This window comes from Cupressus sempervirens, chromosome 1, assembly GCF_028749045.1.
Source record: "Cupressus sempervirens isolate cs-2001-9-10 chromosome 1, ASM2874904v1, whole genome shotgun sequence".
Lineage (NCBI taxonomy): Eukaryota > Viridiplantae > Streptophyta > Pinopsida > Cupressales > Cupressaceae > Cupressus > Cupressus sempervirens.
Genome location: NC_143118.1, coordinates 22,698,187 through 22,770,275, shown reverse-complemented (window position 1 = coordinate 22,770,275; position 72,089 = coordinate 22,698,187). Strand labels below are relative to the sequence as shown.

The following is a 72,089-nucleotide window of genomic DNA, read 5'->3' as shown; positions in this document are numbered from 1 at the left end:
TCATCCAGACATGACCATAAGCCACGTGACATAAGAAGTTGAGTCATGTGTGCTTTCCAATTGTGATAGTTGTGTGGCATTAGCCAGGCCACAGAGGGGTTCAACATTGAGAGAAAAAGACGAAAGTAGAAGGGTCGATTTTGAAGTAAATTATAGAAAAGAAAATGGTTACCCCCACAATCGATAAATATATCCCTCAAAAACCAAAGCAACAACTATTGAAAGCACAAAAATTGAGAAAAGAACCTGGATTCCGGATGCAGAGTGAGAGGAAATTGAAGCCTCTTCTTCAACACAAAAAGTGGGAGCTCAAATAGACTCAAAATGGAATGAAACTAGCATCATTATCTTTGTCTTGGAACCAGCATTTTGATGCTTCTTTCGAATTGAAAAAAGACCTCCATTTTCTCAAATTATGGCCAAAAAAGCAACTGTTGCTACAATAGACAAGCTCATTGGAAAATTACAGACATGACCATCGTTGAAAAAAATTTCAGCCATTAGAATGATGACATCAACTGTCAGATTGATGATGTTAGCAAGGTAAAAAAATCGGTGCCAAAAAATGATGTGGCTCATCGAAAAGATGACATAATCAGTCGTGATGTTGATGTATTCTAGTTTGAAAATGATTTCATGCCTACATCATGCCTGCGCAGGGGTTATCAACGGTGTCACTGGCAGAGGTTGTAGTGGCAGTGGCAGATCTGGGTGGTGCCACTAGTGTTGATAGCGATGGGGTTGAGTGGATGTGGCTGGAGGGCGATCGTCGGAGGTGGCCTGGAGTGGCTAGCACTACGGCTACGCATTCGGTGTCGACTGAGCATGAGCTGAGTGCAGGCTGTGCTCCAATAGTGGCGGGGTGGCCAATGGGTGGAGTAGCCTGTACGACCATTTTTTAAACCATTTTAAAAATTTTTTGCAATAAATTCATTTGCAGGACCTTCCAGGAGGCAAAAAAAATTTGCCTAACGCTATAGTAGTCGAAAAACAAAAATTTTATATGGATTCTGACTGTAATGGCAACATCTATTTGGGCCCAAAGTGAGCCAAAAAAATGTCCTCTTGATTGAAGGAAAAAACCTCGAAAAGGCTAGGATTTTTGACTCCTAATCATGGCTTCAAACTCTGTAAACCAGGAAGCAGTAAGGACGCTCTGATACCATGTAAAAGTTGTCAAAACCAACTTCATAAATCGCCAAGAACACATGCATGCAAATAACCTGTACTAAAGAGAAATAAAAAAAGGAAAAAGCAGAGCTTGGAAAATCTCAATGGTGTGAGAGAAAAATTGTATTCCATGTTATGAAAATAAAAGGTACAAAAGTTCAACCTTAAAGGTGAACAAAACCCTAAAGGCAAAGAAAATTAGATTTGTGCATTATAATTAATATAAAATATTAATTATATGCATCTAAGAGAAAGCTTAAGTAACTAGAGTAATAAAGAACTTGATTAATTAAATCAATACGATCTAATTAATAAGCAAAATAAATAATTACTCTAACAACACATTTAAGTAATAGGATAAAGAGTGTGAATGAAATTGTTGAATGGTGCAAAGATCATTTTGCTACTCGAGATATTGAACACAATAATTGCTATTTTTGGGAAGTGAAAGGAAAATATTATATATACATTATTTATTTGATATAATATTTACATATGTATATTTTTATAATTCAAGTTTTAAATTAAATTATCTGTATTTGTATGTTTAGATATAGATCAATCTAATCATTACAATTGCCAAATGATTTCTAGTATTAGAAGTTTACATCAAGTGGTGACTATAGGACACCACAAGCCTCCAGTGATTAAAGTATGAGAGAAATCATGTTTTTGTGATGACTACATGAAGGACAATCCAATGAGTTTATTTGAAAATATTACGAATGGATATGTTTCACATTGGGATTTGAAGCACATAGTCAGAAAGCCTCCTTTTGAAGATGCTGACATTGACATTGACATTCATGATCCTATATATTTAGTTGATTATGAGTGTGTTTCTAATTCAGTTATGGCAGGTTTGTGGCATGTATTACACACACACACACACACACACACACACACACACACACACACACACACACACACATGTATGCTCATTAAAGAAAACTTATATATATATATATTAAAGTTTTCACTTTATAAACATGTCTATTTTTATGTAAATGTAGGAGATATTTTTGCTGTCCAAGCCTTAGCAGATAATGTAGAAAATGTAGACTATTATCTTCTAAGATGCACAAAAGCAAAACACAAGTTACTAGAAGGAACTATAGATGTTGATGGACAGTCATATCCAATTGGATCAATTGTTGTTGAAGGAACATATTATCAACAAAATAGGATAACCAATAGTGGTATTGAATTTATTGAATACATGCTTGGACAATTTTTTTTACAATACAGTAACCAAGTTATAGCGACAAAGTTGCAATTTGACACAATACCAATAAGAGGACATCATGGAAATCAAAAGTGGAAACTGTCTATTGAAGAACATGATAATATTCTAGAGATAATTAAAAATAGAGAGGATCCTAACAATAAAATGTTTGTGGAGCTCTAGTTCAGCTATTTGTACTTATTTTCTATATACAACTCTCATACTTACATATTTACTACATACACATCATTTTGGATATATGTTTTATAAATTTATATACATTTGATCATGGATCTTGGATATATGGTACAAATTATAAGTTACATGTATTGTTATTTATATCTTGTGTATGGTTTGATGTATATATATGTATACATCCCATTAGGACTTCCTCTTTGGACCTCCCCTTAAGACTTCCCCTTAAGACAACCCCTTAAGACATCTCATTAGGACTTCCCCTTAGGACCTCCTCTTAAGACTTCCCCTTAAGACAACCCCTTAAGATATTCCATTAGGACTTCCCCTTAGGACCTCTCCTTAAGACATTCCATTACGACTTCCCCTTAGGATCTCCCCTTAAGACTTCCCCTTAAGACAACCCCTTAAGACATCCCATTAGGACTTCCCCTTATGACCTCCCCATAAGACTTCCCCTTAAGACCCTCCCATAAGACTTCCCCTTAAGACAACGACTTAAGACATCCCATTCTAAGAACTTTCCCCTTAGGACCTCCCCTTAAGACTTCCCCTTAAGACATCCAATTAGGAAAATCCCTTTACTAATTAAACACACTCTTATTAGATTCTATAGCTCATGTATTACATTCTTTACGTTTGTATGTATTATTTGTGTTCTTATATGTATACAATTTAGTGATTAAATGTTGTAACACATGTTTTCTTTACTAGTACTCTTTATGTTCTTAAATATATATTAAATTTATTGATTAAATGTTGTAACACATGTATTCTTTACTAGTGAGCTTTATGTTCTTAAATATGTATATAATTTATTGATTAAATGTTGTAACACATGTAATCTTTACTAGTACTCTTTATGTTCTTAAATATGTGTACAATTTATTGATTAAATGTTGTAACACATGTATTCTTTACTAATACTCTTTATGTTCTTAAATATGTATTAAATTTATTGGTTAAATCTTGTAACACATGTATTCTTTAATAGTGAGCTTTATGTTCTTAAATATGTATACAATTTATTGATTAAATGTTGTAACACATGTACAAAATAACACATGATCTATGAAATAAAAATATCAATATTGAAAACATAAATACATTCAACATGAACATAACATGTACATCTACAAAATAGCACATCTATGAAATAATGGACCCATGTAAAATGTATCCAAAATACCACATCAATTGTCTCTAAAATGGCACATCAAATGTATCCAAATAACATATAAACAACATCAAGGTCTCCAAATCAAAGTATCTGAAATAACATGTATATATATAATGTCCCAAAAAATCAATGAAATAGACATCTAGAATGAGATTAACCACATTCCCCTCTGATCCATGATCCCAAGAGGCACTATGATTTGGGTCTGAACCCTGTGTCAAATGAACAAAATTTGTTATATTATATAAAATTATGTACGTGCATATATATATATATATATATATATATATATATATATATATATATATATGAATCAAATATATATTAAAAAATGCAACATACCTGTGACTCATGTTGTGCAGGATCTATTGGGGTCTGAAGATCTCAAAAATCCAACGCACTATCACTAAGACCCTATAGAACAAATGTATGTACACAAGTCAGATTGAATCACTTGAATATATGTATGTCTTTAAGTACATGTATAAAAGCTCAAGTACACGTTAAACTTATAAGTGTAAATTATAATAACTAGTAAATTTAAACATATATAAATTTATATTTACCATAGCATCATGTAATGCTTTGCCAATCTGATTGATATCTGAATCATAAAGTGATAAAGTAGGTTGGTCCAGGTTGACTACCTCATCTGAAAGCATAGTGGTAAATAAACTTCGTTGTACTATGGGGGCCTGATTATGGGGGGGTGCTTTAGGAGGTGGTACAAAATCCTGAGCAGTAGGTGGGGGGTGGGTGCTGTAGGGCCCCGTATAGGAGCAGGTGTTGTAGAAGGTGCAAGGATATCCTCCTGTCTCTATGAACCTAGTGATCTTGCTATGCGTGAGAGAATATGGCTGATGTGTCCACCAATGTCACTAAGAGTGATATAAACCAAGAAGATCAGATGCTAAATAGGATGCCATACAACACAATTCATCCACATCTAATATAGCAGAAACCTTCAGTGGAGATGTTATATCTGCTATCACATACACATCATCAACTCCTGTGCTAGAGGGTGTAGCTCTCAGAATGGTACCACGAGATCATAACATATATCTACCACATCGATCTGAAGACATCTCCTATAACTGTGTAGTAACTGTGGCAATGCTAGAATAGATTTGAGTTGGATTGTATCATCTAGAATAGTCATACCTACAACAACCATCTGTGGAGCTCTTAGCATGACCAAAAGGTTTGGACCCATCATTGCTCATTTACTAACGGGTGTAGGGGTGTCTGCAAGTCTAAATCTCTCTGATAATCTATCGAGGCCCTGTCCAACATGACTTGAAAAATTTGTATAATCTACATCATGATGTAAATAAAATTTTGCAAACAATTGTTTGCATAAATAAAGAGGAAACTCATCCATCTATAGCCACCTGTGATGAGTAACTAACCAACGAGGATATATAAATGGTGCAACAAGCTAATCCATACACTTCAAAGCCAAATAACCTCCAAGCCTAGACCTATTTGTATAAAAGGGAAACATACTCTTCACCATAGCGATGGAGACCTCTCTAACAATCTGTGTATACTTCACAGTGCCAGTGACACTATGAGAAAGAGAAGAGTAAAAAGTCTCAATACTGATTTCATCATATGGGTTGTATGCCTCTATCGTCTAAATCATATGGCATAACTCATCTCTCATAGAAACAATTTTCTCCCTGTTAGGGAGAGTGGTAGAAGCCAAAAGTGTAGAATCAAGAAACTCTACAGCATGAGATAATCTAGCAACTGTGTCTCTAAATAAATGTTGTCTCTCCTTAGAGGATGATGTAGGTCTACATGTTGTACCTGACTCAACACTATGACCCCCTCCCTGAACACTAGCCTCCTCTGAGGATGTAGGTGCACCACTAGTACCAGATGTCATAATGATATGCAAAGAAGATCTATGCCGATAAATGCAGAGTTAAGATATATGTAAGTAAATATAAAATTGAAAATTTAATTTAATTTAAAACGTGTATAAAGTTGAATGTAACTAAAAAATATAGATCATCGTTTTATTTAACACACTTTTATAAATATATATCAACTTGATGTGTCTAGCTCATATATGTGAACAAAAAATATGCACATGTGCATGTGTGATAAAAAACTAATTTGAAATTAAGTCAACTTTCTTCTACCTAATTTTTGACTACATGTTAAAGTACATAGGTTTACTATGTTAATGCTTTCTAAAATGTAACTAATTTTTAGCTATCTTGAGGTCTGAACAAGTTTTTTAAGTTTCATGTACATGTATGTTGAATTATAGTTTCCAAGTTTTCTAAATTTGAAATTGGTTAAATTTTAAGTTTTCAAGTTTGAACAACTATCTAAGTTATTATAGTTTAGTTCTACCTAATGTTTCACTGCATGTTAACTTTATCTATATAGGTTTCTACTATGTTAATTTTTTCTCAAATGTAATTAATTTAGTTATCTAGGTACAATTGAAGCTTTGGCATTATCGGTGGTCACAAGCATAACTATGACTGATTTTTATGATTTATCTATGCTCATCATACCTACTTAAATGCTTACCTTGTTATAAAAGACGGCATGCTAGGTTAGCTTCCTCCTGAGCTTTACTTAAGGTAGGGTGTTAGAGTAATTATTTGTTTCTCTTATTAATTTATAGATCATGTTGATTTAATTAATCAAGTTCTTTATTACTCTAGTTACTTAAGCTTTCTCTTAGGTGCATATAATTAATATTTTATATTAATTATAATGTGCAAACCTAGTTTTCTTTCCCTTTAGGGTTTCGTTCACCATTAAGGTTGAACTTTTGTACTTTTTGTTTTCATAACTTGGAATACAATTTTGCTCTCACACCATTGAGATTTTCCAAACTCTATTTTTTCCTTTTCTGGCTTCTCTTCAGTACAGGTTATTTGCATGGAGGTGTTTTTCGTGATCTATGAAGTTGGTTTTCATAACTTCTACATGTGTAACATGCATGTATATATAATTTTAAAAAAATTAAATCTGTGTGTGTGGGTGTGTGTGTGTGCGCGCGCACGTGTGTCTCTCTAGACATAATTTATACATGTATATATTCTATAAGTAGATCAAGAACACACTAAATGTATGTACATATGTACCTACAAATTCATGTTGTTTAAGTGCGCACTTTATACATGCTCTTGCTCCATCGTGCTCCCCTTTTCCATGTCCACTTTCAAAGCAGTTCCACAAAAAACTAACATTTCTTCTAGCAAGTTGCATGGCTAACCAATTAAATCCTTTTGCAGATTTAAGTTGTCTTGTGAGTTCATGAAATGAGATTATTAAAAATAAAAATATATAGAAATCAAATTGAAATATGTGTACAAATCAATTTAAGTTTCGAATTTAAAGTTAAATAAAAATGTACACATACATACACTAACCTACACAACCACCAGACCAGATCCATTGCTCTGAAAAATTTATTCGACAATTTTTAAGATCTTGAGAGATCATTGCAAAAAATGAGCAACATAGCTCCTATCATGAACTATATCATCACTAATATAGAAATGAACCTCCTTGATGATAATGTGTTCATTTTTCTCCGAACTTTCTATCTCATCCACCTCAAATTTTGCATGTCTATAAACCACTTGCACAAATATTGCAACTTGTTCAAAATGAAAATATTTTCCTTGAAGCTCTGTTTGAGGTGAAAATGTATAGTTCTCAGAGAAATCTACAACTAGAATACAACCAAGTGGAAAACAATTTTTTGAATCACAAAATTGTCTAGCTTGCCATCGTGCACCATGACAATGTTGGATATGTAGATATATCAATGGACGAAAGTTGTTCGCAAACTCATCATACTGCATTTCACTCTCCTTCAATACATTTTTTTTGGATTCAACTCCTGTCTTATTTTGGTATGTCTCATATTCATATCTCATGCATGAAACTGTTGTTGATTCATCAATATTCTCAATTTGCGATGGAAATTTAGATAAATCTCCATAATCTGGACATTGATTTATGATGCACTGTACTTTGAACTCATCTAAATCTTCTAGTATATCACGAAACATAGACTTCACAAATTGTGATGTACTGCTAAGGATGACCAAATTTGGATCAAGTACTGCCATAACCTTTTTTTATGATTACAAGTGTAGACCAAATTCAATATGGTTTTGACAACACCAAGTTTTACGTTTCTTATTTATGCATACAAAGGAAGGATGTAGGCTCTCAAACATTCTCTAACATATTTTCACATTTGAAAATTTTTGCTTGAATATTTGAAATAATTCACTTTGTGTTATATCTATAAAATGTTTTGGATGTTCAATTTTTACCCCTGTCTCTTGATCTTTAATTTGTAGAGTATCATGTCTATTGGAAGAAACACGAGACGATGTGGTCCCAAATTCAATAATCTATATTTTTTTATATCTTCAAAAATTCTGTCTTTTCGAGGAGCTCTGCAAATATTCACCCAAATATTCTCAATGTTTTCATCTAACATATTTCTCCTCCTAATGTATCTTTGAATAGTTCTAGATATATGTAGTAAATCAAAAATTGCACGTACTTGTTTTCTATGTGTTAACTTTCTACTAGATATAATAGTCATCAACGCTCTATATGTAGCACTCAAATCACCTCCTTGAGTTGTGTTGTCAGTTTTGTTATAAGCAGTTTGCAAATTTTTAACTATTGTTTTATTAACATTATGTGCATGGTTTTTCCTGTTATCAACACCCAACAACTCCAAAACAGGCCTCATATATTTTCTCCTAAATAACTTGACAAATAATTGTGTCTTTCCAAATATACTTTTGTTTTTGAAATATTCATCCCACATGTTTTGACAATGCTTTTTAATAGTGTTCTCTTTTGCCATTTTTGTAGATGGAATTCGACTATAAAATAGGTCCTCATCCATATCCATCAAATTTCCTACACCTAATAATATGTTTCTATCATTAAAACTATCAATTTGTTCATCTTCATGAATCTTGTCCTCTTCATGAATCTCATCTTCTTCATTAACTTCGATAGGTTGGTTTTGATTACGTTTTGTATGACCCTTCATTTTGTCATCTCTTATTCTGTCGTATTTCCTTGATCTAGCCTTTTTATTACCTATTCAATACTTTGACGATCCTTTAATTTAGATTCCACTAGAAATATATTTCAATACTTCAATATAGAGTACATAAAAATAACTAGGTGAAAAAAAATACCTTATTGACGATCCTTTGTAATTGTCATTAAACTCCACGAAACAATTGATAAACACGGCTTCAAAAAAATATTTATTTTTGAAAATGCTCCTTTAAATTTTGCAATTTATTGTGCAGTTATTATAAATTGAAATTAAAAGAAAATTATTTTATATGAAACCACCAATGTAACCAGTAGCGATTTTTTGGGGCCGATAAGGGTTACGACCGAAACCGTTACAGCCAAAAGAGTTGCGGTCGAAAGGGGTTTGGTCATAACTGTCTATGTGTCATCCTAAGTGGTAGCCACACAAACAAAAGATGCAATTTCTCGAAACTTTTCACTTTCAATACTAATTTCTCCATACAAAATGAAGTTTTTCTAAAAACTAAAAATACCCTTTTGACGAGCTTGGGGTCAAGATTATGTTCATATAAATTTTGTGGTATTTTGATTATTTTAAGTATGTTATATTTATAAAATATTACGAGTAGGTCTTTTAAAATTCAACAAAATGTTTGTTCAAAAAAAGAAAAAAAATAGTAAATCATGTTCAAAAAATAAAAACTTTATGTGTACCTCTCCAGGAGAGAGTCATCTTCAAGAATATGTAATTTTTTTTTTAAAAATGTGTATATTTGATAGAAAAAGTTTGGCGGGAAAAAAAACTGTCAATTTCTGACAAGTTCGACTTTGAACACTTATAACTTGAAACATATAAGTTTAAAATCTTTTTTTGTCCTCTAGGTATACAAGTCCACTATAACATAGTTTAAATTAGACCAACATATGATCATTTGCATATATTTGTTTGGTGCGAACGAAACTGTATATTTTCAACATTTTAAAATAATTTAAAAATAGACTTAAAAAAATTTTAAAATGATAAAAATTTCACTCAATTAAAAAATAAAAAATTATGGGCATAAACTTCATCCAATTTTACACATTTCATTAGTTTACATCATCTTCAAATTTTAAACACAAATGTCCCTTTTCTGTCATTAAATTTGAACAGTTTAAATTTTGATATCATTTTCCTTTATAAAAGGGTGACACATGTTTGTGCTTTTACCCTTAAGTCTAAGTAAACCCACAAAGGATCAAGAACAAGAAGGAACCAAGACTGGTAGGAAGTAATGATGATGTTATGAAGATGTTTTCATTGATGTCAAGGCATAAGAAGGAACCAAGATTGGTAGGAAGTAATGATGATGTTATGAAGATGTTTTCATTGATGTCAAGGCACAAGAAGGAACCAAGACTAGTAGGAAGTAATGGCCAAAAAGGCACATTAATCTTATAGGTGTGACTCTAGTTCACAGGGGTGATCAGAGAAAGATGAAGTACAAGCCTAGTAGAGGCAATGACAAAGGAGATCCACTTAGATGGAATTATGCTAAGTGAAGAGAGAATCTGTTGAAGGATGTCAAGCAGAAAGAATGTCAAATCAACTAGTGACTATGAAAGATGGCTTGGCCAAGTTAGCAAGAAAAACATGAAGCAAGATACTAATGACTGCGATGTCACCAAGTGGGTAGAACTGCACTCATCATTGCACTTAATGGTGATGGGGTTGACATATCAAGGAACGGTCGAAAGAATTCAAATTTGAATTCTTTCCAACAAAAGAAAGTCATCGAAGACACAAGACACCCATGACTCCTATACAAACATACTACATCTAACAAGAGTGACACACTACTGCAACGAGATTGTTGATTGATTAGCCAAAGAGTCAAGATAAGTGTAATCTAAAAGTGTGAAGAAAGTGACAAAGTGAGGGAAGATCTTACACCTAAGAATGTGTTGAGGATAATCTAGTGAGCCAAAACAACACAAGTGTGATCATGTGCGAGAGTGAGCAGAGCCAAGTCCACAAGTGATCGTGTATGAAGTTGTTTAGCCAAGAGAAGATGGAGCATAGTTCCAAATGTGTTAGAATGGCTGAAGAGGGATCTATTTCCAAGCTAAGTGTAGTAGCTATTTTATTAGATCAATCCCTATTGTTTACTAATCTCTATAATAGAAAATCTCATTGAGAGTGGACCCTAACAGGGTTCTTGCATCAAATTCCCTAACAGGGTGACACATTAACTTGTGTTCCAAAGTCCTTTGACAGGGTTGCTCCTAATAGGCCAAGATTTTTATAGGCCTCATCAAAATCCCTTAACAATGTCTTTGTAATCTTTTAACACAGATAAGATTGACCAGGCGCACTTTAGGAGAGTGCAAGCTTTGTGAGGATCGACTTACACACTGTAGTTTTTACCCTAGCCAGATTTCCATGAGATAAATATTGTGTTATGTGTTGCTACGTTCATGTTCATTGTTTTTACTTAATTCTAACTAGTTAAGTTATAGCAAGCACAAACCTGTAGACTGGTGTGAAGTGTGATATAAGCAAAAAAGTTGAAACTAGTATAGTATATTAATTCACCCCCCTCCCCCTCTCAGTATACTAATTTGTGTTTGGGCCAATTGTATTATCAATTGATAAACTGATGTGGGCAAGAATAAAAATACAATTTTTAAAATACTTGATAAAGTAGTTAAGTATGGTATCTTAGTTCCTATTAAAGTGTAATCAATTGTCTAATGAAGAGGATAAAAGAAAGTTAGAGAAATGAGTTATTGATCAATTGATAAATTTTAGTAGAACCTTGGTTGAAATTGAAGATCAATTACTCGAGCATTGATATGGTATATTGGAGGAGAGATCGATTGCTTTAGACAAAAATTGGAAGATTAGTGAAGCATCACTACCTATAATACTCCATTTAATCACTATCGATGAGATATGTAACATGTTGGAGCAAGCTAAAAGAAGAATAAGTATTTTCACAATCGAGAAGCAAAGGAAGTTACCGCAAAATTGATGATGTTATACATAGAATGATTGGGGAAGTTAGACCAGATGTTCCAAGGAAGAAAGAGCCAAGAACTAAGAGGAACAAAGACAAGAAATTTGTTGATGATCAATTCTTTCACAGTTAGAGAATCAAATTTGTTTATAGCTAGAATCCTTGTTACAATTCATTCACATGAGGATATCAATTTTGAGATGAATGAGCTCAAAGATGTAGAAATTAATAAAGGCCAATCTTTAATTGACCCTATAAATATTGATTCTAGACCATAAAGTAATGTGCCTAATGTATTAGACAATTTGAGATCCATTTTAGTCATTTTAAATTGTCATTTTCAACTCAATGAAGTAGTATCTAATTCACCTTCTGCTAAAACCTTTTCAATCAAATATGAGCTTGAACCAAGTGGGTCCACTTTCCTTGGTGTAATCAAAGGATATAGCTCTATTTCCTAGTTCGCATAAATAAAGTCAGGAACACATTATCCAACATTATAACTACTATCAACAATCATAATTAATCTTACATATAAACAAGATTTATTGGAAGAATAACACAACACATGAGCATAACACATTGCCTGAGAAATCGTATGTCATCTCTAAGTCCTATAAGTCTGAGCATACAATAAGAATCACCAACCAACAAATGACAAAATCACAATGAAGATAAGTGCAAGCATCCATGTTAGATCTCTTAAGATCATTACTCACTTTCAACTGAGAAATGTTGTCCTTGCTCAAACTTAGATGCAATGTGTGTAACCTCAATTGGATAGTCAACTGTGTAGTGGTTTGGGGCAACCTCTTAACACCGAGTTGCAACAAACTTTTCATTGGATTTGGGATTAGGGCAATCAATGGCCACATGCCTAATGGTGTAACATCACCAACAACAAACGTGTAGTTCTTTGCTAGTACATGAGAAACCTAATTTGGTCATCCACGCTGGGCTTTAATTTTGTGGTAGATCCTTTTATATGTTTAAATCTACCAAAATATGTGTAAATGTTGTGGATGAAATATGGAGTAATTGTCAATATCCAAATGTAACCTAATGCATCACCAATCACCTCAAAACAAGAATCACTACAATAATGTAGTGGGAGATGTTGAACCCAAACCAAATTGAATATAGAATGATTCTACAGAAAGATCAAAAAAATGGTCACAGTTTGACCAAAAGATATTGTTCCCATGCCTTTAGATTGTGGAGAATTGCATTACAGTCCTCAATATGATCACAATACACAATTGAGAAGCCACTAACACAAGGATAAATTTCTAAGATTTCCTTCAAAATAAGCTTCTGGATATTAGTGATCCATTGATATATAGCAAAAAGAGAATGTCAAAAAATTAAGTGAACAAGAAACTCATACAAGCCTTGGTCGATTAGCATCACCATTGTTGAGTCCCTTGCGTTATCTTTAAATATCAAGTATTCCCCAAGCTTTTCAAAAGAAATGATCACATAAGACTTTAGATACTATATCAACACAAATCCAGATCATATAGTAAATTTAAGATATTGTTAGATTACTTGAATAATTATATTGATGTGCTCTATAAAAACTTTAAAATAAAAACATCCTAAGAAAACAATCTTTTTACATATTGTTTTTAATACTTACATTATAGAAATTATTCAAATTTGATACTAATTATACTTGATAAAACAAATAAGAATTTATATCTATAAATGCAAGATAACTTTCCATTCTCCAACCATAGTAAAGAGATCCACTAAAGGACTAAAGGCGGTGGGATGTCAACATCGATCTTAATATGTACCTTTCTAAGATTAGGCAATCCAATCTTCCTTCGAATGGAAGAATTATTCAAAACTAAATATCTCGAGAAGGATAGATAAGTTCAAATAATGGAAGACATTATGACATAGATAGAGATGAGGAAAATAATAATCCAATGAATACAAATTATTTAGGTGGATGACTTTATTAATTGAAAGGCGTATAAAAGAGAAATATTAGTTTGCCCATATTCAACGTGATTTTAGAGAAATTACTAAGAGTACAAATCATAAATAAAAGAGTAAGGCACAAAACATAAAGCAGGTATATATGTACATCAATATATTTAAAAATATTGATGGTTATGTTACAATCCTTATTTTACTTTATTGATTTATGTGCTTCCGGTGTTTTATTATTAAATGATAATAATAAATTATTTAATTTAGTTTTGATTCTATTTGTACTTTTTTAAAATTTATATGTAAAATATCAATTATGTTAAAATATATATATATATATATTAATTAACTTATTTGGTAGTCACGAATTGATTGGCTTGTGAGAATATTTAAATTGTGTGCTATATTTATGGAGGAAAAAATTTATTTTATTTTAAACATTGAAATGAGAGAGCATAGGTCATTTATAATCCATTGCACAAGCCTACCTCATACTTCAATATGTAGGAGACATTTGATTGCACTTCCAATATTAGTTGTACAAACCCTATCTCTCATACATTTGAATTCGTGACTTATCTTACAAGAACACAAGTTTCTCACCATCTAGAGTTGGAGTATTTAAATTGTATGCTATGTTTATGAAGGATGAACTTTATTTTATTTTGAACATTGAAATGGCATAACACATAGGTCATTTATAATCCATTATACAAGACTACCTCATACTTAAATATCTAGGAGACATGTTATTGCACCTCTAATATAAGGTGTGCAAACCCTATCTCCTATACATTTTAACTCGTGACCTCTCTTACAAGAACACAAGTTTCCCACCATCTAAAGTTGAGCATTGAATCATTGTTTTAGCCTTTTTAAACATTCAAAGAATATGATATTAACATTATTTCATCACTTATGCTTCTTCCAATGTGTATAGCACCACTTATGCTCGGATCCTAGTTGAGGTCAACATCTCCAAAGGTCTCTCAGCGAAGATTTGTTTGGCCTCTCTAATTGGATCTTGGATCCAGTGTCTTGATTACGAAGGTATCCCTTTTCGATGCAGGAAGTGCCACAAGACCGGTCACCTTGCTGCTCCTCTGAAAAACCTAGACAGAAGAAGTCTCCTTGGTGGAAGAATGTGTCGAATGATCATTACACTATCCTCAAAGCCCCCTCTGTTGGGGATGGTGACTCTCCTTAGGACTCTTTGGTGGCTGCCACGACTGTTGTCTCAAATGGCTCTCTTGTGGCCCCTTCTTTGGAGACCTCCTCTGTTCTACCCTTGTCTACGGATGTCTCCCTTGCAGATGATTCTTCGGTGGAGGAGTTTGTTGTTCCTCGTGGTCCTATTGGGGGCCAGGACCCTGTTCCCTCTCTTGGCCCCGCCCTTGTTCTGGACTTTCCTCCTATTTTAGTGGGGGGCCAATTGGCTTTGGGTTCTTCTAGGGAGATTGTTGTTTTCTCGAATTCTCTTGGGTTCCATTGTTCTGTTTCTTCTGGAGATCGGATTGCTGAAGCAACTAAGGTGGAGGATAGTTGGAATGCAGTAAAAAGAAAGAAAACTAGGCCATCTGCTCCTTAAAAATGAATCTTCGATCATGCAAAGGAGGCTCTAAATCAAAGGGCAAATCGTGATGTATCTGGCCCTGCCTCCTAGCTGGATATTTTCTTTTGGCTGGTGACTGGCTTTTTGTCACCATGGTTACCCTTAGATTGGGGGGTGACTAGTTCTACATTTATTTATTGTACCTTTTGTTTATGCACTCATTGAAAACTTTAGGCTTGTACAAGGTTTCAAGCACCCTTCAAACCCTATTTTAGTTAATCAAAAACATTATTTCATCACCCTAGGATAGTACTCTTTGGTCGATTGCTATTCTTATTGTGCTTATATTAATGCTTTTAATATAAGGTGTACAACCCCTCCCCACTACAGATTTGAACTTTTGACCTCTTACAAGAGCACAAGTTCTCTACCATCCACAATTGGCAAAGTATCAATTCATTTTTCACTTTCTGTATCATTCAAAGAATATGATATTAACATTATTTCATCCTAGGGCAAAAAATTTGGATTATTGTCATCCTTCATCTTTGCTCCAGGCCTTTAAATCTATTCATCTCAAGGTTTGATGAATGGAGAAACTAACCTTGCCTAGTTTTTGTGTGTGAGTGTCATCATTTACAATTTGATGAAGCAAATTATGTCATGCCCTTACACATCAACAACAATGATTTTAAGTGATTGTCACTGTTTTTGCACCAATAGACTCAACAAGACTTTGCATAAAAGCATGCAAATCAAAAGCCAACTAATGTTGTCAATCTTCAAATGTATAGCTATGGAAATAGCATGCAAATAAGCTCAAAATGTAAAATCATAAAGTTCACCCCACATGCAATATTCTGATATGTGCAGTTCTCTACCACTAAGTGGAACTTCGCTTCTTTGTGTAATGTGGAATACTATTGGTTATTGTCGTGACCGGCACTCATTGTATTCTCTAATAGCCACGGTGAATTGTAACTCCTTGCATGTGTGCCATACAGTGCCCATTGCTTATTTTATTGCACTTGAACTCCAAATTTAACATTAATCTAAATTGCAAAAAGTATAAAACATATAGTTACAATGAAAATTGACACCAATTGATTTAAACTTGAAAAGGATGCCATCCGTGCAGTCCAATGTGGTCTTCAGCTGACAAAGAACTACATATTTAACTTTGATCTACATTACACATTATATAACACCATAACGTTAAAATGCCAAAAATAATACAATGATTGATTTCAGCATAAAAGGTGCCACACATGCAGTAACATACAGCCATTCAATTTATCACCAGCTCCTGATTATGGTTTCATGAGTTATATGTTACAGCACATTGCATTTTTATGTTGTGAAATCCATTCTTTAATTTTTTGCGACTTTAATGTAATTTTGTACTACCAACCTCATGTGTCAGTCACCTTGTTTGACAATTTGATGACATAATTCTTTATGATACAAGTAAAGATCGAGCACATTTTCTGTATTACAGAAAAGTTAAATATGAGAAATGCCAAAATACATAATGTTCAGTAGAATCCAACTCCACTAAATAATGAGACATGCACTGATAGGCCATACAATTCACCTTCTATGTAAAATTATTTTGCGAGGCCCATTTAGATATAGCCTAAAATTTGATAAAATCTGGCGAATTTGCATGGCACCTGATGTAGATTCAGGGTTCTCAAAATTGACCTCAAGAAGGCAACTTCTAGAGGTGTATTAAAAAGATTAAATCATTAAGCAATTTTTTTCATATCTACTACAAAATTACATTGGCTTTACAACAAATAAAAGAATGCATAGATTGAGAGGACAAAATTAGAAAATTCTCTCTGCACTATGTCTCATGCCAAGCCAACTTCCTAAAAATACATTTGATATATTCCCGAATAAAATATTCTGGTCGGCCACAGTTAGGGGTCAGAACGATCTTGGTGCTTGAAATTTGAAATGCAGCAGACAACCTTAGACATAAAGCAAACATTGACAAATTAGGAGAATGTGTTGCTATAAAGGATTTCCCAAAACATGCACCAAGTTCTCCTATACACTAATGTACATACCAGGCATATCACTGAGAGAAGCAACAAAGATATGATACGATAATTCCAATTTTCTCCTCATGCTCATCATGAAATATCTATAGGGTACAAAGCAACACCGTTGCGAGCAGCTTGAATGCGACCCCATCTACCTAACCGAGGCTCCTGTTTAAGAAATTTCCAATTAGATAATTAGTGCTTGCTCTAACTGTTGATTTTAATGATTGATAAAACAACTTGAATTGTAATATATGAAGGAATCCGTACAGAATTCAAAATGAAAAGATATGCAGATGAATGTGAAAAATTGTACATTTAGCATTGGTTTGTAGCTATAAATCAACAAGCAAGGAAGCAAAAGTATAGGAGAAAATAGGATTTATTGAAACCAGAGCCCTCCCTTTCCCAAAGACATGTAACACCATATCCAGTACATTTAGTTTGGATATGTAATAACTTGTTAAATGTATTGGATGTAGTATCACCAAAAAAATCAAGCCATGAACTAATTAACAATAGTGCAATGCAGTCTTTTATAACAAGGTAAGCATTTAAGTAGGTACGATGAGCATAGATAAATCAAAAAAATCAGTCATAATTATGCTTGTGACCACCGATAATGCCAAAGCTTGAAATGTACAGAGTTCGGATAATTCCATGCAGGGTCTGGTGTAGGCAATTTTAGAGGAATGGAGACAAAAAGCTGCAGAACCAAAAACTCAGGTGAATGCTGCATTGGAATTACGATCTTACAGTTTCTATTTAAGCAAAATATTCAATGATAAACAGATATGATATATCTAAAAAATGTACAAAATGATAGACAAAACGCAATACTGGAGTGGAATCCTCCAAGTATTGTAACAACAAAATATACTCAACATTAAGAAAAAAAGGAGAACAGAATATAAATTTGATAATAGAGTGATGGCCTTAGACTACCTATAAATTCTACTACAAAATTAACATGTGAGATGAGCTGGCTACCCTCTTCCAAAACATGCCCACATACATCTTAAAGTATCAGTAATACATATATAAAGATATATTTAAGACCCATTAATGGAGTTTTGCATCCACTCTAATATCACCCCAACATCATTGCTTAAAGAGCCTTGACAAAGGCGACATTCACTTAACACTTTGTGACAATCTTCCATCCCAAATCTTTGCACAGCCATGAGTACTACTCCCTTGCACTAATTACAAAAAACAAGTTGCAATGAAAGATGTCCCAATAGAAATGCGGTTAAATTAGCATATAAAGGTAGAATCATATAAAGCGATTGGGAAGCATGAAACTATTGGAAGTAACCTAGAACCCTAATAAAAACACTTATATATTGTATGTAGAACTTCGCAGAGAATTATGTATCCTCTTTTCCATAAGTCACAACATGAATGAATGCATGTCTCAAGGTTCGCCTTTTTAAGCTTATTATTTGAGTCTGTAAGACATGATTAAACTCTCCTTTCGAAATAGTGCAACAACTTAAGGACAATGAATTAGTGAACAGTAACCAGCCAGGAAGAATGGCACACATTAAAGCAATTTAAGCATAAGAAGAAGTTTCGTGCAGTAAAACTGAAACACAAAATAGTAATGCGTAACAGAGGAGTATATCTCCGTCAATGGAAGGGTGGTTTTTAGGCCTTATTTCTAGATCTGAAATCCTTTGACCTCTTTGCCGTTTCAAATTTCTTGTAGTGTTACTTTTAATATTTTATTGATCTGTGTTAGTATTTCTTTATTTAGTTATTAAATTTTATTTTTATTTCTATTGAATTGACCCACAAATCAGTCAGCAACCTTGGTTAAAAGCCAGCAACAATTCTTTCCAGCCTTTAATCTGATAGAAACTTATCTTTAAAATCAGACACGGTAGCTGAATGCAGAACATTAATTGAACCTTTGTGCAGATGCACAAGGCAATTGCAAGCATTTCTATCATTGGTTAAAATGAAGCTTCTGACAGTAATACTTACAAATGTTTAACAGGATAAACTCAACCTTAATGTGTATTGATTTCAGCATCTGTGTAATTAGTAGACACGTATTAAAGAGCTCAGGAAATATTGAACTCAACCACAGTGTTTTCAGAATTACAAATTTTATGGTAAAATTGTCAGTGTAGCATAAAACTTCCAAAAGATTCTACAAAAAAAAATGGTTTGACGGTGAAATGTTTGCAAATTAATGATAGACTACTTAATTTGGTACAAGCAGTTCTATGTCTTGTCTGAGATGCATGAGTTGATTTCTAGCACCACAATGCACAACATGGAAAAAAATTATCCTGTTTTTTGAGACAATTTGGTATGTATTGCCATCTCACATCAGAGTTAGGCAGTGAAAATGTCTTAAGGTTGTTCGATCCCAGTGATCTCTGCCCTTTTTTTTTTCTGGCATTGGTACTAACCAGTAATTGCTATTGGTGTGTGATGGGTACGCCAAAGAGGAGTGGAAGGTGAAATGGGGAAAATTTTGGTCTATTTTTGACATACGTTTTTGATGTCCATGAGAGAGAGAGAGAGAGATACAGAGGTTGAGGAAGAGGAAGCTAGAGAGGGAGAGAAAGAGATGAGAGGAGAGATGAATGGGCAAAGAGACTAAGACATGTCTAGAAGTAGATGCAGATAGAGCGAGAGAGGAAAAGAGAGACAAATAGATAGATGTAGAGAGAGAGATAGAAAGAGAGAAGGGGAAAAGGGAGATAGAGAGGGAGAGGGAGAGCATAATGTTCCCTATTAGAACTTCACTTAATTTTCACTAGGACCCCTAAACGAGGTCTGGATTAATACCTTGGTTTAAAGCCCGCACCAAGTTAGTTATCAATAGCTAAACAAACACATAGTTCAACAATGTTCCAAAGAAAATTCTAATCATTATTATATAATCCTAATGTACACGAGATTTCCTTAAGGCTTTTTCAAAGAACCCATCCTCATTATGAAGCACCATGGGAGATCGTACAGGGCACATGGAACCTATCCATCAAGCCCAAGAGCAAGAAAGTGACAGCCACCATTCAACCTCCCTGCCCCACTCAGGGTTACCACTCTCAAATGGATCTTATACTACTTACAATCCCTATATGTACACTCCCCTCCATGATGGAATGGTAGATTAAGCTTATTGGAATCTTCATTATTAATTATACATTAGAAGCAATAGAATATCGGCACACATTCCCACTTCCCATCAAATGAACGTCCAATAACAAAAATTAGCCAATTGATATTGTAAACCATTCTTGCTTACTTTGAGTGGATACTCATACATTCCCATAGATGATCAGAAATCGTGACCTCTTGTATGGTTATAACTGTTATACAGGCGTGATTGGGCTATTTGCATTGTTTTGAATATTGGATTCATAATACATCTTTGATCCATTGTTGGCAGAATTCGTGATCAAGTTACCGATTCACAAAATGGGCAGCGTGATGGGCATTATATTTACCCCATGCTTGATTTGTTTCAAGGTCACTGTTTTAGCAAAATTATTCTAGAATCACAACTAAAAATGAGATCCATAAATATGATGCAATGGAAAAATTTTATGGCATTTAATTGACAAATGTTGGAGTCCATTATGAATAGCCCTATGATCGACTATGCAAAGAACATTGGGAAGTAGGAGAAACACTTCTTTCTTATAATCCTTGGTTAATTTATGATGTAGATATTATTGGGTGGCTAGTGAGTTTCAAAGAAAAGCCCGACAAGAACGCCCAAAGTTATATTTTCTCCCGGCAGTTTATAAAGGCTTTGGAATAGCTGAGATAAGCAGAGGATCGGGCTCTTTCTTAAGTTCAAAAAAAATGCATGCAACTCCAATGCCGAGCTCCAGCTCTTACGGTCAATCTCCGAAGTTGCAAAAACAGAGGATTATGAGGCAAAATAGTGGTTGAATTGTCTATGCATGTGACTGTATCATGGTTACTCTAGAGAGAGCTCAAGAAATGGTGGTTGCTGCAATTGGAATGTCTGAAGCACATCATCAAACCATTCTGTTGTGACTTCTCTATTGGAACATTTCCCAGTTGGCTATACTGCACCGGTGGATTGGACTTCGTGACACAGTGACAGATATTCACTGTGTCTTCAGTACCTTTGAAGAGAATGTCACATGTCATAAAAGAATGCTTATTGATTTTGAAGCCCAGGGGGATGCTATTTTTCAGAGACTGTGGTCTTTATGACATGGCAATGCTATGATTTCCTTCTGCTCAAAACATTGCAGATCGTCATTATGTACAAGGTGACAGTGTAAGGCCTATGGATAGTCTACATGTTTTATTTGCTGACATTTATCAAGCAATTCATGAAATTGTGACGCTGAATGGAAAGACTGGGGTAGATCATACAAATTGCCAATGTCTGGTTGAACGATTGAAGCTTTTGAAGCCTCTGCTGTATGATGTTAAGGACTCAAAGACAGCTTTGACGGGATCAGTTGTCAGGGTATTTGAAGAACTATATTCTTCTTTGAAGAAGGCTCAGGAACTTATAGAAAGATGTAGTACATAAGGGAGTCAAGTTTATAGGGTACTTTGCAGCCAGCAGAATATCACTAAATTTCAAGAAAAATCTTTGGATATCTATCATGTCCTGAATTCCTTGCCTCTTCTCTACATACTCTAGACCAGTTACAACTTCAAGTTGAAATTTGTGCTGAGGAATTGCGCAGGTTAAGATACACTATCTCAAACATAATGCCATTATAGGAATCGACACAGTTGGTAAAGGAGAAGCTCCATGAATGGTTATTCAAGGTTAGGGCGCAACTTCTGCGGGAGATGCAGGATACAAGTTTTGAGTTTGTTCTTCAAGATATAAATAAGGCAAAGAAGGCAATGGATAAGGCTCCTTCTGGGAGTATTATCAAAGTTATTGAAAACATGCTAAATACTGGAAATCTCAATACTCAATCTGGTCTTGATCTTCAATAGAGTTCTGTAATGACTGTCATTGCAGAGAAGCTCAACTTTTTCCATTTTCTTTCACATTTTCGATCTTTTCACAGGGGAGCATAGTTTGTACAAATGCAACCAGTACAGTGTGCAAGCTGCTTCCAGAGTCATGGGGCTTTATGTGTCTTGTGCACACACACCAGATGATCACACTCCAAACCGAAGTGTTAATAATGTTAACCTGATCACCTACAGGTCTGATAGTACATACCATAAATGTTCTTCTCAATATAATATATCTCTAAATTAGCATTTTATATAGGACTCTAAGGGCCAGAGACTTCTTAGGAAACAAGATTATAATGTTTAACCAAACTAACAATTAGTTTGTTAAGTGCTATTAATTATATCTTCATGAATCGCCGACTAGGAAGGAGTTTGATTAGTGCTCATTTAGGAAAGGTTATGTCCCTCTAAGGGACATATCCTTTAGAAAGGATATATAGTAGGTTGTAAATGCAGTTTATATGACACACAGTTACAGCAGTCTGCTCCTCCAAGCATTTTACATCCAGCGTATTCTAAATCAGAGATATTCTAATTCAATCAAGATCGATTGTAGAGTACTGGATCTGCATTTAGGATAAGTGTTAAATTCCTCAACAATCTGAATATTCATAATATTTAGAAGACCATTTCAGCAATTCAAGACTGAACTAATAGTCTGATCCAAAGAACAAAGAATTAGCAGAAACTTTACATGGTATCAGAGCCAAGTTATCGGTTCTAGGGCTCTGCAAAACTCAGTTATCAAACTTCATATATATTTAGTAGCTTTCTCCTATCTTCAGTGGCATACACAATCAGACTTGAGGACAAGTTTGATGGAAAAGAACACTTTGAAGCCTGGAAATTTAGAATCTTGATGATTCTTGAAGAGAACAATGTTAAACAATTCGTTGACGGAGCATCCAAACAACCCCCAGTTGAACCTCACAAATCTATATGGCGAAAAGAAAATAGAAAAGCTATTCAAATCATCTTGGATGGAGTTAAAAATGATATTGTACCTATGCTTACAAAACATCAAACTGCCTTTGATATGATGAACATATTACAAAATGCATATGAAATAAAAAATGCAACCAGGGTTCTTGCACTAAAAAGGCAACTAAATCACATTCAAATAAAGAAAGGAGAATCGATAAATTCTTATTTCCTAAGAGTTGCCGGCATTAGAGATGAACTATCAAGCATAGGAACCATCATTAGTGACACAAAATTAATACTTATGGCTATACATGGATTGCCAGATTCATGGGAGACATTCGCACAAAGAATAAGTGCGAGAGATCAGCTTCTGGACTTTAACAAACTCAAGAAAAGTTGTCTTCAAGAGGAATCTAGAAAACTAAAGAAAAGAGGGAAACCAAAAATAGAAGATGAAGAACTTCACGTTCTTAATACAAACTCTTATAAGGGCAAGAAGAAGCATTTCAAGAAGAAAAAGGGAAATCAAAAAAATGTGAAGCCCAAGAAAGATCTATCTAAAATAAAGAGTTTCAAATGCGAAAAATTTGGACACTATAGATCTAATTGTCTTAAAAATTCCAAAAAACAGGCAAATTGTACATATGTCACTAAAGAAGAAGATACTAATGATCCTGAGAACCGTGTTTTGTATTCCTCTCTATCAAATGAAATTTCAAATAAAGCATGGGTAATTGATAGTGGATCTTCTAGACATATAACGAGATACAAAGAAACTCTAGATTTTTTATCAGAGAAGGTTAATAGTGAAGCTAACATTGGTGATAACTCAGCACACCCCGTTGAAGGAATTGGAAATTGTACTTTGAAACTAAAATCAAGAAATACTCTTCTTCTTAAAGGTGTACTCTATGTACCAGGGATTAAAAGAAACCTAATCTCAATTACAGCACTTGAAGATGATGGACATAATGTTGCATTCATAGATGGAAAAGTATTAACTTGGGCTAATAACTCTTCTATCAAAAAAGCAAAGTTAATTGGTCAAAGAAAAGAATATTTGTATGAATTAAATACAGAATCTAGTCAATCCACTCAAGCCCTAGTCCATGAAGCTATAGATACAAATGAAATATGGCACAGAAGATTAGGGCATCTAAATTTTAAAACCTTATCAACTATGGAGAAGATGGTTACTGGATTACCCAAATTAAATAAAGACCATCCTAGTATTTGCAAACGGCGTGCTCTGGGTAAAAGCACCAGAAGTCCCTTTCATGATAGTACTAGAAAAACAAATAATGTACTAGAATTAATTCATTCCAATTTATATGGACCTATGTCTATTCCTTCTCTTGGAGAATTTTTGTATTATATCTTGTTCATATATGACTTCTCTAGGAAAACTTGGATTTACTTTTTAAAATGCAAGGAATTAGAAAAAATCCTACAAAGATTTAAAGAATTCAAAGCATTAACTAAAAAAATTTCAGGACATAAAATTAAAACCCTTAGAACTGATAACGGAGGAGAATATACCTCAGACTTGTTTAAAAGTTTTGTAACGAATCAGGAATTAAGAGGCAGTACATTGTTCCTTATAACCCAGAGCAAAACAGGGTAGCAGAAAGAAAGAATAGGACAATTATAGAAGCTGCTAGGGCTATGATTTTTGACCAAAATCTAGAATACTATCTTTGGGCAGAAGCCTCTTGTACTGCAAAACAGAAGCCCTCACTCCTATCTTTAAGATAAAATCCCTGAAAAAGTATTTACTAAAGTAAAACCCAATATAAGTCCTCTTAGAATTTTTGGACGTCCTGTATATATCCATATTCCAAAAGAAAATAGAACCAAGTTAGAACCCTTTGGGAGGAAAGGTATTTTTGTAGGGTATAGTGAAACTTCTAAAGCATATAGGATTTTCATACCTGGACAAAAAACTATTGAACTTAGCAGAGATGTAATCTTTGACGAAGATCTTGCATTCAAAAGAGTCATAAGTTCTGATGAACCTTCTTCTTTATCTATTTTTGAAAGAAATAGTGACTTTGGGTCCCAGAGGGAGAACTTAGAAGAAATCAAAGATGAAATTCAAAATATGAACCTTAAAGAAAATTCAAAGAAAAGACCACTTTGGGCCATTAAAACAATTGAAGCAGCCCAAGACTTTGTTGCACCTTCCGAAACAGTCAGAGAAAGCAAAAGACCTAAAAGATTCTCTCGTTATACAGCTAACATGAGTGACTTATCCAAAACAAAGCCAACCAATCCCTCTGATGCTATTAAACAGATAGCTTGGAAAGAAGCTATGACAGAAGAATACCAATCTATCATAGAAAATGATGTTTGGGAAATTGTTCCAAGACCTAAAGGAAAACCTGTTGTTTCTTCTAAGTGGATATTTAGAATAAAGCATGTTGTTGACAGTAGTATTGAGAAGTATAAAGTCATATTTGTAGCCAGAGGAATTTTCTCAGAAAGAAGGGATTGATTATGAAGAAACCTTTGCTCCTATTGCCAAATATACCTCCGTAAGAACAGTCTTAGCAATTGCTGCATCAAAGGGATGGAAGGTACATCAGATGGATGTAAAAACAACATTCCTAAATGGAAATATTTAAGAAGAAGTCTATCTAGAGCAACCGGAAGGATTTGAAACTCATGATCCTAACGCTTTTGTTTGCAAGCTCAAGAAAGCTCTTTATGGGCTTAAACAAGCTCCCAGGGCTTGGTATGAAATAATTGATAAATATCTCACCGGCTTAGGATTCTCCAAGAATGAAGCCGATTCAAACTTGTATCATAAAAGAGATAAAAATGATATGGTAATTCTGATATTGTATGTTGATGATTTATTAATCAAGGTGATGATCATCTTATAGATCAATGCAAGAAAGATCTAACTAGAGAATTCGAGATGAAAGACTTGGGGCTTCTCCATTACTTCCTAGGATTAGAAGTACGACAGTATTCTGACAATATCATACTTAATCAAGGCAAGTACACATCAGACATTTTGAACAGATTTAGAATGTGGAATTGCAAGTCTATGTCTTCTGCAATGGAGACTAATTTACATAAACTTAAAGAAGCAGCAGCAGAATCACCTTCCATAGATTCTACTCTCTACATACAGATGATTGGATCACTTATGTACTTCGTAAATACAAGACCAGATATTTGCTATGCAGTTAATGCCTTAAATCAGTTTATGTGTGAACCAAAGGAGATTCACCTAGTTGTGATTAAACACACTATGAGATACTTACAAGGCACCCTTAATTTTGGACTCAAATATGAGAAAGTTGCTTTAGATTTGCATGGATTCACCGATTCAGATTGGGGTGGAAGTGTTAAAGACGGGAAAAGCACTTCAAGATGCTGTTTCAATTTAGGATCAACTCTAATATCTTGGATATGCGGAAAGCAGTCTTTAGTTGCTCAGAGCTCCATAGAAGCAGAATACCTTGCAACAGCAATGGCCTCTCATGAAGCAGTCTGGCTGAGGAAGTTACTTGTAGGATTATTAATTTACTTGGGCAAGCCATGAATCCTACGATTATTCATTGTGATAATCAGAGTTCCATCAAACTCTTAGTGAATCCAGTTTTCCATGACAGGTTTAACATATTGAAATTTCTTACCATTATGTAAGAGATATGATAGACAGGAATTCTGTAAAATTGGAATACATTTGTACTGCAAATCAGACAGCAAACATACTCACCAAACCTCTATCTAGAGTAAAGATAGAACATTTCGAGAGGAGACTTGGTATGGTTGAGTTGTAATCCATTTGTACTCTTTTGATTATTAATAAAATAATTTTATTTTTGTCAAACTATCGACTGTTATGGCTCCACCATTTGTATTCATTATTTTAAGAGGTGACGATCTCTGAAAAATAATGGACACTTGTACAAAACATTATGAGAGATGACTATCTCTTAGATAATGTGTTAAACATAAGAGTTCTACTGTAAGATCTAGATGAGTTCAAGATCATATTGTGATGTAGACATTGCTATGTTTATGAGTCACAAATTGGATAAAGGGAGAATTTTCTTCTTCTCTGAGGTTATCCTGTTTTTTGATAGATCTTAAACTCTAGATATTGTTGTGATACTAGTTTCTATGAAATCACAATTTGGATAAACGAAGAGATTACTCTTCAGATTTATCCTGTATAATATCACTAGTAGTAGTGATTTGTCATACCACAGGTTTAGTAATATGACTTTGTATCATGTGTTCTATGATACCATATACTAAGAAGAATCAAATAGATAGAGAGTATTAATTCTTCTGTATTGGTGTTGCTAGATATAATATCTCTCTATAGGATTATCAGTTTAAGAGGGAGTGTTAATAATGTTAACCTGATCACCTACAGGTTTGATAGTACAGACCATAAATGTTCTTCTCAGTATAATATATCTCTAAATTAGCATTTTATATATGACTCTAAGGGCCAGCGACTTCTTAGGAAACAAGATTATAATGTTTAACCAAACTAACAATTAGTTTGTTAAGTGCTATTAATTATATCTTCATGAATCGCAGACTAGGAAGGAGTTTGATTAGTGCTCATTTAGGAAGGGTTATGTCCCTCTAAGGGACATACCCTTTAGAAAGGATATATAGTAGGTTGTAAATGCAATTTATAGGACACACAATTACAGCAGTCTGCTCCTCTAAGCATTTTACATCCAACGAATTCTAAATCAGAGATATTCTAATTCAATCAAGATCGATTGTAGAGTATTGGATCTACGTTTAAGATAAGTGTTAAATTCCTCAACAATTTGAATATTCATAATATTTAGAAGACCATTCTCAACAATTCAAGACTGAACTAAAAGTTTGATCGAAAGAACAAAGAATTAGCAGAAACTTTACACAAAGTGGGTTCAACTTTCCTAAATTTACCCTTGAATGGCAAAGGTACATCAAAAAATTAAAAATTATATCCATTTCCAGAAGTAAAGGGGATTAAAGGCAACATTTTGCATGAAGTATGGTATTGAGAATTAAAAAATTATAGTTCTCTCTAGGCCCAACAATATGCCAAGTGAGTATTGCTACTCAATTGAAAATATTTACACAAAGTTCTGAAAGGTGAAATTCACTGGACAGGAAACCTGGATATATATTTGCGATCTCAAGTGAAACTATATTCACCCAGATTAGCAATTTTTAATATCTATTAAGAGATTAAATCTTTTCATTAAAGGTGAAAATTATGTTCACGGGAGAGTTAACGTAAGTGTTAGCCATTTTTGCCTCCCATTCAACCCACCATCAATAACCGATCAGGGATATCTTCAATGGGCTATTTTCTTTTTGTGGGTTAACACATAATTAGGTTGGGGTTAACATTTTGTGTTAACTCGGTCTCTTCATGAACCAAATTGACTCGGTTCCTTCATCAATCGAGCTAGTTCAGTGTGTTCTTTGACCTAGTGAACTAGGTCATCTCATTTGTCAAGCTGCGGGTTAACAAACGTTTTCTGTCAGGGTTAACCATTTTCGCCATTTTAGAGAATGACTTTGCTCCTCTTTCCGAAATAACGAAATTTGCTATTTCGGAAGGCTTACCCTTTTGCTTTCATGAAATCGCATGCTGCCTCCTCCACCGTGCAATTGGGAATGTGTTGACCAACTGATTCATGCCACATGGCAAATTCTTCTTATGTTGGGTTGCTTTTGATCCAATGGTTTTTGTATTTTTGCATAGCTGCCTTAGATCTGGACGCATCTTTTAAAATTTATGTATGCATCTCAGCCATCCATTTGTTATGAAGATCTTGATCTACAGTTGGGTTTTATTCACTTGTTGAGGAGATTTCTTGCAGCATTTGGGCCGTCTATTTCAGAATGAAGATCTACATCGAGGATTCATCTTTTTTGGGGCAAATTAGATTTATTCCACGTGGGTTAACTCTACAATTTTGCTGCAGGTTAACAGTGCATGTTATCCCATCACGCGTTTTCTAACAGTGGTGTGAATTCATTTGTTGCGGCCATGACACATTACAAGGATTGTTCTTTAATGCTGAACTACATTCTTAGGCCTTGTTTGCACGACACCTTTGCATCTCCATGCCTCTTTATTGAATGTAATGATCAAATCTCATGGGATTTGATTTCTTACGGCTGGGTGCATTTGTTTTGCCCTTCTTGTCACTTCACTACAGCAAGCTGATTTTAAGATCAGATTTTACTCTGATATTCATTTATTGCTCTCTACAATTCAACTCCACTTAGGTTGGGGTTTGAACTCCATAGTTTAGATCCGAGTTATGCCTGCTCTATAAAGACAAGTTGTAAATACTTTTTCTGGGTTCTTCTCTGTTCTTCTGTGGTTCATGACAGCAGCCTTGTGCACTGTTATTGTAACTGCAACTTTGCCTTCCATTAATAAAACTTGTCATTTTCTTACCTATTCTTACCATTTTGCTCTCTAGTGCATGTATTTGCCTTGTACTGAATAGTTCCTTTCTGTTTTCTTGATTCATATGTTGTGTTAAGTCTATTAGTAATTGTTGCATAGTGAAATATCTTTCCTTTCAGCACTTCAATCAGTTCCAAACCTGCATGTGGTTCCTTTGACATAGAATAGAGTCAAGACTAGAGTATTCCGGATTTTCATTGTTGTGTAGTGCAGTCATAGGCAGAGCTATGACCACACTTCTATCTCGGAGCATCACCCCCTTTCCCTTTCTACATTCTCTTTCAGTTCTCCTTCTCCCTTTTCCTTCCTAGTTTTAGTTTAGGTGCATAATAGTAAGGAAGCCAGCCTTCTCCGAAGATTCAGCCTCAGAGCGCAAGTCACACATTTGAAGGTTGTTTCCATGTTACACAAGGTCGCTTGAGGGTCATACCTCAAGCAAGGGTGCAGACTTTTTTGTCAATAGTAAAGAAATTGGTAAAAATAAAATGATATTTCCTTACAGCAAAGGTAAACATAAGGGTCAGATATTTTAAAATAGGGAAAAGTGAGAAACCAATGAAGAGGGACCTTTTCAAGATTCAGTTGCAAAACTGAATAATGTTTTCCAGGGGAATCTGTTTATTGAAAAAGATGGGCCAGAAAAGGTTGCTTCTTTCTCGAAAGTCTGTAGGCTACAGGGAAGAGAAGATGGTTTTCGAAGTTTTGATTGTAACAGAGAGAAAGGGGAATTATATTTGTGTTTTCTGCAGCTAGATTTTAATGGCAAGGTTAAAAGTGATCCAGGGATCATTTTTGTTGTGTATTGAAAATTAAAGAGAAGTTTGTATCCTAGATGTTTTGGTCCAGATATTTACTTCTTTGATTGAAATAAATCAGTTGGTTGTTTCTTTCATGTTTTTTAATATTATCCTGTATCATCTTGTCAAGTAGATGTTTGCAATGTGAATCTGTTGGTTTATGTATACATGTTTTGCAGATAGAGATATTAAATTCCCTTTTGATTTCTCTGTAATAGGGAAGATTGAATATGTGATCTGTTGATCATTTGTTTATTTTTCTCTGAATCTTTCATGTAATCACATTCATTTCGTATTGGTGAATGAATGTCAGTTGCCTTCGTGTCTTCTAGTTAAAGAAATAATCAGTAACTAATTCGTTGAATATCTTTTAGGAGGGAGTTGTAGCTCTCCATTCAGAGGAAAGCTAGCAATTCCATGATAGTCTTTCCAACTGTTGGTTGAGTTTGTTCTTCTGTTAGGGCATTCTGAGTCTTTCTGTATCATTCATTTTGAAGGATAAATCTGTCAACCAACATATGGTATACCTTCTCCTGAATGTACTGTGACTGTTTCCAACTAATTGTTGGCCTTGATCGCTTGTCTTAATTAGGTGGTTGCTCTTAACTATGACTATCTCTAACATCTATTCACAACACAACTAGTAATATTCTTAATACATAATCGATTGCGTACTGCTGCTTGACAAAAATGTATCATCAATATCCATGGTCTGCTGTAGACGATGAACTACCATCACCACCTTCACTAGAGGAGAGTAACAGTTTTTTGGGTGGAATACATATATCTTCATTATCAATTTAAATATTTGTTTTTACTTTAGGTTATTGCGGGGCCATGACAGTCTGCCCTTCCCAATATTGCTTATCCTCGAGCAATCTCAAATTCAGACAATTGATGATCTTCTCTTTCCCATGTAGCATCTTCTATAGGTAGGCCTTTCTCCACTGAACCAATAATTTGGGAGTCTTATTCTTTTATCTTTTCTTCCCCATAGCTCGGAAGTCTTATTCTATAATCTTTTCTCCCGCATAGCAAGGAAGATTTCAAGTTTCAAAAATAAATTTGCCTTCGATGGAAACATGAAATATATTGTGGATTCTAATATTTCCAAACAATTCCAATTCCAAAACTATCACATCTCTCTAATAATCTTGTATTATCCGAAAAATCGAGCTTCCACTCCACTAGCCTTGATTGAAAATTATTTGTGGTTGTAACCTAGGATACCAATGTAGGCATTGTAGGCTTCCGTCCACATTTGGATGCCTGTGGGTGGCATCCGGGAAATTCCAGTCACATCCACGTGAGTCAGCCCAGAAAAACAAAAAAAAAATGACTTTTCACTTTTACAAGAAAATTAAAACATGTACGTTTTAGCACTTTAATAACATTTTATATGCCAAACCCTAAAACGGCCCTAATAGAGGCCTTTCAACCATTCAACTATCATTTTGTTGCAGCTGGGTTTGCTCTTCTCATTTGGCTTCCATTTTGGCCTTTTGAAGGCAACTTAATTATATTTTCAAAGAGGAATGATCGTAGGGCGAGAGTTGACTTCCACAAGTTCATTAAAACACAAAGAGGTAAGCATTTTATCCTATTCTTGAGTGTCTCAATGAAATTTTTTGAGATTTTGATGAATCTTTGGAAGTTTGTGAAGAAATCTTCCATGTTTGTTTCAATTTATTTTTTCTAAAGAAATTTAGAAACAAGTTTAGGTATCTATTCGAATGGTTTTGTATCATTGTTTTTTACTTGTATGCTTGATAATTGATATTCATAGTTTTTTTATTTATTTAAATTTATTTAATTTCTTATTATAGAAAGAAACTACATTGTATTGTGCAAGAATGGTTGCCACCGGTAGTTAGGGCCACTAGTAGTCAAAGTTCAGTGGGAGGGAGGGCAAGGTCAGAGTTCAATGGCAGGGGAAGGAGGGGATAATTTCAAAATTAATTTAGGGTCTCCTCTATGAAGACATGCAACAAGAATATCACAGGTTTCAAGTGGTGGCTCCTATAGTTGGAGTTGTAGTTATTATCAAAGTAACAAAAGAAAGCCTTTTAATAGCTCTTATTCCCGAATATGCCTTTTAATATGCAAGCTATTCCTAATACATTCCTAATATGATTAAATATTGGAATATAATTGCTCAAAATGAAATTGATGTGGAATTAGATATTAATATGGATTTATGTAATTAAAAGCTATTATGGATTATTAATATTTATTGTAGTAATATAAGTTTCTAGTGACTATTGACAAGTGCAGATCCTAAACCAAAAATAATTCCAATTAGGATCTTTAGAGTGGGCAACTTTATTACAAGTTTATGTCACTGAGCATTATGCATTCTCATCTTGAAGTTGATTTTTTATTTTTGGGCTTAATCCAAGTAAATCCCAAAAGGGACAGACATCACATGTTCACCTAAACGTGTAGGTCGACTTGCATTTACCTTGGATATCTGCATGTCCATAAGATATCTAGTGTTGCTGTTGCTCAAGAAAGGTATAAAAATGGTCCAACATTGCATTCAAAATTTTAATCAATTGAGAAAGGTTCATAAAAATACCAAATAACAAGTTGTGCAAACAATTATGAATTTATGTTCACAAAAAAGGTTATTTATCATTCACGGTCATCCAATACTTGAGCTTAATGAAATGGTAAATCAAGATACAAGGTATATGGGTACGTGAATCTTTATCAGAAAAGAAACCTTGAGCTAGGGAGATAGAGGCATGATGCACATTTAATCTAGCAATTAAACAAATAGACTACCCCTTATAAATCAATGTTTCAGCAGTAGGAGAATAGGAAGTATTAGGTGCAACCACATAAATGCAAGACCACGTTTATCATTAAAGAAGAATGCTCCTACCAAAAAAATGCAATGTCAATGCATGTATGTTAGAAATTTTGGCATTCTTCTAGATTGTTGAATATTAGAAGTTAGAACAAAAACAGACAAGAATTCAACCTTGAGCTGTTGTTGCCCACCATAGAAACAACAAATAAAAACCTTCAATATAAGCTGAAAATAAAAAATACAATGGTTTTGAATCATACTGAACTCAGATTGCGTATAAAAATAAAAAGCGTACCTACCCAACTCCAGCAATAAGAAATCGTCCAGACTGTGCAAACATAAGTGAATTAACAAATCCGGTCTGTTTTCCACATAGCACAACAAGGCATCTATTCAGATAACTGACATAACATGAACATAGGCTTAATATTTGAAACAAAATAAAGTATAGCCTCAGAGCATATGAAATGCACAAAACAAGAAATATAGCATAAAACATAATACTAATGGAATCGTGATTGTGTACCAGCCTGAAGACCCAAAAATTTAAAATAAGAATATAATTAAATATCAATCTGAGAGAGAGAGAGAGAGAGAGAGAGATATAAAAAGACGATGGAGCGGAAAAATGCAGAGAAATGACAAAAAGATTGGGAACACAAAAAAATGGAGCAATAAAGCAGAATAATATATCAATTAAAGGAAAGTCTCAGGAGGCAAGAAGAGGAAGGGCAAGAGGTGAAAGTCCAAAATCTGCAAAAGGCTTCTTCCAAGTTGAGTGTGAATCAAAGATTCAAAAAAAATCAATAAGGGACACCTTGGCTAATGGATCGAGCTGGATTCTACATCAAGGATTAGGAGCCAAACTTTGACCCTTCTAACCACAATGTTTTGAATACACAATTGTGGATTAGAATGTATAACCGAACTCTAAAACTGGAGCTCTTTGCTCCTGGTAGGACTAGACAATTACCTATACACTTTCATAATGGCTGATAAAATAAAATCATAAAATGATTTTGGTTATATGTGCACATTTGTGCCTTCCTAAACCTACCACACAATGCCATATTCAATTGGAATCCGGACCTAAGAAAGGAGCTGAATACAAAAGGATGAAGTCAAGGGTTGTTAGAGTTCTACCCTAACTGCTCAAAATGTGGTCAAATCAAAGAGAATTGCTAAAGAATTCAAAACAACTGCTAGCCTTGGAAGAACCGAGTCTCTCGAGAAATAAGAAACAAAATCAAACCCCAAAACCTGGCAATAATTAGGTAGAAATGGAGATTTGCAAATAATATTGCATACAAATCATACTTTGTTAGGGGGATATTTGGATATATAAGGACAATCTACCTTTGATATCACCTTGAATCTTTTTGGAGGTGCAAAAAAAGTAGGGGAATATTCACCCCTAGGGAGAAATGAGAAAAGGACAAGGAATCGATCAGCAAACAGCCCACCCAATTCCAAATGAAAGATAAGCGGATGCAATACAAGGAGAAGAATAGGAACAAGTGCAACAAGAGATCCTCAATTATCAAACATGAAATCACTCGAAAAGAACGACACTAGTGATGAGTAAAATTAGTAGTATTACCTATATCTTTGCTCAAATTGAATATTTTTCTTGATCAAATGTATATGGCCCAACTATATGCACTAATAAAAAGAGTTCGGGAACAAATTATCATCTTTATTGATACCATTCATGTAATGTCCCCTTTTAGAACTAATATTATATCAAATCGAATATTTTTCCACAATTAAAAAAGGATTCGAGAAAATAATTATCATATTTATTGATACTATTCACGTGATGTCCTTTTTCAGAACAACTTATAGTTTTCTCTGAATTCACAAATCCAAAATGAAGCAAGAGCAAAAATGCAGTTAGAGTTGTAATTCTTAGCAGTTAGAGTTGCAATTCTTACTTAAATAAGATGAAATAAGTTGTATGAATACCGAAAGTCCAATTTTTCATATCAGCTTGATCTCTTAAATCAATCTCCTTTATCAAATGTTATTCTTCTACTCAGTCTACTCTCAAAATCTGCATAACACTCTTTTACTGTTATTCCTCCATTTTGGCTTGGAATGATAACTCTTGTATACTTTATTGGTAAAAGGATCACCACATTTCATTAGAATTGAGTCAACACTTATCAATGCTGCCTTTGAGAATAATATAATATTCCCCAAATTGCTCTCCCTAAATGTCCTCAAATGAAACACTTGCCCCTTCATATCTTGCAATGTGAGCTTGAACCACACCTCTTCATCGTGGCTCCCTTTGCAAAGGTTTACCCCTCTTTGGATGAGACAACCCTTAATAATTATGCCTTTGGAAAGAGTCACAACCCTTGAAAATTGGCCCTCTTTCAAAGAGTAACAAACCTCCAAAATCACCACGTTTTCAAAGAGTCACAACCCTTCAAGACTTTTGACCTTTGAAGGAATCACTTCCTTATTTTCTTCTCATTTCTATTTATCCTCTTCAATTAATCTTCCTTGCTTCACACCTTCCATTTTATACTCTCCCCCCCTTTCAAATGAAGTTCTCCTCCCACTATATATCACATGTTTGATCGAGTTGCGCCTTTTCATTTCATGCCTTTTGACCCTTCACCAACTTAACTAAAATTAATTATATTATATATTAATATTTATTTTATTACTTTATATTTTATTTTTATCCTTTTATATTTTGATTTAATTATGTTAAATCCTATTTCAAAAAGGGGACATTACATGCCCTTCCCAAATTTGCTCATCCTCAAGCAATGATTAAATGATCATGGAATCTCATCCATATCCACCTTCCACTGCACAATTATTATCATATGTGTTCTCTCCCTTATTTTGAAAGTGAATTATGATCAATAGTAGAAACTTGACAAAGCTTGAGAGAATTTTTTCTCTCTTCTTCTAGAAAAAAGATCAAGCCCATCTCATAATGGTGTCAATTGAATTTGCAAATGCCAATGTTCGCATGATAGCATACCACAAATTCATATCTTTTTGTTCACTCTTAGTTATTCTCTTCTTCTAGATCAACTAAAAACATAAAGCAAAGCATGGATCGTACACTTGAAAACATGATGCATACACATGAATGCGTGAAAACATGGAGCATTCACAAAGAAAACAAGTGAATATATCGAAACACAAAGCATAACATTACAATCGCCTTATATAAATTTAATTATTTTGAAGTAATATATCCACAAAATTATCAAAATAGTTTAACATTACCTATAAGAGTTTCTGGATTAAATTGTGTCGAATAATTTTGCATCAATGTTCCAAATCACACTCAATTATCCATCATCAAGATGAAAATAAGAAAGCATAAGAAAAATAGGATAAAGTTACAAACCTAAACAAGTGAAATAGAGTGGGAGAGGTGGAAAAATACAATTGTAGAGAACTTGTGATGCAGGAGCATCCTGGGTTTCTTTATAATCCTGCACATTAGTTCATTCTGCCTAGTTCCAATTGGGCCGACTTTGCTCACATTTAATTTTGGTATAGTCAAATTATATTTGATGAGGGCCGACTTGTGGTTTCTCCATGTTCTAGAATTATCCGTAAGCCATTTTGGCAAGTATAAGTAGGGTGTTTAGGTTTAGGGTTAAGGTAGACTTTTGGGGAGAGTTCAATAGAAAAGAGATATGTGGATTTAAAAAGTTGATTTGAAGATCTGGAAGTTGTACATTTGTAATTGGTCGTAACCCAAAAGGCCTTACAGCTGGGCATGTATGCTGAATATTTGATGAATCAATAAATATATCCTTGTTCTCCCTCTCCTTGGTGTTGTTCCTCGTGTTTGCTTCCGTTGTGTTAACTCTTGTAGGGTGGTTTTGATAGCTGGGTGTGCCTTTGGCCCTAGTTATTCATCCCTTGCCTGCATCAGTTGGTATCAGAGCCCGAAGTTCATCCTTGTGGAGATTGGATCGTGTAGAACCCTGATTTGGATCTGGTTGTAGGGTGGCAGATCTGTGGATTTGACCTATAACTTGCAGAGGGTTACGATCTTGCAGAACCTAATTTGTAAAGATGGTTCGTGGTAGAGGAAATAATGTTGATAACGCTATATTGGATCAGTTAAGAGAAATTGCACCCAGATTAGATGATGTGGAGACAGCCCAGAGGAGAGGAGCGCATCTTGAAGATGTAAGTGATGATGAAGCAGCAACACCAGACCATAATCCAGAACCTGAAGAAGATTGAGATGAGGAAAGATTGTTGCGATTATTGTCTAGGGAAAATTCAAAGCCTGCTGTAGAAGTTGTCCCTTATGATGGGAAATTGGATACAAATACTATGCTAGATTGGATCTCTGATATGGAGAAGTTCTTTTGGTATGAAAACACTCCTGATAACAGAAAGGTGAAGATTGCAGTCACTAGGCTGAAAGGTCATGCATCATTATGGTGGGAGCACTTGCAAACTAATAGACAAAGGAGAGGAAAGGAGAAGATAAGAACTTGGCCAAAGATGGTGAACAAGGTAAAGAACAAATCCCTTTCTGCTGATTACCAACTTAGCTTATTGAGAAAGATGCAAAATTTGAAACAAAGGGACATGACTGTGAAAGAATATACCGAGGAATTCTATAGATTGGACATCAGATCTGGACATGTGGATGATGATGTTGAGAAAATTGCAAGGTACATTAATGGATTGAGACTCTGTATCACATGAAAAGTTCTAGTAACACTATGAGGTGTTCAAGTCATTTCAGATTGACAGGTCTAGAAAATGTGTAACTGCTATTGAAAACATCCCCAAATCCATCATAAGCCTCCATGCATGATACAAGTATTATGGTGAATGGTCATATCCCCCCCATAATGTTGATGTAGCCCCTCTATCATATGGTGCGATAGTGAACATTGTTCCAAATATGCAGATTTTTCCAAATTTGACTTTATGTTAGATATATTCTAGAAGTGTTTAATGATATTTGTCTCTTTTGAAGATGAACATGATTGTTACCATCCCTATTAACAAAACACTGTTCAACTGGATCACGTATTTCCTATCTCAGCTACCGCTGTGATGACCCCTTCCTTTTGGTAAGTTTTCTCTCAATTTGTTTAGGGTGATAATATAATTATCTTATTTTGACAATAGACATTACACTCTTACACTCTTACTCATTGAATCAACATTCCCATTTCATACTTCCTTATCACTAAAATTATGCTATCAATTTCTTATACAACTGGAGACCATATTTTTGTTATGATGACATTTCCAAACCATTTTCTTCACAATAATCAATGTCCTCAAATATGATTGCTGTCTAGTTCGATCTTGGTTATTGACTTATCATAGATTGGGATGATACAATTGCAGTCTTTAATAGTGCCTTGTGTTAATTTGGATCAGTTTGGATTTTTCATTAAACTCCTCAACTAAGTAAGAAATGGACCGACTTCCTATGAGACCCCCATCATTGTTTGTTTATATGTGGCAAAAATACTGACCGTATGTTCTAAGTGATGAATCGATTCCCTTTTCTCCAATTCGGTGATTATATCAATAATAAGCATCACAAAATTCTTCTGTGTCTTCACCTTTCAGCAAATACCCAAAATAGTTGATTTAATATTATTCCTTGGGTCGATACTTATGCTTTGTTAGCATGTTATTTGTATATAATGATCATCAGTAGTTTCTGACATATGCTGAATAGACACAAAGTCTGAATCTTCATTCGTACCATTGACTATGTATTCTTCCATGTGTATTCCCTGGTTGGATATTCATTGTCTGATTATATTCCAATCATATTAAATATTATTCGATTTATAAATTGTAATCCCTCTTTTTCCATCATAGTCATCTGCGACTAATGAATTTACCCTAGAGTTGAATTTCTGTCTGATAGCTGAAAGAGAAACTGAGATTTTTTATGATATATAATTGTGAGGTTCTATACTGGTCGCTGATTCTAACTGGACCTAACTTATGTGATTCCTTCCTTCTTGATTATTTCTATCAATCATTTTTATTAATTGATTGAGGTGTCATCCTAAGCTATAGAAAACTGGATAATATATATTGATGTCTGAATTGAGTCTAATCATTGATGCTTATAGTACCAACACTGCCAATATAGAATATTGCTGGAGCATTCGAATGAATCTCTGAGATAACTTCTATTAATATTCATCTTCCTTTACAATTCAGCAATGGTAGGTTTTTGTGTGAAGAGAATTTTGTTCAATTCTAGTTTCTGCACTGTGTATTTAAAATATGGTCTGTAGAACAAGTCTTCAAATGATAGTAGACCTGATTCTCTTCCATAGTGTGGATGCTCAATAATAGGTATCAATGTAAGTCTTTTTTGATGAGTCAATCCTTATATTCCATTGACTCGAGTATACGTGGTAGTAGGTTAATTGTGATACCTTATCTTCTTTCATTCCCATAGCTGAGATGAAGTTTGTTTTGCCGGCAGATACCTTCCATTTTTGTTGTTTGATAATCCTCTATGCACTATACATATATAATCTTTATTATATCAACATTGTATCTTATGATTAAATCAATCCGACTGTAGCTATAATCTTAACAATATGCACTCAAATGCAAGGAAAGTTTTACATCAGAAGTTAAAAAGGCAGAAAAGCAAGCCCTTAATGTAACATATATTTGCAATATGCAATAGTGCAAGACAATCATCTTTTAATGAGTCTAATTAGATAACCTTAGCATTTAACTTCAGCAATATGAACTTCCCACTAAAAATATGCTCACTGGTGCTATTTAAATTTTAATTAGGCCTTTTCTCATCTGACATTGACTTCAGAACAGAAAAAGGTGATCTCATTTCTTACCAAAGGTATATCATGCACAACTTTAAGGCTTTTATTGCTGTTCTCAATAGCCCACAATCGCACAATTCCATCACAAGCCCCTGATGTAGCAAGATCACTCCCTCTACACACTGCAAGAGCTCCAACCCAGGACTCTACAGAAGAGCTACTTCCCATTTTATGTGTTACGTTACCATTTCCTGCATCCAAGCAAAAAATTCAACACAATGTTTTAAACACATAAACTAGAGAAGAAAAGAAAGAGAAACAAATGAACCAAAACAAAAGCGTGTTAAAAACATAGACATCCAAAAAGCAGTAATAAGGTCCAAACTTGCAGGTCGTGTAATGTCTCCATTTTGGATTTTTTTTACAATGCAATTGGTGTTGGCTTTGTAGGTTAGTGTCAGCCTGATCAGAGGAATAATTTACCAATGAGCTTAGATGGTTTAAAGGAGTCATTAGTACTTTCACATGTTATTTACGACTTCTGGTTGTTAATGTTTTCGAACCAGAATACAGGAATGCGATAACAAATGACACAATAACTTATCCTGAGAAAACCCTCCTACTCAGGGGTGGAAAATCCAGCCCCACAAAATATAGACCCTTTTATAGAAAGCTAAAACAAATACACAGGGCTCTTAAACTTCTGATTATCAATACCAAACAATCGATCAATCAGTAGTATACGAAGTTCAATCACTTCAACTATGCAGATACAGAATATAAAAGTTCTTCAAATGAGATTAACTAACTCACTCAAATCTGGTTTATCACAGATCACATACATACAAATACAATATCATAAGATGCGCTTGATACAGAAGATTTACTCATATTTCAGACTAGTAAATATCTATGCAGCAAAATGATCAAACACCCAATACTCTCTCTCAACCCAATTTCTCTCCAACTGAACAGTATAATAAAGGCACCAATGATTTATCAATTAATTATATCTCTTTGAATAAATGACATTATTTCTCTTGCAACAAATTTGGCTAGTTACAGGGGTTGTCTTTACAGTCCACTCATCCTTGATTTTAAAAAAAATATCTACCATAGAGATTCCGGAATAGTATAGAGAGAGAGAGAGAGACTTCAAGTTTGAAGAGCTGCAGTTGTGACACTTATTTTGCCTAGCATAATTGCTAATTGCACCTTCCTATGCAAATTAATTCATTTTGTTCAATGTTGTCTTTCTTAACCTTTCTCAATAGATCAATTATTTTTGTTCAATGTTGGCATTTTAATCAAACAGTGGCATGACATTAAACCCAAATTTCCAATTATCATTTACAAATTGCTTACCAATATCATTGCCATCATTAACTTGTGATGATGTCATTTCTTCTGGCTTTTCCTCAGCGCCATGATTCTCTGAGAGATGTTGAATACCCGCATGCCCATGTGCACCTTTTGCAATAAAAACTAGTTTTTTTCGCATCATGCTCCAAAGTTCTATGCTTCCATCATTAGAACCTGATATAAACTCTTCATTGTTGACAAAACAACAACATTCTAAAGATGCTGCAGGTCCTCTAAACACTAACTGTGTCTCCTCAGGAATCTGCACACCAAAGTTAGTCATTGGGGAGAATCTATTAAATAATCAGTAAACCATAACCATCACACAAGCACTCTAAAGAAAAAAGGCCATAAATAGATTTCATCATAAAAGTTGAAGCCACTGAATGGATGGTGATGGGAATTTCTAGTTTATCTGCCTTGAACATCATTAGTAATAAATGATCCATCATTTTATATAATGTCAACAAATAAAATACTAAAACTATACAGGGAAGCTAGAAAAAAGGGGTAAAATATTGTGAAAGATAAAATGAACTTTTCACAAACACGGGAATGCTCCATAATATAGACACTAGATTGGGAGAATGATATGATGAGCTAAGCACCTACACCATAAGATCATTCAGATTTTCTAGACAAGAAGTTTCAAAGCAAATTACAGCAGATCTTGGTATTTGTTTCATGACACACAACACATACTGATAGCAAAAATTTCAGAATACTATCATCAAACACCTCAAAAGAAGTGACATTATTTTTTAATGTAAACTTGAGCTGCTATATAAAAAATTATATATGAAACAGGATATCTCTAAGTGCCTAAATCCTTCCAACAATACATTAAAAGATACCTTCCATAAACGCAATGTGTGATCACGTCCAACAGAAAGAACTCGTTCTTTTCACAAGCAATCTACCATTAGGATTTCACTTTGATGACCGTAGAGAGTATCCATGTACAATCTGTCTTCTGCACTCCACAATTTGATTGTGCGATCAAATGATCCAGATATGAGTTGCTGTGTACCTTGCCGAAAAGCTAAACAAGACACAGCTCCCCTGTGACCTGGAAAGGCCTGCAGTAAATAGAGAAGATTAAAAATTGAATGATTGCTCTGCCCAGATTAATAATGGATAAGCACTAGAGGTTATGAAATTTGTACTTGAATATGTTCCCATGTGCGGGTATCCCATAGATGAACAAAACGATCTAATCCTCCAGTAGCCATGTACCGGCCATCAAAACTGATAGCCATTGATAGAATATGTTTGCTGCGCTGCTTCCTATTTAAACTTTTTGTAGAGGCTTCCTTGTTGGGCCAGTCATATTTCTCACTTGCACCTGTTTCAACATCCCAATGAAAAATAGCACCATCTTTTGATGCTGAGAAACCCTTTGAATCATCTTCTCTTAGAGCTACAGCTATTACAGACTGCTTGTGTCTTTTAACAACTCGCCACTCTACCTGATTGGAAGGCTTCACAACCCTGTTGAGAATTGACCTTTAGCATTCATTTATTATACGGAACCAAACTAACATACCACAACATATTGTCTTGAATTTCCATTTACTAAATGAATTCTTTTGAAAATTCTGAAGGGCTAATCAATAATTTCCTGTGGCACTTATTAAAGAAATTTGGAATTTGGAATAATTGTCCACTCAATTACTTACTACTTCAAACCATCATACGAGGCTATGCATTGAACTCTTTTACAAAACTCAGCACCAACCACACTATCAACATTTCTTTAGCAAAAAAAAAATATTACCAAGAGGCTGGATAGCTATTCAAAATTCATGATATAAACATCAAAAAAAGAAACTAAAACAGCTATAAACATTCATGCGCATAGACTTGTTCCTTGAATGAAGTATGCACACATGTAACAGAATCAAACGACTAGGCAGTTCAGTTGAATACAATGCCTTTTCTGGAAGTAGAGAAAAGATAAATGCACCAGCAAGCTATCATAACATCTACGAAAAAATTATCTTTAAATTGTATTTTGTTAATATTTCATTGACAATCAAGTAAACAAGCAAGTATTTTTAGATTAACAATCTTCTGTTAATATTTCAGATTATCATAACTACTAATTTTAAGTGTTTGAACCATTCTCTGATGAATGAAACTCAAAAACTCTAAAATAAAAGATCTGGTCTAAATAAACACAAAGAATCACCTCAAGAAAAAAAGTTCTTATAATAAAAAATTTAAACACAAGAGGTTTGAATCTCCAGGCCATCAAGTTGCTCTTATTTGTCGCATCAACAATAAAACACAACTAAACCAATATACAGTTGAGAACTCCAGACACCAATAAAAATAACTAAAAGATCATTGTAATTTGACGGCATACAGTCAACTGTGACTTATTTCTGGTGCAAAAGCTTAAGCTGTATATCCATGGCATCATTTAGAGTTGGATCCACACCCAAAAGAAAAACGTGCAGAACTTGTCCCAAAAAGATAATTTCTGCAATGTCCCTAAATTTAAGTTCCACTAAGGCCATAGCTAAAATAAAAAATGTATAGTACTGCAAAAATGCAAAGTACTATAACAGAAATTTAGGTACTATAAAATCATAACTTCAACTTGCAATGTATAAACTTACCGATAACCAAAGCAGAGTATCTCATGGTTTAGAGCCCCATAAAAGCATAAATCGTTTGGGGAGTAAATCCACAAACCAGAGGAGTGGGATTTTTAAATCCGCAAACCAGAGGAGTGGAATTTTGGAAAAAATCGACAAAAATCAGATATAGACCAAAAAATGTGAAAAACTCAAGAAAAGCAATCAAGAACTGCGCTTCTTTTTTAATTAAAGGACATTTCCATAGAATGGATGAAAAGGGACATACATAATGATTCAAAGCACTTGCACAACCTCCTGATATATTTTAAACTTGGAGTACTCAAAGTTTTAACCGTGATATTGTTTGTTTAGAATTCAATCAAGCTATGATTTGAACAAAATATGATGTGGCCTTTCTTATTTTTCAAAATCAGAATGAAGCTACGAAAATCTTCATATTCGTTTAGGTAGAATTCATTTGTGATATTGCTATCAGGATTTGTCTGTGTAGTTTTTGAGTCAAACTCATTGACCCAAGTTTCATGAGTAGTAGTTTACAAGATTCCATCTCACATAAGAATGAATGGAACACTATGCACTCATTACATCCAAGTGGTGCTCACAAACGTGAACCACTAGGACTTCCCAAAAGGTCACCCATCCCAGTACTACTCCAAGCATAAGTGCAATTAACCATGATTGTACCTTAAGAATCATTCTTTAGAAAGCCTCTTAAACTCATCAATTGATAAGTGGGAGATGTTTTCCACAGAAAATCTAATCGTTATATTTACTATCAGGATTCATCTATGTAGTTTTTTAGTCAAACTCATTGACCTAAGTTTCATTAGTGGTTCGCAAGAACCCATCTCTTATGAGATTGAATGGAACAATTAGCATTCATTGCATCTAAGTGATAAAGAGTGAAGCACCAAGACTTCCCAAGTCATCACCCATCCTAATAGTGGTCTAGCTCAAGTGTGTTTAACAACGAAGTTTCCTCCAAAGTTAATCCCACTTGGCTTGCAACCCCATTTACATAACCTTCAATATGTGTTGTGCCTTATGAACCATTTATTGGAAAGCCCCTTATACAAATCAAATAATAAGTAGGCCATATTTTCCACAACAAGTCAAACTATGATATCTCTATCAAAATTCATCAGTGTAATTTTTTAGTCAAACTCATTGATCCAAGTTTCTTGAGTAATGGTTCTCAAGAATCCATCTCTCATGAGAATGAATGGAACACTTAACACTCATTGAATCTAGGTGATGAGCAGAGGTGAAGCATCGGGACTTTCCAAAACATCACCCATCCTAGTACTATTCCAACTCAAAGTGCACTTAACCACAAAGTTGCCTCCAAGGTTAGGCCCACTTTGTTTGCATCACCATTCACAAAACCTTCAGCAAGTGTTCTGCCCTATGAAACATTCATTATAAAGCCCCTTAAGCTCATCAAATGATAAGTTGGAGATATTTTCCATAAGTTAAATTTTGATATTGCTAATAATTTTTGAGTTAAACTCGTTGACCCATGTTTTGTGAGTAGTGGTTCACAAGAGCCCATCCCTCATGAAAATGAATGGAGCACTAACCACTCGTTGCATCTAGGTGAAGCTCGTAGAGGTGAAGCATTAGGACTTCTCGAGAGGTCATTCATCCTAGTATTATAGCTTAGACATGCTTAACCATGGAGTTTCGTCCAAGGTTAAGGCTACTTTGCTTGAAACCCTGTTTGCAAAACCTTTAACAAGTATTGTGCCTTATGAAGCATTCATTAGGAAGCCCCTTAATCTCATCAATTGATAAGAAGGAAAATTCATTATTTAGAACTCTCTCAAGTTCCTTTCATTATATACACTCAACAAACAATTGTATACAAAGTTGGCATGACATACACATATGTGAAGTGATACATACACGTGTATATAACAAAACAATTCTATATATGTTGAACATAAAGACTGAGCTGTGTGAATTATAAATTTAATTTAAGTTATAAATATTGAGCAATTTCATAAATCATAAGAACTTATATGTCATAATTGACAAGCCTAAAGTGATTTATATAATTATCGACGGGTTCCTTGTTTTCTCTAAAATAGATAGTGAAAAACAATGCTACCCTGCTCTTTTAGATATATTGCAACAAATAAGGAAGCTTTGTTATGATCTTCTTTTGCTTCATATTGCAACAATTTAAATATTTGAAATTCACATAAATAAAATCAATGTTAGAAAAGAAATATTATCAATCAAGTTATACAATATATTCAATGCAGAGAGGAAAAATTTCTTTGTAATTGCCTATCTCTCATGCCACTTCCCGAATCTACAATACTTTGCGACTACGCAAAACTTTCAACCCCACTTTCCCAATTGCATCTTGAATGCCACGCATCAATTTCGTAGAGAAACACGTCATATTTTTGCAAGTTTTTCCCATCACAATTGCTATTAGAGTTTTTGCTAGTTTCCCGTAATTATTTTGCTTATCAAATTGTCACTTTTTGCCAATTAATCATCTAATAAATTGCAAAAAAAGTTGAAAGTCGTTGACCAAAAATCCTTGATTTTTGGGAGAATGAATCACTGCACATGCCAACTAATGATTAATCACACATAATCATGATTTTTTGTCATTTTTTGCTTCTATGCTATTAATATTTATTAATAGACAATAACAATTAATATTTTGAAACTACTTTGTAATATTAATTATAAACTATAAGAGTTTGTTGCTTCTTGTAAAAGGGCAATCTATAATAGTCATAGTTACACCACCTTCGGGGACGGGGGGACGACAGAATTGGGGGGCAAGTTCCTAGGATGGGCTTACAGAGGGGCCTCAATTTGGGGACAACGGGGAGACGGTGGCAAGGGACGGGGCGTTGTATATACTATACATACGATACTTAAAATGCTAGTTATGAAAAGATGTATTGCAATAGAAGATATAAAGATGTAAAAGTGTCAATACTTCAACATTGCATTGAGTTGGAACATCGAACATTGAACATAAATAGTCAAATCAGCACATAGTAAACATTGGACATCCCCCCATCCTCAGTGAAGGTGGCAGAAATTGACGGTGTCGCTTGGGATAGGGGGACAAAGTCCCCAAGTACCTGGTGCATCCCCTTCTTCGAGATGTGGGGCAAAAGGGGAGGGACGTGTCTCCATGTTACTATGATAATAGTGCATAATAATTATAGTTTCATAGCCCAAGTCCCCAGTGCATCCCCGTCTCTTCATAGCCTTTGCTCATTATAAATTAGAGGTTGCTGGCATTTGGAACACAAATACCAATCTGGCAGCGCTTAGTACATTTGCAGCGATCTTTCGCGAAAACCAACAAATAATGCTCCTCAACCAAAAGCCAACTACTCTACAATTATTGGTGTTGTCTATTATGATAATGGTTAAGATAAAGATGTAATCAACACATGCACCATCCTTCATCTCCCCCTTAAAATCCACTATTATTAGATGCATTTTCCTTTTACAAGTCACTTCAATGACTTTGATTGATCAACAACTAAAGGTTTCCATTATTCCATCCATGATATGGATACCTCTACCTCATCCCACAAATTACTTATTGGCTTCAATGGATCCCTTACGAGGTTCGTCTTTTGCAATTAGTTGTCACATACCTCAAAACCTAGGCACTTGTACCCTTTTCAATCTTCATTAATTTATCTAAGCATTTTTTGCCAACATGGTGAGAAGAAAATGTTGAAAGTCAATCCCTTTGCATAGATACATCTATGAATGTGATAATTGGCAATCTCTTGAAACTCTTGTAAAATATCATTTCCAGCTATTTGATTTGGTCTCGTGTAAGAACCATGGATTGTTCTTTAAGTGTGGCCAAAAGTGGGCAATTCCTCTACCAAAAGTTCAAGATCAGATGGAGCAAGGGGGCTCATTTCTTGAGGCCCTCTCCACAACCCAAAACACATGTTACATCACCAAATGAAAAGAACTAGCCTATAGAGATTACTATAACAGTGTGTCGTGGTCCCCAAGAAATTGAAGATGAGGATATTCCTTCCAAATGTCCATTTAGCTCTTCTAGAACCCATATGACTACCATTTCCCCACGTATATAAATCACCAAAAAGTGTTATACAGCACAACTGAGATATTCCCCACATGCTAAAAGCTCACCACTAATATTAACGAGAGCCTCAACATGTTTTGGATGTGAAACATTGACATCTACAGCATGGCCAAGTCTACCTCCACAAGCAATGCTCCTATACATCAAGCACTACAGCTGACTTCTATCACAGACTTCTGTAACTATTTATCTACCCCCTTTTACCTCATTTCATAGTTCTTGTATGATTTCTGCATGTTTTCCTCTATAGAATCATATGCGACTATATTTGAGGATTGTTTTAGGTTTGAAAGTTGCCTTTTAATGAATACAGTTTTGATTTGAACTATGAAAACTCTTCATGCCTATGACTATATAATTGCATGCTTGTATGTATTACTCATCTTGACAGATTCAAAGGAACAAAAAGTTTCCATATTTCTGAAGGAATTTAGGCAACTACTACAACCAACCATATGATACAACTTTATGTTTGCAATATATCATGCCCATGCTAGAGATCATGTTCTTAATAAATAAACCTAGGATATACAATAAAATATAATGGCAATTCATTATAATAGGCCACCGCCAACCATATCTACAAGAATTAAACAGAAGAAATTTATTTTAAAAGGGAAAGTAGAGTTAGAAGAAATTATAAAGCAATTTAATTTTTAATAGGGTTGACTGGAATATTTTTTATCATTAAATAGCGGCTAGGGGCAGCGCCCTTGTAGTAATATCTAAAAAATCACATCATTGGGCAAGAGACTGTATTCAAAATGTCCTGATTATTACTTCTATCTGTAATTCATCTACCCCTCAACCGAACATCTTCTATAAATCCTACTAAACAACAACCCATCCAGCATTTCCTTGGCAGCACAAACCTTGACTAGGCATCCAGGGCCACACTTAGAATGAATGGCCAAATCCTCTTTCACAAGTAGCTCCACACTAGAGGAGGCAACACTGATATCTTTGACCTGAACACTCTCCTCATCCCTAGCAAGACCTTCCAAAATGAATTACTTCTGCAACCAACCAGGCCACACTCCTTTAGTAGGTCCATCAATTTCTTCAGAAAAGTATTGCATCTTGCCACCATCCACCGCTACACAATTCTAGAACCATCCACCCAGCAAAGGGGATATCTCTTCACTTCCTTCCCTCATTGACATATCACATAGTAGACTTTTAGCAAAGCGATCATCTTCTTTTCATCAATGTTCTCTTGCATATGGTCTAATTCATCAAGGAAATTTTCTTGAAAAGCTTCGTACACAATGCAACCATATCCTTCGCTTCACCAACATTGTTCAAGACTGCAACAAAAATTGTCGTAATATCCATATTCACACAACAACAATGCTCAGATGAGAGAAAATCCTCACCCAAAAGCCTATGTACTGCACAGACAACCAGCCCATGGCTGTAGATCAAAAGCTTTTCTGCCATTTCTCTAATTAAAAAGCAGTGCCCCATTATGGAAAGGTGTGAGTCCCCCAACTCTGGAAGCTACAAGGGTGAGCAAAATGCATTTGTAGATGGGAGCATTCAAGACATTTTTGGAATGGAAATCGAATAAGCAGATCAGCAATTTGGATTATATATGAGGACCTATTAAGGAGTGAAAGACAAGTCAATATTAAGGAAGATAACTGCAATCAGCAATGACACAGCAGAAAACTCAGATGAGTTTTCTTTTCAGAATTATTGAGTTGAATGATAATTAAATTTCATCATTTTTTAATATTTAAGATACAATACAGTTTTCAACCTAAATAGGAACTATTGTTCTAGGGCAAAAATAGGAAATGTCCCTAAAGAGAAAACTACACAATATTGCCCATGTAAACTGACACTAGTTCTGTTGCTCCTTGCAATGTCTATCTTGCTTCTTTAAAACGCTGTCGTGCTCAATTTCTACCTTTAGGACTGTCTCTTAACCAAAACAAAAATCAAGTGATTTCATGAACTCCATTGCTCAATGTTCTTATCAAGAAAAAGTTTTCTCGCACGTGATACCTTCAAAATCATCCTCCCAATTATTACCTTAGCCAAAAAGAGAATTTTATCAATCCGATAAATAAATTTAAATGAAGAAGGGAAATACCTCGAAGCAAGAAGACGCTGCACACGGCCACTCTCTTTGAGCTGCTCCTGCTGAAGAATCTCGGCAACAAGCGAATCCTGTTTACCCCTCCGCCCTTCTTCATCTTCATCTTCTTCGTTTTCCTCATCCTGATCTTTTGTTATTTCCCTAATTTTGTCCAGATAAGCTTTGGCCAACTTAAGTCGCTTATCATCAGCAGTCTCTGTATCTTCCAAGGCGACGTCTTCATCTTCTTCCTCCCCATTTCTATCAACAAAATCGTCGTCGTCTTCTTCGCTGCTGTGAATCTCCTCCCCTTTCCCTCTTTGTCGTTTAAAGGTTTTATCATTGAAAAATGGGTCATTGCCAATTGCAGGAGTTTTTCTTTTTCTGTTACTTCCTCCTCCTCGTCCTCCTCTTCCTCCTCCTCTGGATACATTGCTCTTATGGCGCTGCTGGTTTTTCTTCATATTAAACATTGTCGGAAATCTTGATCCTTTCAGCTTTAACAATGGCGGCACCTTCCTTCAGAAACTCTGTGATTGCCACTGCATTTTTTCATCGGCTTAAACCTTTGAAAATAAATTTTAGGTTTTGGGGGACTGAATCTTGCCTATGCGACCGAAAAGAATTAAATTGGATGGAAGGAATTTTTTTTTTTTTAAATTATTTAACATATACTTTTACAAATCTACATAACTATATAAATTTTACAAATTTACATAACTATATAAATATTGGTAGACATATTACAATACTTTTCAGATTAATTTGAAGTTGTTTTCATTTAATTTTTGATAACTAGTTTTAAAAATAGTTTCACATATAAATAATAAATCTATTGGTTGTAAGTTGAGTATGATCTTCAAGTAGGCCTTCCTTGTGTGTAGAAGGTCATTTTCTATTAATAGCATTTATTTCCTTATCCAACCTTTTTTTCTATAGGGTCTTTATTTCCCAATGGCCAACCATAATCAAAGTGTTCAATGTCTCCAAAAATCGTTGGTGGTCGAACATGCGTCTTTCAAGGAAGCATTACAAGAAACCCTCTCAATCCTAGATGGAGCACGCTTCTACAAGTAGTGATCAACCACATCCACCTCTACCAAGGACTTCAATGGGTGTAAGGAACTACCTACCAATGCTTAAACCTAACCAACAAATGGTCATGGCTATTGATGTAGAAAAATCTAAATTAAAGAGCTCTATTGTATTTCTAGCAACCCAGGAACTAACTAATCTGCCTTCTCAAACTTTTTAAAATGAGTGGCTTCATAAAGTGTGGGGAAAAATATTAGTTTTTCACTTTTCATGCTTTCGTATGTTACAGCAAGGATTGTTTTGGGGTTTTCAATAAACAATAATAGCGAAAAGAAAAGTATTAAGACAGTTTTGGAGGATAGGTGCCTATAACTTTTGGGTCATCTCATGGTCTCCATAACCTATACAAGAGGAGATTTTTGCCCTATCCTTCCCTTGGTGGCTCTCTAATGAAAACGTTCCTCCATTTTTGTTCAATATTATACCTCGTGCTCTTTAACTCATTATAAATGTTATAAGGGTTGATAAAAACTAATTATCTTCTCCTCCATACTAATGCAAGGGTCCTTATATCTCTCAACCCTAGTCTAGACATCGCCAAGGAGGGGGAAATGATTTGGATGATCAATTGGTTTCTTGTTTTGTTACATTCCTTGGAGGAATCAATGTGTGCTTCTTGTGTAGGACAAGACGTATGTGAAGCTCTTGTCCACTAATCAAAAGAAACTTATTGCTAACCCTAAATCATTAGAGACTTGCAATGGTAATTCTTACCTTAATAATCTTGCCAAGAATACTCCAAATACATATCCCTTTAAATTTGCTTCTCATACCCACTCTAAGACATCTTCCATCAAACTTTATGGTCATTTCTAAAAAACTTGACCACCTCAAAGTTGCTTTCTCGGAAAAGGTGAACCTGTCACTTTGTACACCAGCTAGACTCTCCCTAGGGGTCAAAACCTACTTAAGGCCAACTCTTGAAAATTTGGTTTGAAGCCCTATGATCCTCATCCTAAACACGGGACTAAGAATGCTCAAAAACTTTCTATTGAAAAAATCACAAGGGTCCTTGATCCTATGTTTATTAGTAACAGATCCTCCAAAGGTGAAGGTTCCTCACCCCACAATCCTACCTCCATGGACTAGGCATCTTTGGAAAAACATGTCATTTCACCCTTAGTCCTAGATAAGAATGGTAGCAAGGTTGGAAGTGTCCACAAGGTGACTAAGAACGAATCTAGGATTTTGGGTAGGGTTAAGAATTTAAACAGCGATACTAATATTGTAGTTTCTTGTGATGGCTTGGAAGCCCTTCAAAATATGCATGCTAAAGAGAAAAAGCTCTCTAATTTCTCCCTTGTGATCATCTTGAATCTTCCTCCCCCACCTCCCTTTGCAAGCATTTCATTTTTGCATTTCCGCTTTATGTCTCTTCTAACCCTGGTACCATTAAGATTCAAGAGGTAGAGCCAAGTGATGCTCCTTAAGAGATGTTTCATGCACTAAAATTAGGTAAAGAAGATATTAATGAGATCATTATTGTTCTCGTCAATGCCACTCAAGATGAACCTAGAATTTTTATTTTTAATGCTCTAAAAAAGAAGGGGAGGGAAAGGATCAAAAGGTTAAGAAACACTTTGGAAACCCCTATTCAATACTTGGACCCCTAAGAGGTTGTGATTAAGAAGAAGAGAGGGGGATTGAAGGACTCCTTTAATAAAAATAAAGGGAATAAATACCAAGGAAACAACTCCCAAGCTTCTATAAGAGCTTTTATAACACTCATGGATATTGATTTTTAAGGTTGCCTATGGACTTGAAATGTATGTCATGGAATGTCATGGCCCTTGATTCCCCTAATAGGAAATATATTATTAAAAGATTTCTTATGATGAATAGAGGAAAAGATGTTATCCTTCTCCAAGAAATTAAAGTTGTTGATTTTTATCAAGATGTATCCCTAAAATGCATCTCAAAAGATCTCAAATACTTCACCACATCTCGCCATAAAGGAAAAGTGGGGTTGTCATTTTAGTTGGCCCTAAGTGGAGCAAACATATTACCAATTGGGAATGTCCTCCTTGTCATGGATTAATCTAAATAATTTGGATCATTTTTAGATATAGTCATGAAAAGATTGGCACTTATAATGTATATGCAGAAAATGACCACATAGAAAGAACTGAGTTGTGGAAATGGATGTTCCAACTAAGAAACAATTCATGGATTTTTGGAAATGACATTAATATGATTGAACCCCCTTAAAATGAGGTTAAAGGGTGTCATGTTGACTAGAATGGTGCAGACAGATACTTTTGGTATAAAAAGATCAATAAACACAAGCTCTTTGGCAATTTGGATAGCAATAAGACTAACAACAAAGCTATATTGTATACTGAGTCCAATCTTTAACTAGGGGATAAAACAATCTTTTGCAAATTGGATAGATTCTATGTTGATAAAGATAAATTCAAAAGGTTAGAAGTGAATGGCACTAGATCCTATTATTTTAAACTTCTTGGGTCCATTACACAAGGTTGTGACAGAGGACCATCGTGGGTGTAAGACCAATCTTGCATCACCCAAAAAATTTTCCTTTCTATTTATTGAATAAGGGTTGTCTTACTGTAGAGTTGTTGTTTCTAGAGATTTTCTACTTAGTAAATTAGTCATACAAGCTCGAAATGTCCTAATTTCAGAGGTGGATGTTCATCTTGGATATATCAGCCTATCAATTAAGGCTTAGTGCCATATGATAAGTATTTGTGGATTTATTAGGTATTTTTGGTGTGTAATTTTGGTATAAAAACTTCAAGCTCACCGTTGAAGCCCTTGGAGACACTAGATGAGCTTTGAAATGGGGTCAATTTGACCTTCTGTGTGTAAAGCCTTGCAAATCTTAAGCCAAGGATTATGAAAAGTGGTTATAATAGCCAATTAGAGCAACGGTTCAAAAATTATGGCCTTCTGAAGTAGGGTTGACCAAAATTTCCAAAATAAGTGTCAAAAGTGTATCAGGCCTATTCTATATGGAATTTTAAAGTTAGTTAGTCTCAAGGGTTAGGGTTTGATGTCTAGAAACTTATAATTTTTGCTTATGGATTTGATTGTGTTTGTTTTGTTTAGCATCAACGTTTCGGATCACACTCCGTGACCCATCATCAGGATGAGAGAATGCAAGAATATACGATTCCATTCTTGCATTCTCTCATCCTGATGATGGGTCACGGAGTGTGATCCGAAACGTTGATGCTAAACAAAACAAACACAATCAAATCTAGAACTATTCCATTCTTGCATTCTCTCATCCTGATGATGGATCACAGAGTGTGATATGAAATGTTGATGCTAAAAAAAGCAAACACAACCAAATCCAGAAGCAAAAATTATATGTTTAATGGATTGTGGAAATCTAATAAGATTGGTCTAGAAACTTCTCGGTTGGTGTAAATATGTCTATTTAAAGAATGTTTGTACATTATCTAGGACAACTCTGGGTGATAGTTCATAGCTCTATGTTGCAAATTACTGAAAGGAAAGTGCCCATGTGGGTTTGCATATTGTATTTCAAAATTTTGTAATTATGCATTTGCGGTGACAATAAGAAGCATGTTGGTCATTTTTGCCTTCCTGCCAGAATCACCACATTTGAATTCAACGTAGTAACGTTCACAAGTTTTAAATATTCAAATATTCAAAAGGGCGCAAAATACTTTAGGCTAACCTTATGATATTTCTTCCTTGCGCATTTTAATATTTCTACGGGCCCGCAAGTCCCCATCGTCAAATCTAAGGAAGATCATCGGTTGGCGCTATCTCGCTATGGGAAGTTGCACGTTGTTTTTCCATAGGAACATAGCACCTTTTGGTCGTGTGTCGGGTGGGTCCTCCCTTTCCTTGTTGTTTCTCCAGCGCTGAGTTTTGATAGATCCACGGTGGGTGCTATAGCAGTATCAAAAAATTTGTGTTCCTCGCCATTAGCGACATAGCGCCCGGACGAAAAATGATATTACAGCGACATCAGAAGCAAGGCGAGTCCCAAGCATGCCCCGTTGGATATCAGGGAAAATCAACGGTGGACGCTATCTCGCTATGGAAAACTATGAGGATATTACCCATAGTGCCATTGTGCCACATGGATCGGTAGGGCCAGGCTACGCCAAGATGAAGATAATAGGAGGTTGCCAAGTGGTTCGTGGGCCTAGGTTTTCAAGTTTCTTTTAAGGAGATAGCGCAATAATATGGCGAGTCTTCATGATCGTCAGATCAGTCTAAATCCACAGTGGGTGCTATCTCACTATGGAAAATTGCTTGGAGGATATGTATAGCGACATAGCACCTCAGTGACATGTGTCCTAGTGGGTCTGGTGGAGGTAATAACGGTTAGATGCATTGGCAGTTAATGTGACCATCGTAGTTGGAGTTTGAGGAATTGGCGCAATTAGTAAAGAAAGATTGGTGAACCTCGGGAAGACCTTGTGGGGTGGCAAAGTGAAAAGAGATTGTTGGTCCATGTGGCTCATTTCAGTGCCAAGGTTATGTTGACCTGCTGACCACGCTGGTTCGTGAACTAGGAACAGGGGATATCGAAGTTTTTTGCATAATCTAATCTTATGATCGATTCCAACCACCCTGGAGTAAATATGAAACAAAGAGGAACACTCTACCCCCCAATCCAACTTATCTACCTGGTCAAAGCACAATTATGGTGTCATTTCTATCTTTTTGAGGCCCTATTTTAGTTAAAAATCAAATTTCATGGTACCAAAAAGCTATATTTAGATCGGATTTTCTTCTGGATCCCCATGATTGTTCTATGTAGGACTTTAATGTAGTGATTGGGGAGTAACTTCAGTTGGAGGACATCTCAGTTATGCCTGAGCTATAAAGGCAACTTCTAAAAAATTTTAAGGGGTCAACCTTTCTCTGTTTTCTCTGTTATTGCTCTGCAGATTCTTAGTGTAAATTCCCCTGTGCCTCTGAACTGCATGATTTTCTGCCTTATATCTTTCATCCATTGTTATGAAAGTGCAAGAACTCTTTGCCTCTTACTGATGTTTTGTAGAGATCTATGATCTGCATAACTGTATCTCCTTGGCCCATGAATGAGAATATAAGTGAATCTCTCTTTCCTTGAGACATTCATCTTGGTCTTTTGATCTGTATGTGATTATTATATTAAAGCAAGTCTGAATGTGTATGTCCTTAGTTTCATTCTGGTTCAATAGTGCATATATCGGCAGAGATTGGTCTGAACACTCTATTTTGGTGCATCACCTCTTTAGATTAGATTAGATAGATTCACTTTCATGTTCTCCTTCTCCCTTTTCCTCTCCAAGAGTAGTTAGGTGCACCCTGATAGTAAGAGGAAGCCGACCTTCTCCAGAGACTCAACCTCATAGTTCAAGTCCCACAGCTTGGAGGTTGTTTCCATGTTTCACTAGGTTGTCCTCATGCATAGGCTTTGGACAAGGGTTCAAATCTCAGTTGCAACAAAGCCCATGTTTTGTTCTCACGAATTGTTGTTTTTTTTGTTTCTATTATATGTTTATGGTATTAAGAGGAGCACCCTTCATCAAGTGGTATCAGAGCAGGAGTTCCTAAGTGTGTAAATAGATCACTGACTGTGAGGCGATTGCACCAAGACCATGGTTTGGGCTGAGCATGTAGATAGATCGCCAATTGTGAGGTAATTTGCACTAGGATTTCTGTGAAAGTGCAAAAATGCCTCCATGAAGAGAGTGTGGTGGAAGAGTCACATGTGTTACACCTAAGGGTTTTAGAATCCTTTAGAGACAAATGCAAGCATTGACAAAACATATGCATAGAGGCATAAATCTTATTGTAAGAGATAAAATCAATGATGAAGGCAAAGAAGAAGAGCCAGTTATGAACCCTCAAGAAGAAAGATTTTCTAAAGCCATCTCCAATATTAGTAAAAGACCTAAGTTTGAGGTTCTCGCATTTTTGAGAAACCTTAACCCAGATGAGTTGATCAATTAGATCAATGAATTGGAGGAATAGTTTGAGTATGAAGATATTGAGGATCCTAATAGGGTCAAGTTTTTGAAGGTGAAATTGAAGGGACATGCAAAGATCTGGTGGCAGGATATTCAGTTGGAGAGAAATAGAAAAGGAGAGGAAAAAATCACCAAATGGTAGTTAAATTGAAGTGACAATTCATTCCCATGGCTTATGAGCTTGATCTGCTAAAGAAAATGCAAGGGTTGAAGCAAGCGGAAAGATTTGTTCAAGACTATACTAAAGAGTTCTATTGGGCCATCCAAAAGTTGACAAGGAGAATTTTTTTGTTATCTTAATGGGTTAAGGCCAAGCATTCAGGAGGAGTTGAGTCTAGTTTGAATAAATAATATTCAAGAGGCATACTACTTTTCCCTAAGAGTTGAGGAAAAGATAAACAAAAATTTTGATAACAAGAATAGCAGAAGAGGTTGCCATGGAAGATTTGGTAGATGGTCTTATGGAGGCCGAAATGATGATCAAAAGAACAAGGACGAGGCGAGTAGTAGTAGTCAGAACTAGACGGGAAATAATTACAATCACTTCCATGACTAGAACAACAAAGATCAGAGAGGAAGAGGAAGAGGGCAAGGAGCTGGAAGAGGAGGTTTTTGCGGCAAATGTTTTCACATGGAGAAGAAGGGCATAGAACATTTGAATGTTCCCAGTGCCAAGGAAGAATAGATAGAACAACTAAAGGCTAGGCCAGAGTTGTGCATGTTGATGAAGATGCCAAATCATTGCATTATGAAGATGTTGAAAGAGGAGAAGTCCTAGTTAATCAAAGAGTCTTATTGAGTGGTGAGAATTAACCTAAATCAAAGGAGAAATTTGTTTTGCACAAGGTGCAAATGTGAAGATAAGTGTTGTGATGTGACCATTGATGGTGGAAGTACTGACAATCTAGTATTAGACAAGATGATGATCATGAAGTTAAATCTCAAGAGGCATAAAAATTTGTGTCTGTATCATATTGCCTAGGTGCAGGATGACCACAAGGTCATGGTCAATGAGCAGTGCTTAGTGAAGTTCAAGATTGGAAGCTACCAGGATAAGTTGTTGTGTGATATCATACATATGGACATATATCATATGTTGTTGGACATGTCATGGCAGTTTGACAGACATGTTGTACATGATGGGCAAGCAAATACCTACACTCTAACAAAGGATGGAGTGAACCATAGGTCAAAGTTGTTGAAGGAGAAAGAAGAAAAGGTAGGTAGTGCTACTAGAACATGTTTTGTTGATAGAATGGATTTTCTCAAAGTCATAAAGCATAAGCAGATGTATTTTGTTGTAATCCCGAAAGATGGTAAAGAAGAAGTAGAGGAGATACCTGCAGAAGTTGAAAATTTATTGGGAGAGTTTCCTAATATTGAGTCAGATAATGTACCTAGTGGATTAACCCTAGTGAGGAAAATCAGTCACCGAATGGATTTGATTCTAGGAGCTAGGTTGTCAAACAAGGCAGCGCACAAAATGACAACAACAAAAAGTGAAAAATTAAATAGACAAGTTCATGAGTTGTAGAAGAAGGGATTGAGTCTAAGAGGGTCTAAGTCCATGTGTTGTACTAGTAATATTAGCACCAAAGAAGAATGGATAATGGAGGATGTGCACAGATTCACATGCTATTAACAAGATCACAATAAAGTATAGATTTTCATTTCCAAGAATGGATGATATTATGGACTATTTGAGTGGAGCTATGTATTTCACAAACATGGATCTGAAGAGTGGGTAGCATCAGAGAAGGAGATGAGTGGAAGATTGCCTTCAAGACAAGGGAAGGATTGTATGAGTGGTTAGTCATGCCTTTTGGGCTAACCAATGTATTGAGTACTTTCATGAGGCTCATGAAAGAGGTATTGAAGGAGTTTGTCATTATTTGTCTAGATGATATTTTGATCTTTAGCAAGACATTAGAAGAGCATTTGACACATATTCATGAGGCGTTTGATAAGTTGAGGGAAGAAAATATGCTAATAACTCTACAGAAGTGTAGTTTTGTGAAGGAGGAGTTGGTGTACTTGGGATTTGTCATATCAACAAAAGGTTTGAAAATGGACCATGAGAAAGTGAAGGCAATCCTTGACTGACCTACTTCGAGGAGTGCAAGTGAGGTAAGATCTTTTCATGGACTAGCTAGTTTTTACAAAAAACTTATTAGAGGTTTTAATAGCATTTGTGAGCCTTTTTCTGAAATAATGAGACAAAATAGGAAAGACTTTAAGTGGATTGTAGGAGCATATAAAATTTGTAATATGTTGAAATAGAAAGTTACAAAGCATCCTATTTTAGCGCTTCCAGATTTTAACAAGGTGTTTCAAGTAGATTGTGATGCTAATGGTACTGCAATATGAGTTGTTTTGAGCCAATAAGGTAGACATGTTTCTTATTTCAATGAGAAGTTGAATGGCGTCAAAAGAAAATATTATGTTTATGATCAGAAATTTAATGTTATAGTTCAGGCATTGAAGAACTGGAGACACCATCTTCTTCCTAAGGAGTTTTTTTTGTATCCTAATTATCAATCTTTGCAATATTTGAATAGTCGAGGGAAATTGAACCAAAGGCATTTGAAGTGGGTTGAGTGTTTGTAGAGTTATCCATTTGTTTTGAATTACTATAGTGGGAAGTCTAACAAATTTAAAAATGCTCAAAGTAGAAGACAATGTTTGCTAATAGAGAAGCAGATTGAGGTGGTTGGGTTCAAGGAACTCAAGACTTTATATCCAACATATCTTGATTTTTGCGAAGCTTGGGAGGCTTGTACAAAACTTGTTACACTTGAAAGGACAAAGTGGTTGGATTTCATTATCCAAGATGGTATGTTGTTCAAAGGATGTCAATCGTGCATTTCTAGAAGTTCTACAAGAGAGAATCTCACCAAGGAGAAGCATAGTGGAGGATTAAATGGACATTTTGGGAGAGACAAGACCATTGCTTTGGTTGCTAAGAATTATTACTAGCCATACTTGCAGCAAGATGTGATGAAGTTTTTAAAGAATTGCAGATTATGTTAGATGGCAAAAGGCATGAAGAAAATACTGAGTTGTATCAGCCGTTACCTGTACCAAAGAAGTCCCGAGAGGATGTGAGCATGGATTTTGTTCTTAGTTTACCAAGGACCCAGCGAGGGCATGATTCAATATTTGTGGTGGTTGAAAGATTTTCAAAGATGACACATTTCATTCCCTACAAGAAGACTAGTGATGTTGTTCGTGTAGCAGAGTTATTTTTCAAAGAAGTGGTAATACTACATGGTTTTCCAAAGAGTAAAGTTTTAGATTGAGATACCAAGTTTGTTAGGTATTTCTAGCAAAAATTGTGAAAGAAATTGAAGATAGATTTGAAGTTCAGTTCATCACGTCATCCACAGGATGATGCACAAACAAAAGTTGTGAACTGGAGTTTGGGTAGTTTGTTGAGATGCTTCGTTGGAGATAAACCAAAGGGTTGGGATCTAATTTTATTAGAGGTAGAATTTGCATGCATTAATTTTATCAACATGAGTACTTGTAAATCACCATTCCAAATTGTATATGGGAATAGTCCTAGAAATGCTTATGAATTGCAACAATTGAATAAAGGTTAAATAAGCAGTGCTAAAGCAAAAGAATTTGTTGAACATTTGAAGAATATCCATGAGCAGGTGAGGAAGCACATTATCAAGATGAGTACGCATTGTAAAGCTAAGGTAGATATGAAAAGGAGGTATAAGGAATTTCATATTGGAGATGAAGTCATTGTTCATTTGAGAAAGAAGCATTTTTTAGTAGGTGCATATAATAAACTGAAAATGAAGAAGTTTGGACTATGCAAGATAGTAAAGTGACATGATTCTAGAAATGCCTATGAAACAGAGTTTCCTGTTGAATTGAATATTCCACCAGTATTTAACATTTTAGATTTGATAGAGTATTATGAAGGAGGTGATGGAGATGAAGTTGCAGAAGCGCAGTGGAGTATTCCAGCAACTAGTTCAACTAGAAAAGAGATTGAAGAGATATTAGACAACTGTATTGGCAAGAGTACAAGGAACAAAACTTATGAAGAGTACATGGTCAAGTGGAAAGGTATGCTAGTAGAAGATTCATCATGACTAGCAAGGGAGGAGGTTAATCGTCTTGGCTTTTCTCTGAACACCTGAGACGTGAAGGGGTCACTTCTCAAATTACCCTAGGTGTCTAATGCATGAGCATCCTAGGTGTAAGAGTAATCTTGCATCACCCAAAAATTGTCCTTTTTGTTTCTTGAATAATGGTTGTCTTAGCATAGAGTTATTGTTTCTTGAGGCTTGCTACTTAGTAAGTAAGTCATACGAGCTCAAAATGTCCTAATTTTAGAGGTGGATGTTTATCTTGGATATATTAGCCTACCAGTTGAGGCTGAGTGCCATATCATGAGTATTCGTTGATTTATAACATAAGCTTTGGTGTACAATTTAGTATAAAAACTTCAGGCTCACCGTTAAAGACCTCAGAGGCCCGGAATATGCTTTGAAATGGGGTCACCTTCGCTAATCAAGACTTGTAGATTAAAGCAGAGGGTTCTAAAAAGTGGTTATAATAGCCAACCAAAGAAATAGTTTGAAAGTTGTGCCCTTCCAAAGTTGGGCCAACCAAACTTATCAAAATAAGTGTCAAAGGTGTATTAGGTTGACTCTATATGGAAATTTTGAGTTAGTTGGTCTCAAGGGTTAGGGTTTGATGTCTAGAAACTTCGTAGGTGGTATAAAAATGTCTATTGAATGAATGCTCATACATTATCTAGGATAGCTCTGGGTGATATTTTGCAACTCTATGTTGCAAATTATTGTAAGGCACTCATGTGGGTTTGCATATTATATTTCAAATTTTTGTAATTTTTCTTTTGTGGAGATAATTAGAAGGCCATATTTTGTTCTCAAAAATTGTTGTTATTTCTTTGTCTTAGTTATGTCTTTGTGGTATTAAAAGGAGCACCCTTGATCAAGCTGTATCAAAGTTCCTAAGTGGGTAAACAGATTGCTGACTATGAGGCAATTGCACTAGGACCATCGTTTAGGCTAAGTGTGTAGACATATCGCCAATTGTGAGGTAGTTTACACTAGGGTTTCCACAGGAGTATAAAAGTACCTCAATGAAAAGAGTGTGGTGGAAGAGTCGCATGTGTTACACTTGAGGGTTTTAAAGCTCTTTAGAGACAAATTCTATCATGTGCCCTTTTCAAATAATTAAAAATAATAATCTCTGCTAAGGCAGGCAGGCCCAAAAAGGTGAAGTTTCAGCAAAAAGGGATAATCTTTGGAAACCAATGGACTAATAAATGAAAATTATTATTAAAATATGTTTTATTAAACCCTCTTGGACGTGAGTTAGGGTTATGCCCTCTTTTAAGGGATTTGGAGACATTTTGGGCTCATTCCAGAACTTGATTTTTGTTCATTGCTTTGTTGTTCTTCAGAGGCTGCCAAACCTGTGGAGAAGGAGACCCAAGGACAGGAGTTTGCAGGTTTAAAGGAAGGCTAAGGATGGGATTTTAAATCCATTCCATGTGCAAGCTCATGCAGAGTTTTCCCTTGTGTTGAACAGTGCAAATTTGTGGGTTTTCGGGTGTGTTTTTGTAAGAGTTTGGTGTTTTCGGTTGAGTATTTATTATCAGTTTGGGTTGCTGCTATATTTCAGACATTTAGATGTTAAAAAAGAGATGAATATATGTATTTGGTCATGGTTATACTTTTGTGATAGATTATTAGTGTTTTTGTGGTGTTTTCAAGCTATTTTGTGTTATTTTTGGGAGCCCGATGAGCATTGTTTTTGTCCTCCGTTTGGGAGCTGTTGTGTAAATGCTATACAGATTGAGAAATGTCATTTTGTAGGCCATTATGCTGGTGAATTTTTTTTAAAAATTTCCACTTTCAAATTTATTAATAATATGTGAAGCTGTGAAGTTTTTGGCACTATTTTGGGCATACTCGATTTGGGTTTTATTGAGAAATTGGTGGATCTTTGAAATATTGGTTGTTTGATTTTAAAAACCTTATTAGAGGTTTTAAATATCAAATAAAATTAGTAAGGGGACATTTCAAATTCAAGCATTGGAAAATCAAATGCGTAAAGGGATAAATCTTTTTGTAAGAGATGAAAGTGATGATGAAGGCGAAGAAGAAGAAAATGTTGAAGAAGAGGTGGTTCTAAATCTCAAAGAAGAGTAGAATTTTTAAACCCAAAGGAGTTGATCGATTAGATCAATGAATTGGATGAATACTTTGAGTATGAAGATATTGAGGATCCTAATAGGGTGAATTTTGCGAAGGCGAAATCGAAAGGACATGCAAAAATCTGGTGCCGGGATATTTAGTTGGAGAGAAATAGAAAAGGAAAGGAAAAAATCACTAGATGGGACTGGATGGTAGTTAAATTGAAGCAACAATTCATTCTCATGGATTATGAGCTTCATCTACTAAAGAAAGTACAAGGGTTGAAGTAAGCAAAAATATATGTTCAAGAGTATATTGAAGAGTTCTACCGAGTTCTCATTAGAACTGGCCATGTGAAAGCCAACAAGGAGAAAGTTTTCCATTATCTCAATGGGTTAAGGCCAATAATTTAGGAGGAGATGAGTTTAGTTCAAATGAAAAGTATCGAAGAGGCATACCAATTTTCCATAAGAGTTGAGGAAAAGCTAAACAAGAATTTTGATAACAAGAATAGTGGAAGAGGTCGCAGTGGAAGATCTAGTGGACGATGTTATGGAGGCTAAAATGATGATAAAAAAGAATAAGGACGAGATGAAAAGTAGTAGTCACAACTAGAGGCAAAATAATTCCAATCATTTCCATGACCAAAACTGTTAGACTAACCGATAGTCTTCTCCTTTAGGATTCACGACATGACTCGACTGCCTCCTGTGTTCTATAAGTTGAGTGGTTGTATCGAACATTAATAAGTTGATCTATTGGTACAATGACAACCTTGGCTTCTAACAAGTGGTATTAGAGCTCAATCACAAGTTCAAATCCCCTCAGGTAACACTAAGGGGGGAATTGTTGGACTAATCGACAACCTTCCCCTTCGAGATTTGCTACATGGCTTAACTACCTCTTGTGTTCTATAAGTCTAGTGGTCATATCAGACATTAATAGGTTGACCTTTTGATGCGATAACAACTCTAGCTTCAAACAATAGAGATCAGAGAGAAAGAGGAAGAGGAAGAGGAAGAGGGCAAGGAGTTGGAAGAGGAGGTTTTCGTGCAAAATGTTTTCTCTACGAAGAAGATGGGCATATATCATTTGAATGTTCCCAATGCCAAGGAAGAATATATAGAAGAAATGAAGGCCAGGATAAAATTGTGGATGTTGATGAAGATGCCAAATCATCATATTCTGAAGATGTTGAAAGAGGAGAAGTCCTAGTTAATCGAAGAGTCTTGTTGAGTGGTGAGAATGAACCTTATCAAAGGAGGAATTTTTTTTACACAAGGTACAAATGTAAAGATAAGTGTTGTGATGTGATCATTGATGGTAGAAGCACTTACAATCTAGTGTCAGAAAAGATGGTCACGGAGTTAAATCTCAAGAGGTAGAAACACCCATATCCAAACCGTATTGCCTAGGTGCAAGATGACCACAAGGTCATGCTCAATGAGCAATGCTTAGTGGAGTTCAAGATTGAAAGCTACTAGGATGAGGTGTTGTGTGATATCATACCTATGGACATATGTCATATTTGTTGGGTAGGTCGTGGAAGTTTGACACACATGGTGTACATGATAAGTGAGCAAATACCTACACTTTACAAAAGATGGAGTGAAACATAAGTTGAAGTCATTGAAGGAGAAAAAGAAAAGGTATGTAGTGCTTCCAAAATATTATTTGTTGATGGAAAGGTGTTTCTCCAAGGTATGAAGCATGAGCATATGTGTTTTGTTGTAATTCCAAAAGATGGTAAATAAGAAGTAGAGGAGATAGTTGTAGAAGTTGCAAATTTATTGGGAGAGTTTTTTGACATTGTATTAGATAATGTACCTGATGGATTACCCCCAATGAGGAAGACCATTCACCGGACAGATTTGATTCTAGGAGCCCATTTTCCAAACAAGGTAGTGCACATAATGACACAAACAAAAATCGGAGAATTAAATAGACAAGTTCATAAGCTATTACAGAAGGTGTTGATCTGAGAGGGTCTAAGTCCATATGTTGTACCAACAATATCAACACCAAAGAAGAATGGAGAATGAAAGATGTGCACAAATTCATGGGCTATCAATAAGATCACAATAAAGTACATATTTACATTGCCAAGGATGGATGATACTATAGACTATTTGAGTGGAGCTATGTATTTCACAAAGATAGATCTAAAGAGTGGGTACCATCATATTTCCATCATAGAAGGAGATGAGTGGAATTATCCCTCCAGGACAAGGGAAAGATTGTACATATGGTTAGTCATACCTTTTGGGCTAACTAATGCACCAAGTACTTTCATGAGGCTCATGAATAAGGTGTTGAAGGAGTTTTTGGGTAAGTTTATCATTTCTTACCTAAATGATATTTTGATCTTTAGAAAGATGTTAGAGGAGAATTTGACACATATTCAGAAGGTGTTTGATAAGTTGAGGGAAGAAAAGCTACTAATAAATCTAAATAAGTGTGGTTTTGTGAAGAAGGAGTTGGTATACTTGGAATCTGTAGTATCAACAGAAGGTTTAAAAATGGACCATGAGAAAGTGAAGGCTATCCTTGAATGACCTACTCCAAGGAGTGTGACTGAGATAAGATCTTTTCATGGACTGCCTAGTTTTTACAAAAAGTTTATCAGAGGTTTTAGCAGTATTTATGAGCCTTTGACTGAAACAATGAGACAAAATAGGAAAGATTTTAAGTGGATTGTAGGAGTAGATAAAAGTTCTAATGTGTTGAAATAAAAAATACAAAGCAACCTATTTTAGCACTTCCAAATTTTAACAAGGTGTTTCAAGTACACTGTGATGCTAGTGTTACTGAAATAGGAATTGTTTTGAGCCAAGAAAGTAGACCTACTGCTTATTTTAGCGAGAAGTTAAATGATGCAAAAAGAAAATATTATTTTTATGATCAGGAAGTTTATGCTATAGTTCAGGCATTGAAGAAGTGGAGAAACTATCTTCTTCCTAAGGATTTTTTATTTTATTTTATTTTAATATTGATCATTTTTTGTTAACAACTTGTCTTCCTTGATTTGGTTTATGCCCTGAATCTTGATATGCCCAATATGGTGAAAGAAAAATTTGTTAGTAACATAATGGATCTATATAGCTATTCTATCAAGGACCCCTAAATTGAAAGGTACAACTCCCTTATATGAAAATATTTGCAATGAATGTTTTTTTTAGTAGATCAACATAATTTAAGGGCATGCTCGTAACCAGAGAGCAGAAGAGGTATGAGTAGATTGTCTGAAGCTCTCAAACAATATAGGTGAATCTCAGATGATGGCTCACAAAGCTCCACAAATATGAATGCACTTGAGTCACCTTAAGTTCCTTTGATACCCAAACGTAGCTTATTTAATTTATTGAATAAAAGATGCAACAATGCAAGACTAACTAATAATGCATACTACATAAGAAGAAAAAAGAAAATCAACTTAGCAATGTTGTGATTGCCTAAGTTACTGAGGTTTCACAATAACAGTTTGCTTCTTACTTAGTAGCCTACATTATTAAATATCGAACTTCCCATACAGCCATGAAGATGCACATAAACTAACTTATATAGAGCATAAGGAATTAGATAACACTGCAAATAATGGAAATAAAGCTTACATCCACTGATAAGGAGGAAAAAAAAACCCAGTTCATTTACAATCCTACAATTTTATTAATAGCACATCTCATTCCAACCACCATACAAGAACTAAAACTAGACTAATATGAATGACATACTTAAAATATGGATGCAGAGTCACACATAGTAGTCCTAGCTACAAGAATTTGCCCAAATCCCAATTTTTCCAATTTTATTTACTTCTCAAAAAGATACATTTATAGGCCCCTTTAGAATTGGCTAGTTACATCTCACGATTACATAACGGAGCATCATTGAATGATCCTAATAATAGGATTGAATCATTAGTCATCCATTAAAAATCTTTATCCATGAGGAGAATGCCAAATATGGCTAAAACATTAGAAAGTGATAAAGAGAGAAGAGGTGACACTTGTCATATTTTTGTAGGAAGAATGTAATATTTTCTCAGAGCATTAGTTTTTCTTTGGGGTTACAACCTTGGCTATGTATGTTTTCATTACATCAATTACACTCTTTAGCTCATGGACACTTAGCATGAGAATGTTGTCAACTCTAATCATTTAGTAATCATGCATTTCAGTCAATTCTTCAACTCTGGAGATCTTTGATTGGAGCTTCTCCACTGCAGGCTTCAAAATGGAAACCATTGTTGATAGTTGTGGAATCTTTGCCAACTAGAAGTTTCATGGACCAGTAGCGTCATAAAAAAATACTAGAAATTTAGTCTTGATCCATTCGATGTCTACCAGTTGACCATTACTAGTGACATATGATTCAGTGTGCAAAATCATTAATTTTTCAAATGTCTTGTCCATTACCTTCTTCACTGAATCATATACATCCTTTAGCTCATGCTCAAACTTTCCTGAGCTCTCAACTTTGAACTCCAATGTTTGCTTCCAATAAAGCAATGGTTCTTGGCTTGTTTTAAGTATCCCATGGGTGATAACAACATTAGTTTTCATATCAATCACCTCTTGCAATAAGGCCAGTTGCTTGGTTAGGCTCTTTGATGCTTTGTGCATCAAAGTTTGATTTCTTGTCATTACTTCTCTCAATTTTTCAGTTTCTAGCAACATATTTCCAAGGTTCTCAATGAAGGGGGACCTTGGCCTTTCAAGTCATCAATCTAGACATGGTTAATTTGACCAAACTGCCTCTCCTTTTGTAGCTTGAGTAGAAAATTCTTATTCTCCTATGTACTTGGGTCAAATGTGCTTGTAGAAGTGCTTCCAAGTGCAACTCTGACATAGTTCATCAATTCCTTATTTAAGGTTTTGAGTACCTCTTTTTCTAATCTCAATTCTTTGAGTTTGTCCTCAATCTTCTCATTAGTTGATTTCCAAATGTTGACCATAGAATCGAGCACTAGAATGCCTATTTTAACCATTTTGATATGAAAACTATTAGTAGTTAGCTCATCAAACTTCCCCTCCTTCTGAGGTTCTACAATTTCCACTAGCATGAGACCAGTAGAGGAATATGTGGTGAATGTTGCTATAGTCTTTTGCTTCTTTTCCTTCTTTGATGTTGCTTGAGTTGAAGTTGCTTGCACGATGAGTTCCTTAGATGGAGAAGCCTCCTCACATCTTCTCTTTTTGCAATCAATAGTCACTTCCAACCAAGACTCTGTTGAAAGCATATTGAGTGTCGATTACAGAGTTATATGATCAAATAGTGTCCTCACAACTGGAGGGTTTATCTTGCTTTGGTTGGCAACAGGGAAAGAAGTAGCCTTAGTAACAAAGAGGGCTAGAGTATCACCTTATTGAGATGCCTCCTACTATTGACCATCTAGAGGATTATTGTCACCATCGAGATTGATGACTAGCACAGTGGAAGAGGGCTTAGCTATTAATGTTTCCTTCTCCTTTCATTTTTCCTTGTCTTTCTCTTTGTCACCTATCTTTCCTGTGTTTGACAAAGATCCACCTCCACAGGTTGGTCTCCTCCTCCACTAACAGATTGTGTTGGTCTAGTTGATATTGATGTAGCAGTAGTTGTGGGCGTAGCAAGAGTTTATTGGGCTACCCTAGAAGCTAATCCACTAGTAGAACTTGTAGTTCCAGTTCTTTTCTTTCTTGCTCTGTTCCATTCCACCCACTTGTCCATCCTTTTAATGATTCCACACATCAAGACTTCCATTATGTCGACAATAGGACTTTTAGGCAGAGTTGATTCATAGGTTGAGGGATGTATGTAGGAGCCATAATCTACAAGATTAGTAACATCAATTGTCACTATAAAATTTAATTTTATCTATTATTAACCTAGACTAGCACCTCTCTCTGGTTTTGAATTCATCATAACACCCAACCCAATAGTCTTTAATGTCCAGAACATGCCTATGAGCATTCAATGTCTAGAACATGCCTATGAGTGTACCCTGGCTTTAGGTGATCTTTTACAAAGTTCAATGGGTCATATTGGGGTCTTATTACCTCGTAATCAATAAATTTAATTATGCTCTCAAAGGCCTTCACTAGATTTCAAGCATCAAATTTAGAGGCACAAGAGTAAGGTCCTACTACTATTGGAAAAGAAAACCCAACTATCTTCTTCACATTGGAACACAAGGTGTTCACCTCTAGTATTTTCCTACTTAAGTCTCCTATAGTAGTGAGATTAGTCACTCGTTGAATCAATTGATTTTGGCTTAATTGAAATACCCTCTTTACTTCAGAATCCAGAACAAGGTTTGTGCTATAATTCTTTATGTGCAAGGAAGGAAGCATAAACCTAACTTTCTGTAAGCTTTCCTTTTCTTTTGATTCAGGATCACAACATGAGCAATACTCCTTTGGATATCCTATCACTCTTTTTTTTTCGCACAAAGATTTTCTTTGTATTTTAGCTCATTCCTTGGAGAAGCCACGAAATGAAATTTATTCCTTGAGGGCTTGGACTCTTGTCTAACACTTCACGAACTACTCCATCGAAAACAACATTATGGCATTTCCAAGGAATGCCTTCGCATTTGGATTTAATATTTCCTTATTTTATATCTTCTAGAATAGAAGCTGTATACTTTCTTTTCAGGTGGAAAGTACCAATGAGGTGTATATTTTCTGAAGATAGAAGAATTTGTTGATTTACTTAGCCTTTCATTTCTTATTGCCATCATTGCTTCAGAAATGATTTTGAAGAAGTTTTCTTCCAAAGGGGGAGTACTTAGATTGATGAAACTTTGTTTCTTTATAATAAAATAGATTCAAACTTCATATTGGTACTGCTAGAGTTCCTTTAGGAGGATGCTTAGATAGAAACCCACCCCAAACCTAGATCACCCAAGACCTTGATGCAACGAAAAAGACAAAATCTAGCATAGAGAGGTTGGGGGAAGCGAAGCATGGAAAACCTGAAAAGATCTAAAAAGTAAGTCACAGGGATGCTTGATGAGAAGGAAGCCACCTAGGGGATACCTAGACAAGAACTCAAAGATAAATGCAATGAAAAAATGACCAAATTAGAATATTTAAAAGGGGAGAACTGAAATTTGGCAACAATCATCACTATTTGCACTATTTGAATAGTCAAAGAAAATTAAACCAAAGGCATTTGAAGTTGGTTGAGTTTTTTCAAAGTTATACAATTTTTTTGAATTATAGGAGTGGGAAGTCAAATACAGTTGCATATGCTCTTAGTAGAAGACAAATTTTGCTAACAAAGATGAAGATTGAGGTGGTTGGGTTTAAGGAACTCAAGAATTTGTATCCAACAGATCTTGATTTTGGCAACTCTTGGGAGTCTTGTACATAACCTGTTACACTTGATATGACAAAGTGGTTGGATTTCATCATCCAAGATGGTATGTAGTTTAAAGGATGTCAACAGTGCATTCCCACAAGCTCTATGTGAGAGAATCTCATCAAGGATAAGCATAGTGGAGGATTGACTAGATATTTTGGGAGAGATAAGACTGTTGCTTTAGTTATTGAGAATTATTACTAGCCATAGTTGTAACAAGATGTGATGAAGTTTGTGCAGAGTTGCTGAGTATGTTAGATGGCAAAAGCCATCAAGCAAAATATTGGGTTGTGTCATCCATTACAAGTAATTGATAGATTTTCAAAGATGACACATTTCATTCTCTGCAAGAAGACTAGTGATGTTGTTTATGCAACAAAGTTATTTTTGAGAGAAGTGGTGAGACTACATGATTTGCCAAGAGTATAGATTCAAATTGAGATACTGGGTTTGTTGGGTATTTTTAGTGAGCATTGTGGAAGAAATTGAAAACAAATTTTAAGTTTAGTTCATCACATCATCCATAGGTTGATGGAAAAACATAAGTTGTGAATCGAAGTTTGCATAATTTGATGAGATGTTTGGTTAGAGATAAACCAAATGATTGGGATATGATTTTACCATATGCAGAATTTGTATATAATAATTCTATTAATAGGAGTACTGGAAAATCACCATTCCAGGTTGTATGTGGGAACAGTTGCTGAAATGCTTTTGAATTGAGGCAATTGGATAAAGGAGAAATAAGTAGTATTGAAGTAGAAGAATTTGTTAAACATTTGAATAATATCCACAAGGCGAGGAAGCACATTATTAAGATGAATATACAATATAAAGCTAAGATAGATGTGAAAAGGAGGTCTAAGGAATTTTAGGTTCGAGATGAAATCAAGGTTCATTTGAGAAAGGAGTGTTTTCTAGTGGGTACATATAATAAGCTAAAAATGAAGAAGTTTGGACCATGCAAGATAGTAAAGTGACATGCTTCTAGAAATGCCTATGAAGTGGAGTTTCCTGCTAAATTGAATATTTCACCAGTATTTAACATTTCTTGGTAGAGTATTATGAAGGAGGTGATGGAGATGAAGTTGCAGAAGTGCATTAGAGTATTCCAACAACTAGTTCAGGTAGAAAGTAGATTAAAGAGATATTGAACAATTGTGTCGGCAAGAGTACAAGGAACACAACTTATGAAGAGTACATGGTCAAGT

At 35.1% G+C, this 72,089-nt stretch overlaps 1 pseudogene; it reads right to left on the bottom strand.

Annotated features, from left to right (window-relative positions):
- Positions 1 to 17,341: 17,341 nt before the first annotated feature.
- Positions 17,342 to 50,752, bottom strand: LOC149575972 (U3 snoRNP-associated protein-like EMB2271; annotated as a pseudogene).
- Between the last annotated feature and the right edge of the window lie 21,337 nt (positions 50,753 to 72,089).